Here is a 72,089-nt window from a genome sequence, read left to right as displayed (position 1 = left end):
AAAGCAGTACTGAAGTCTAATCTTGAACCCAAAGCCTCATGTAACTTTTTCCAGAATTGAGACGTGAAGCGAAGATCTCTATCAAAGATGATCGAGACAGGTACTCCATGTAACATTACTATTTTAGAGATGTAGAGTTTAGCCAATTTTTGAAGAAAGAAGTCAGTCTTAATTGGGACAAAGTGAGTAGATTTGGTTAATCGATCCACGATAACCCAGATAGAATCTTTCTTAGTGGGTGTTAGAGGCAACCCACTAACAAAGTCTATCGTTACTCACTCTTATTTCCATAACAGTATCTTTACCGGCTACAATAGACCCGAAGGGAGCTGATGCTTAGCCTTAACCTGCTGACAAGTCAAACAGCGAACAACGAAGTCAGCAACTTTATACTTTAACCCTGGCCACCAATACAACTCTCGTAGATCTCGGTATATTTTATTTCTATCGGGATGCATAGCATATGGGCTACTACGCGCCTCCCTCCGAATTGACAGCCTCAAATCCTCATCATTCGGTACACAAATTCGACTGCGGAAACATAATACCCCATCACTGTTTATCCCAAAATCTGTGGTGTCCCCACTCTCAACCTATCAAAATCGCAACTCAAAAGACTTATCCTCTAACTGTTTACCTCTAATCTGTTCAATCCATGTAGGCTTAACCTAAAGTTTCAGCAACATACTCCCATCATCGAATAAGTTGAGTTGAGTGAACATCGCTCTCAAATCAGTCACAGCTCTACGACTCAGTGCGTCAGCCACCACATTGGCTTTGCCAAGATGGTACTCAATAGTAGAATCATAATTCTTAAGCAGCTCAACCCATCTACGCTGCCTAAGATTCAACTCCTTTTGGGTGAGAAGATATTTGAGGCGTTTATGATCAGTGTAGATAGTATACTTCTCACCATATAGATAGTGCCTCTAGATTTTCAGAGCGAAGACTACCACAGCCAACTCCAAATCAAGCGTCGGATAATTAGCCTTATGAGTCTTGAGCTGACATGACGCATAAGCAACCTCCTTACCGTCTTGCACCAGAACGCAACCCAAACCCACATGCGATGCATCACTGTATACCACGAAGTCTCTATTGGGCTCAGGCTGTACCAGAACAGGAGCCTGAGTCAAAACAGTCTTGGGCTTATCAAAGCTCTCCTACTGTGCATCAGTCCAAACGAAAGGAACTTCCTTACACAGAAGCTTAGTCATCAGAGCTGCGATCAAGGAGAACCCTTCTATGAAACGTCGATAATACCCTGCCAGCATTAGAAAGCTATGGATTTTAGACACACTCTTTGGCTGTTTCCAATCTAACACAGCTTCAATCTTACGAGGATCAAATCGAATCCTCTCAGCAGAAACCACATGTCCCAAAAAGGTTACTTCTTAGAGCTAGAATTCACACTTACTGAACTTTGCATATAGCTGTTTCTCATAAGGAGACTGTAGAACCACCCTAAGATGCTCATCGTGTTCGTCTTCAGTCTTAGAATACACTAAAATGTCGGCAATAAGTACCACCACAAATTGGTCCAGATAAGGTTATAACACACGGTTCATCAAATCCATAAATGCTGCTGGTGTATTGGTCAACCCAAAAGGTATAACCAGGAACTCGTAATGTACATAACGAGTCCTAAATGTCATCTTATGCACATCATCCTCCTTAAATTTCAACTGATGATATCCCGATCGTAAATCGATCTTATAAAATAGAAGCCCCTCTGAACTGATCGAATAAATCATCTATCATCAGAAGTGGGTACTTATTCTTGATCGTTAGCTTGTTCAACTGACGGTAGTCGATATAAATCCTCATTGTCATATCTTTCTTTTTCACAAATAGAATAGTACTCCCCACGAAAACACACTGGGACGAATAAACCCACGATCTAACAGCTCTTGAATCTGACCCTTAAGCTCTGTAAGCTCCTTGGGTGCCATTCAGTAGGGAGCGATAGACGCTGGAGCTGTACCTGGAATCAACTCTATCCCAAACTCCACCTCTCGGCTTGGAGGCAAACCTAGTAGTTCCTCCAGAAAAAATTCAAAACACCTCTCACAGTTCTGATGTCATTTACTGAAGAGTCTCCAGAATCAGAAACACTGATGTAGGCTAAGAATGCCTCACATATTTTTCTCACTAACTTCTCCGGTACCAATGCTGAGATCACATTAGTCAAATAATCTCATCGTTCCCCAATCACAACTACCTCAATATCCTCATCGGTTCTTAAGACGACTCTCTTCGTTGTACAATCCAGACTTACTCGATGCTTTACCAGCCAATCCATCCTCAATATCAAATCGAACTCCCCAAACGAAATCTCTATCAAATCAGCCAAGAATACTATCCCTTGAACCTCTAGCGAAATGTTTCTATATAGTTTATTAACCTGCACAAATTGCCTCGAAGGACTTAGTACAATCATCTCACTAGAAGTACTCTCAACCACAATCCCCAATTTTTCAGACACTGTACTAGCTATATAAGAGTGTGTAAAGCCTATGTCTATTAATGCTAAATAAGGTACATTATAAATTAAAAACATACCCTTGATGACGTCTATAACATCTCGGTCCTCACGGCAATGGACGGCATAAACCAGTGCAGGCTACCTCGCCTCAGTCAGTCCAGCACCTCTGTCTGGTGCTCTTTATCCTCAGGCCATGCCATTACCACCCCTGGCCTGTTCTCGGCCCCTAGGAGGCTGCTGAACTACCCTCAGTTGCTATGCAGTACCAGTAACTGGAGCTTGCATCTGATCAGTTCTCAATAGACAATCTGGAACCTTATGCTTAGTAGATCCATATCTCAGACATGCCTCAGTAGTCCTCCAACATTTGCCCAGATGACGTGTACCACAATGCCCACAAAGCGCCACCACAATAGGTGCAACAGGAGGCCTAACTCTCATTGGCCCATTAGACCTGACCTTTTTCTTAGGCCTTACCCCAGAACTCGAGGGCTCCAATTCCCTCTTCTTCCTTCCTTTCTCTTAGTTTTGACGCTCAGCGCGCTTAACTTCTTCGACGATCTTTACCTTCTCAACCAAAACAAAAAAATCACGCTCCCTCTACGGAGCTATTAAAACTTGCAAACTGTCCCTAAAACCATCCTCAAATCGGATACAGCGCTCATACTCAGTTGCCACCATGCCTCTTGCATAATTGCTTAGCCTCTAGAACTCGGCCTCATACTCGGCCACTGAACGATCCCTTTGAGTGCGATTAAAGAACTCTCGCCTCTCAGCATTGATATAACTGGCTCCCACATATTTACTCTGGAATACAGTCTTAAAATAGTCCTAAGTCAATCGATCAGGCTGAGTGCCCTCCTTAATCGTTAGCCACCACTGATACGCTTCGTCACGAAGTAGAGATACAACTCCCTTAAGCTTCTGTTCAGTAGTAAAATCTAGGTCATTCATAATTCTTTTTGTGGCCTCCATCCAATATTTGGTCACGTTAGGGTGACTCCAGTAACGCCCCTGAATAACTTAGCCCAATTGGACCGGAGTCATTTCGTAACCGACCCTCGGCCCCCAAATCCAGTGTTGAGCCTAGCGACCCTATCTAATATCCTCAGCATGGCCTAAGACATTATGTCATCTCTAGCCACGGGATCTCGAGACCTAGTCTCTACCGCAGGTGATACCGCTGTCTCGCTCGTATCTAGATTAGGTAGATTTCCAAATGATGAGGGCCCAGCTTGAGCCCCTCTACGGCCTCTTGTACCTCATCCACGAGTACCTCGTGTGCTCATCATATATTTTAAAATTTATCTGTATTAACAGTTTTATGCATTAGTTAACAGTTTCGATATTCATTAACAGATATTTTATGCAAAACAATATCAGAAGTTTAGAGTTCGTTATTGTGAGTCTGAGTCTCACTACAGTTTCCAGTTTACACTACCTAGAGTGTTTTCAATACAGTATACTACCTATTGGTTATTTCAGGCTGTTAGTAGTATTTTTAAACAAATCTAAATAGAATTTCAGAACACTTATAGGATCAGTGTCGGAGACTCACTCGGTGTAGCATATTCTCAGTAAAAAATATTTCAACCTATTGGAAATTATTTCTTTAAAACCAAATTTAAAACCCAGTCCACAGCCTAGTTTTACAACCTGGCTCTGATACCGCTAAATGTAACACCCTAAACTCGGCCTAGTCTTTATGGCTGAATCTGGCGGTGTCACATAGAATGAAATTTGTAGTCTAATTCATCAAGTGAAAACCCTTCTAGTTTATTAGTCTTTAATTAACTCAGAAAAATGCATGTTCGTTGTTATGGTTCAAAACGTGACTTTTTAGTGGAAGCTGGTGAACTTTTTGTTTTAGAAAACCATTCGTTTTTAGAAAAACTTTAATTTTCAAGAAAACGTCCTGTTTTTGTAATGATAAAACTGGAAGGCAAAGTATAATCCCCAATTTTAAACAGTCAGTCCCAAAAGTCCCAATTACAAAAATAAATTCTTAAATTATTAACGAGAAATTAATTAACTAAAAAAACTGAATTAAAACAGTACGAAATAATGGTGGTCACCGCCGAGTCCTTCGCTATTCCGATCCATCTAATGCTGGGGATTACCTAAACAGATCAAATAGAACAGTGTGAATTTTGGTAAGCTCAGTGTGTAATCCCTACAGAATACATGCACACAGCACAATATCAGAAATCAATCATGTATATACAGTTTGGGCTTGAGCCCATTACAGAACTAGTGTGGCCCTAGCCTACTCAGATAAAGAATCAGATATAAATTAGGGCCTTAGCCCATCTCAGATATGATATGCAGATCAGAACAAAATATCAGAATCCTACCCACCAACCTCTACACACCACCTCCGTCCAACCCTACACACTATGTAGGGATTAAATCAACCCACCCATCCCTACACACCATGCTATGCCGAAATACGGCACAAAGTCAGAATATCGCAGCAAAGCTGCCAAATAAAAGGCTTAAGAGCCTTTCAGACACTTCCTCCAATAAATCGTCATCCCACCCCGATGCAATGCAACATACATAAAATGTCATGCTATTATGCAATTTTTTCGAATCATACAATCAGTTCGGTATTCATATTCTTTTAGACATCATACAATCAAATCACATAAGTAGGGGTCTAAATAATGCTTACCGACCTTACAGTAGGTTACAGTCGACTTGGGCGACCCGTGCAACCTTACAAAATTTCTCAGAAACATGGGCTCACACACCCATGTGGCCTGCCCGTATGGGCCCACACGCCCGTGTGGCCCACATGACCTAAATTAACATTGGTCGTGTGATCCCAAAGTTCCACACGCCCGTATGGTTCACCCGTGTGGGCCCACATGCCCCAATTGGTGAAGTCCGTGTCTCACACACAACCTTACTAGCTATCATACGGCAGTATCATGCATCCGTGTCTTAAGCGCACAGCTTGGCTCATCGATCACATGTCCGTGTGCTGCCACACGGCCTACCACACAGGTGACCACACGGTTGTGTGGCGTCAAAAAAATCATTTTTTGGATTTCATTGATTATTGTTTTTTTTTGTGTTTTCGGGTACACACCTGGACTATTTTTGATGCTCTCACAACTCCAAGCGCCCCAGTACCTAAATTTATCCAAAATATCACTCAATTAACACTTAAATTGGCACTAAAATGTAGCCCAAATGAGGTCTATAAGCAATAACCCATCGGATAACTTATCAACAACAACTAAAAATTGTTAACAATCAACCTTCTGCAGTTGCACCAGCCAACTCTTGTTCTTCACCTACGCCAAAAACCAAAAGGTAAACCTCCTTGGCAACCAAATACGAAGACTTAAATAACAATAACAAACACTTACCGATCGAATACGTTTCACCGGTTGCGCAAAGTAAAAGCACTAACACAAAATAAAAATCAAAAGAGGAGGGGAATGGGAATGGGCTACAGCAATTCGGCAAAAGAGAAGAGAAATCGTCAAGGAGATGGGGAATTTGGGAGGGAACACAATTTTTTGAAAAGAAACTCCGAAAAAGAAAACTGCCAGATTTTTTTCCTGATAACCCCCTTAATCCACAATCCCTTAATTTCCTCCCTCACTTCCCACTACACATCCGCTACTCAAGAACCCTGTTTGACCGAAACTCTCTCTCTCTCACAACAACAAGCAAAAATAAACTCCATTGCCTGTGCCGAGATTCGAACCCCAGACCTCCAACTCATTAACACTCCTTTTAACCACCAAACTAGTAGGCCCATTGTATTATGTAATTATCCATAATTAAACATAATCTATTGAGCAAAGTTAAGGCTTTATTAAGGAAAAATCTCAAAATTTTCCAAATGCAAGGCTTGAACTTGGGACCTCACACATATACCCAGAACACTTAATCATTGAAGTAGATACACAGTTGTGCCACAGTTTAACAGAAACAAAAATATAAATTTTAGGGCATTACATTTCATATCTGATTATTATTTTTATTCTTCTTTCATTATACTTTATCATTGTTTTGATTAACTTATTTTACTTTGTGTTCTTAAAGATGGTGAAAGATTTGATACCATTATCTAAATGAAATCGAGAAGTAAGATTCACTATCAAAGTTTGCTTTTTGATATTTGCTTGGGGATGATCTCTTTTTCTTTATTACAAAGGATGTTTACAATCGCTACTTCTCATCCATGGTAATGTAAGTCAATCTAATCAACTTCTTTTAAAATTTGATTTGACTTCTATTAAAAGTGCAATTTATATAATTCACTATTTGTATCTCTATGAATTTATAAAACGCTTCACACATTTAGTTATTGAGATTTTTATGTGGAGATAAATATTTTTTTCATTCTTAATAGAATTGCTTGGTTTAGTTTTGATTTTGATTAAGATATATGATTATTGTGGAATGTGAGTAAAAATACTTACTTGTCATGAACTTTGGGATATTCACATTGTTTGTGATAAATTTATATCATTGTAAAATTTGAGATGAAATTACGTCATAAGAGGTGGAGGTTAGAAAATGTTTATGTTTAAACTTTTATAGTTATAAAGTTATTTTAATTTGACATTATAATATTTTGTATTTTGTTGTGGTATGATATATAGAATATATATTATCTAACCACAATGATTTATTAGTGACATGAATTTATTATTTGTTACGTTTAATATATGTTTTATTTATACCTATTCATTTTATTTTTATATGAATAAATAAAATTTTATTTAAAATAAATTAAGCACTCATTAAGGTTATACAAGAAAATGATCATATGCTCCTAAAGAGTTAATATTGCATCAAACTGTAAAAAGCTCTTTAAGAGCTTATATTTTAGCTCATTGTGATGCAAAATTTTGTAAAATATAATATTATTTTTCAGATCAAGAAGATATATGTTGAATAAAACCTTCATGTGTTTTACATTAAAACCATATATATAAATAACATGAGATACTCATGTATTTGTATTATATATATTCTCTGAAGGAATACATTACACTATATGATTGAAATATCTAATGTGCTCCTACAGTAGCAATATTGTGAAAATGACTTTAACAGTATTTTTGAACGAACTCATACCTTCTAGTGGCTAAGCAAATTAATAATTTACTAATGAAAAACTATGAAATTCTTCCCACTAGTTTTGCTTCATTCCCTAAAGTGAAGGTAGCAGTACATAACAATTATGAAAAATGAAAATATAGAGATCATGATTGTTGTTGTAATTGAGGATGTGATTGGAGACTAATCATGACAACATGAATAGATAGATTTTGATTTAAAATCCACGCATGTTTTGTGATGGTGATTATGAAATAAAGAATCAATGGAGGCGTCTAGAAATCTATCCTACTAGATTTATTGCATTCCCTGAATGAATGCAAACATAAAGAAAATAAAATATATAATCGTGGACCACTAAAAGTGGGAACATAGTAATAAATAAAAGAACAATGAGAGTTCTCAAGATAAATCTTCAAAGGGTAAAGATTATTGGCCACATATGTGGCTTATGCCTAAATATTTTGTTTCTGTTAATATTCTTTGAGGAAGGATATGGGAATGTAGTAATAAATTCTATCATTATAGATAGAAAGTATTTATCTTGTTTGGTACTAAAACAAACAAATATAATTCTAATATTTGCTAGTACAAAATTAGTCAAAAGCTTTATAAGAGCTAATATATTAATATCTTGTGATGGTTAATCCATTGGTTTTAAATGATATTTATAATGGATCTTATATTGAAATCGTGAAAGAGGAAAATATTATATTTCATGTGAATCACTATTGCTATAAATATCTATTTTGAAAGGATGAAAAAGAGAGGATTGAGTCATTAATTTATATTTTTTTTATAATCTTTATGATCTTCTTTTGTCATCATCCCCATTAAGGGGTTGGAAGCAAAATATTTGATTGTGAAAGATCTATTTATGAGAAATAAAATATGATAATTTAATCTAAAGCTTGTTATGGTTGGATGCACCTGAAGTTACAAAATTTTTTTTTAGATATTTGAAGTTTTTGGCATATTCCATGAAGCGAATATTTTATTTAGTACTTGAAAATATTCACATTGATTTAGACATTTCCAGTAGTAAATGTTACAATAGCACTTATATGTGGATACAAAGTAAAAATAATGATAGTAAAATTATTAATTTGTTACAATTTAGTACAATTGAAATACATGTTAAAGTAAACCAGAAGTTTATTGATTCAAATGCATTTACTACTTAGCGTGACCAGTTAGACCATCCTGGATCATATATGATACAAAAATTAATTAAGAATTCATATGGACATTCATTAAAGAACCAAAAGATTCTTTAATTTAAAAGAATTCTCATATGTTGCTTGTTCTAAATGAAAATTGATTATTAGAAACTCACTAGCTAAAGTTGAGATTTATTGTCTTACATTTATGAAACGAATATGGGCCCATTCATCCAGCATATGGATGGTTTTGATATTATATGATTTTGGTAGATGCATCTACAAAATAATCACATATGTATTATCAATTTGCAACTTGTCATTTGCAAGATTGATTATTTAAATAATTAATTTCAAATCATGCAATTAAGACAATTCATCTTGCTAATACTGATGAGTTTATATCTTAATCTTTTATTGATTGAGTTTGAAAAACTTTTGTAAAAGTTTGTGCATAATGGTTTAGAGAAATTATTGATTAAACACGTCTAATTAATGACTAAACCATTACTTATGAGAACTAAACTTTCTATTTCAACATGAGATTATGTTGATTTACGTGTTGTACACATAAAGCTAATAAGTTATAAATACTCCCCGTTACAATTGGTTTTTTATCAAGACTTAAATATTTCTCATCTTTGAATTTTTGTATGTGTGTATATGTTCCAATTGCTCCACCACAACCCACAAAGATGAGTGAATCCTCAAAGAAAGTTGGTAATATATATTAATTACAAGTTTATTTGTGATTACAATTTTGATTCGATAATTTTCCCGACATTAGGGGGAGAGAAATAATTACTTGTAATGAGTTAGGGTGAGAATAATTTGAACCAGAAGTTCAATAAGGATAACTCATTACAAGTTAACTGTTAGATGTATTTACAAACGTAATGAGAACAACCAAGTGTTATATATCATCTAATATTTTAATTTGAATTAGAGTCCCAGTAGGACAATTAGCTAGAATAAATAATAGATTGATTGGTTCCAAAGATGAAAATTCTTATAGGTGGTCATATAGTGGAGGCGGATGCTCTAGAAGAGACCCAAGACATAACTAGTAAGTAAAACTTCAGAAGAGATTCAGGTACTTGAAACTGAATTTCAAAATAATAAAAATAAGAGATCTCAATAAGTTATGTCAATTCGAGAAAATGTGGAACTGAATAATAAAAGTGGTCGACAATAATTTTGCATGCAATATTCTTATTGAAATAATGAAATAAAAGGAAGATCTTGAATAAATCTATTGATGAATATAGATATGGAATAAATTGATCAAAATAGAAAGACGCAACTCAAGTATAATTAAATTTGTAGAGTTTTTGGACCAATTCCAAATATCTAAAGGTATAAATCTAGTGAGGGTGCAATTGAAGTAGTTTTGCAAAAGCGGAATAAAAATATGAAGTTTTTGGCTAAGTTCTGGCATTGATTATGAAAATATATAATATTCTTTTGTGATGGATGCAATAACCTTTAAATATATTATTTTGACAATTTATAAAAGATTTAACTTGCGTCTAGTGGTTATTGTTACAACCTTTTATGAATCATTATATAGTAAAGTTTATATTAAAATCCTTGAAGGATTTAGGATGCTAGAAGCATATTGAAATTCTCAAGAAATTGTTCATTTATATGAATTGAATAATTTGAACATATGTGGTAAATTTGACATAGTGAATAGTAGTTGAAGGAGGATTATAAAATGATCCAAAATACCTATTTGTGTTTTTATAAAAGAATCATGATTAAAGTTTGTTATGATTATTGTCGAATCTCCTAAAGAGATCAAAATATATTTTCTCAAATTTCCCTCACTCATGAATTTGAAAATAATGATAATATAAATATGTGAATACGTACAATTGAGAAAATAAGTGATGTTTCCATGAGGGGGAGTAAATACGCATTGCACTCTTTTTCCCTTAATTGAGGTTTTGTCCCATTGGGTTTTCCTGGTAAAGTTTTTAATGATGTAGCATATTATACGTATTATAGATTGTGTACTCCTTTTCCTTCATTAGGTTTTTATCCCACAACATATTTCCTAATAAGATTTTAACGAGGCACATTATCTACCAATGGACATCGAATGGGGAGCGTTATAAATATCTTATTAAGTGGATGTTCATCATGATCAAGATACAGTTTTAATGTACTTTAAATTCTAATAGTTACTAGAATTATATCTCTACTTCTTTTATACTTCTTATGCCTATAAATAGAGACTCTGATGAAGCATTGTAATCACCCCTTTTGATCAATAAAGTACATTCTCTATAGCTTTCATATTTTCTTTGTTCTTTATTCTCTCTATCTCTCTTTATTTTATAAAAAATCTTATTTTTTATTAATTAGTATTGAACTATAATAATAATTAAATAATAATTAATTTAAAATAATAACTAATAATAATTAGGCAAAATATTTGGTACACTTCAAATAAAATTTAAAAAGTTACACATGCAGAGTTAAATTATGACAAGTGTATATAGAGTATAGTAAAAAAATTTAAAAATATACATATAAAAAATGAGACACATCGAAAGTTTATAAGTCTACTTGTGGAGTTAAAAAAGTGTATTGCTATTGTACCAAATACTCACCCTTATAATTAATTAATAATCTCAATTGTGTAGTTCAAATGAATAAAAATACTATTATGCAAAAAAAAAAACTATTACTGATACAATTTTATCTATTACTAATAATTCTTTAATATGCAGGTTGAGTCTTATCTCGATTGGCATCGGCATTGTTGCTAGTGCAGGAGGACATGGTTTGAGTGCGCTGGAGCGCATTATTCTTCTATTTAAGGGTTGGGAAAGGGCTATGGGTAGTTCTAAGCATTTAACAAAAAGAGCATATATGATAAGAACCTATAATGATATTGATATTCAAATAAAATAATTCATTAATATTACGTATTCTTAATTTGTTAAATTCAATACTTTTAACTCAATTGTAATTGTTAGCTTAAAATATCAACCCAAAATTACCAAGAGGGAGTGAATTGGTTTCTTAAAAAATTTGTGGAAGCAATGAATCAATGAGCAACAATGAACACAATGATTTATAGTGGTTCAGCCCCAATTGCCTACTCCACTACCTTAGCTTTCCACAACTAATGATTTTCCCAAATTCACTAATTTGATCAACTTTTGAGGACAAGGTTTAACCTTATAACTCTATTAAGATTTCTACCCAAAATCTTAAGATTGCAACTGCCCTAAGCTTTCTACCCAAAATCTTAAGATTGAAACTACCTTAAGCTTTCTACTTAAACCTTAAAACTCAACCCTCTCAAAGAGTATAACAAAGAAGTAAATAACAAATAGATCTTACAATGTCAAAATGTTTGCCAATTAAGCACAATGAAAGCTATCAAGTGCGTACAAGAACAGTATGAAAAAATTAAGCACTAAGGTTATATTGATTGATCTTTAAGCTTGTTAATCTCTCTTTTTGTTGTAGGACCTTTGGAACATGGTATTTATACCCTCTAATACATTTCCAACCGTTGGGGTTGCTACGAAAGTTAATAGAGCCATTGGGGATGAAAATACCAGATCATTAAATTCACCTACAACAAAAGGTATCGATACTTTTTCTATGAGTATCGATATTATTAGTATTTAGTGCCTGATCCAGTGACCATTAAATTTAGTTTACAATGATACCAAATGCAATTTATCGGTACCTTGTTAAAGGTATCGATGCTTTTCATAAACATATCCATACTTTTTGTGTAAATTGAAAACAAAATGTCAATTTGGTACGTTCCAATATTTGAAGATGCATTGCACGTACCTATGGGACCCATTACGAGGCGAGGGCTAGAAAGCTTAAGGAGGCGCTTAATGTTTTCGTACAAGCCATTTGGGTTGGATTGGAACAATCTACATTTCACTGAATTAAATAAGGACATCAACTTTGCAACGTTTTATACATTTTTCAATATACTTGCATTCATAAATAAAGTTGCTTTATTTATGCTTTATTGATTGTTTTCTTGCATTCATAAAACAAGTTGTTTTATTTATGCTTAATTTATTATTTTGTTGCATTCATAAATAGAGTTGCTTTAGTTATGCTTCATTCATTGTTCTATTGCATTCATAAATAAAGTGGTGTTTTAATTATGCTTCATTGATTATTTTGTTGCATTCATATATAGAGCTGTTTTATTTATGCTTCATTTATTGTTCTGTTGCATTCATAAATAAAGTGGTGGTTTAATTATGCGTCATTGTTTTTTTTTGTTGTATTCATTTAGGTTATGCATTTATTTGTTTGATTATGCATTGAAGTTTTATTTAAATTATTTTGTTGGTTACTTTTGTTGAAAACCTTTCATCTTCAAACCAGAATGCAATTGAGGGAAAACAAAAGAAACTCAATCATTCAAGGGTGATTTAATGGACGAATTTAATAGAGCATTGTAACACCCCTTACCATATTCGACGCCGGAACAAGGTGCGAGGTGTTACCAGGCTGAAACATAAGTAAACATACAAAATCGGGCCATAAAATTTCATTCAATTTAAAATCATTCATTCACATGCATATCATACCTTATATGGGCCCACGAGGCCCAAAACATAAATTGGGAGTAGCTAGAGACTAAACTGAGAACTTTTGAAAACTTTGGGAAAATTTAGAAGATTTTCATCATGAAACAGGACCACACGCCCGTGTGGGTTAAGGGACACGACCGTGTGGCATATCACAAGTCTGTGCTTCAAGCTGTTTCATCTTAAAGTGTATTCTGTTTATGATGTCATCATTAAATTGACGTCACACGGCAAAGTCACACACCCGTGTGCTTAGGCTGTGTCCTCCACACGGTTGTGTCTCTGCCCGTGTGATGGCTGCTGGACATTTTGTTTTGCCGAAAATTAAGATGCAGGTGATACGTGATATTCGCGACAGGTTTTAAAAATTTTTAATTAATCGTTCTTGAAACTAACTATTATCACGATGAAGGCAAGTGTACCTATCGAACAGTAGTATAGCTTTAGCAAGACCGGATTTTAGAACCCAAAGAACCAAGAGTACTAGTAATTACTTTCTTTTTATTATCTAGCGTAAAAATTAAGGGATTTGTTTATCTAAACTAATTAACTAAACTAAGGGTGCACAGAGAGAAAATTGGGGAAAAGCTTTTGGGAAAACTCGATTGATTAAGTCAATACCCAAGGAAAAATCCACCTAAACTTTATTTGTTATTTAACTCTGAATCAGACGATTTATTCATTTGACTTGATTCGTAGAAATCCCTAAGTTATATTATTATCTCTCTCGACACTAATAATGTCTAACCCTAAGTTGATTAATTGAAATCTCTTTCTAATTAACACCCTAGTGTTACATTAACTCGATCTATGGACTCCCTTATTAGGTTTCACCCTAATCCAGAAAAATCTTGTCACCCTATCTCTAGGCGTGCAATCAACTCCGCTTAATTATGACAAATTTACTTTTAGACAGGGACTTTTGCTCCTCTGAATAAGAGCATTAACTTGAATCACTATCCTGGAATATTAAAACAAGAATTAAGAACACATAATTAAGAACAAGTCAAATATTTATCATACAATTCAGATAATAATAACAAGATCCATCTTAGGTTTCATTCCCCTTAGGTATTTAGGGGGTTTAGTTATAATTATGGAAGAAAACATCTCAAAAGAATAAAGATAACAAAACATAAAGAAAACCCAAAACTCCTGAAGGAAATTGAAGGGAGATCTTCAGTCTTGACAATGAATCTGGCTTCTGAGATAGATCAATCGACTTTCCTTGAGTAATTCCTTGCCTCCTACTCCGTGTGTCTGTTCTAATTGCCTCCTCAGATGTTCAAATAGGATTTAGAATGCCTAAATGCCCTCCAAAGTAGCCTTTTCCGAATAGGACTAAACTTGGGTTCGACAGGGACACGACCGTGTGTGATTTCTTTAAGACCGTGCTCAAGGCTGTTAAATAGGCACGGGTGTGTGGTCTACCCGTGTAAGTCGTGTGTCAATTCTGTCAAATTAACACGGGCGTGTATTCTATCTGTGTAAGGAGGTCCAAGCCGTGTTAGAGCCTGTTAAACCTACATGGGCGTGTGATCTACTCGTGTAAGAAACTCCAGGCTATGTTGATTTCCCACGTTGGCCCGTTTTCTCAGTTTTTGGCCCGTTTCTCGCTCTTTTTGCCCTCCTATGCTCACCTAAGTATAAAACATGAAATTAAAGAATTATGAGCATCAAATTCACCAAATCTAAGGAGAAATCATCCATAAATGTGCTAAGCATGGCACAAAAATATGTATAAATTACGGTTTATCAAATACCCCCACACTTCAGCGTTTGCTTGTCCTCAAGAAAAATCCTCAACTCACAATCAAAATAAATTCTTCTCAATTTATAATCCCTATCAATAATATCTCAAAATAAACCATAAGTAATCATACATTGAGAATTCAACTAGAAGAACATCAAAGTTTCAAACATTCCAAGTTCAGCATTTTATCACGAAAACATAGGTGTCTCCCCTCATCTAAGTGATTACCTTTGATTCAAAATATCACAAAGTTTAACATCCTCACTAAAGATTCACTCAAATCACTCGAGGTGTTTAAGGACAATAAATGAAGCATGCATTAGTCAATATGAAAAGTTATTACCATAGGCTTGCATGAAAATCAAATCTCCACCACTATATATTGAGATGATACATCAATCAAAAGGTCTTTAGAGGGTTGTAACGTGGCTTTGGTTAGGGGGTGTGGTCACAAATTGAAAAAAAAGATTAGAATCGAGATTGAATTGAAAAATTGCCTACTAGAAAAATAACTACTTATCAATTGAATACAAGTGAGCTTCTTCTCAGAATATGGAATTAACACTTAAACAAAAATACAACGAATTAGTACTAATATATATGTATGTATTGTATATATATATAATTTTTTTTAAGAACAAGTCATATAACATAGGCTATCTATCAAAAATAAAACATAGCTAAGCAATTTATTCAAATCAAATCTCGACAAAAATAGGGATCAAATTAAATTAGGGGATTTCAACAATAATGGGTTATGGGTTAATGTTGAAAGTAAATCAATGAATGGGTTATTAGGCTCAAGGGGGTTCACTAAAGGTTAATTGTGAGGGTAGGCTTTTATTGAGTGAGTGGGTTAAACCTGAGTGCCTTTATCATCTTGACATATCAAATCAAAGGTGTGGTCTTGACATGTATAATCAAGCAAGTTCTAGAATAACAGATCAATATTGACGCACTCAAAGCAACAATGAAAGCGAGCATGAAAAAAATAATATATACTTTAAAGGCTCAAAATCTCACAAAAATTATGGCTTTTTTTATGTTTGAACTTATGAATTTCAACTCAAGATAATACCTAAACTTGGGGAAACAACCTAAAAATTTTTAAAACTCAAAAATCAACTTATCATGCTTGATTCTCTAATTCCTTAAAGTCTAAACCATCAATGCATGAATGCCTATGTTTTAATTCAAGACATATCAATAAAAATCATAAATAAATCAAAATTTATTCTAATAATGATATGAGAAGATTATTTGAGAACAAGATAAAATTCAGGGATTTTTCTAATAATGAAATAAATAACCCCCCCACACTTAAGATGTACATTGTCCTCAATGTACAAAGTTAGATCTACGACAATATAGATATAAGATCATAAGGTAGGGAGAGAAGTGAAACTTCCTGAATGATGAATGGACTCTTTGAATTGGATAGAGCGAAAATTGAGGATAAGGCTGAAGGAAAAGCATGATTCTGAAGGATAAATGAGAGAGCACCACTGTGAAGGAGAATTAAGGGAATAATTCGATGATAACTGTAAATATAGGTAGTGTTTAAAAATATAAAAACATGAGTCTTCAAAAGTAAAGAAATAAAAATAGAATGAGTTTAAAAAGAGCCACAGTCATGTCACACGCTCGTGTGGCTTGTGTCCAGCCCGTGTTTATCGCAAAGTGAGAAATCATCACACGGCCTGAGGACACACCCGTGTGTCTAGGCCATGTGGTCTCATGGTCGTAACGCACGACCGTGCGTGATGTGGTTCACTTCTTCAACGCCCGTGTTCTTTTGACAGTCTTGACCACGGGTGGGGACACGAGCGTGTCGCACACCCGTGCTAAATTCTCAGTTTCAACCATGGTTTCTAGACACGGTCGTGTCATACACCCGTGTTGTTTTGATAGACTCACCCATGGCCACGTTGCACCGTCGTGGCAACTTATCGCATCCTATTTTGAGGAAAAATTTTGCCCTATTTTCACAAAGCCGTATCACACGGCTGTGTCTTCTCCCGTAGTGTGAGCACGGCTTAAGACACACTCGTGGGCTAGGTCGTGTTCGCCCCTGTCAAATGTAAAATTCCTTACAGGTAAACTAGGAACAGTTAAAGAAAAATTAAACCCTATTTAGTGATGTTAGTGCTTGGGTTGCCTCCCAAGAAGCGCTTATTTAGAGTCTAAGCTCGACTCTACCTTGTGGGTATATTTAGGGAAGTTCGTGGAGCCGTAGCTCCTCTCTGTCGTCTTTGGAATTCTCACCGTTGTAGGGTTTGAGGCAATGTTCATTTACCTTGAAAGTGCCTTGGGATAAGTGACTTACCTCTACTATGCCATATGGAAATACAGTTTGGACTACGAAAGGACCTGACCATCGTGATTTAAGTTTCCCCGGGAATAATTTGAGCCTCGAGTTATACAACAAGACAAGATCTCCAACTTCAAATTGCTTGTGGTTCCTTAAACGGGCATCATGGTGGCGCTTCGTTGCTTCCTTGTGTAGGCATGAATTTTCATATGCATTGGTTCGCCACTCATCTAACTTGTTCAACTGCATCAACCTATTTTCACCTGCAAGTTTGGGATCAAAGCTTAGAAATTTTACAGCCCAGAATGCCTTTGTTCTAACTCAAATGGTAGATGACAACTTTTTCCATAAACAAGTCTGTAAGCCGATGTTCCTATGGGGGTCTTACAAGCAGTTCTATAAGCCCATAAAGCATCATCTACTTTCATCATCCAATCCTTCCTATTCGATTCTACTACCTTTTCTAGGACATGTTTAAGCTCTCTGTTTGCTACTTCGACTTGGCCACTAGTTTGAGGGTGGTAAGGGGTAGCTGTTCTGTGGTGAATTTCGTATTTCTTAGGGATCTTTTCAAATTGGGCGTTACAAAAATGAGTACCCCTATCATTGATGATTGCTCTAGGTGTTCCAAATCGAGAGAAAAGTTTCTTAAGGAACGGTACAAATACTCTAGCATCATTAGTAGGTAAAGCTTAGGCTTCAACCCATTTGGATATATAATCAACAGCTACTAAGATATATTTATTCCCAAATGAACTAGGGAATGGACCCATGAAGTCGATACCCCAAACATCAAATATTTGAAAGCATATATGTTTGAGGCATTTCATCACGTTTGGAGATATTACCTGTCCTTTGGCATTTGTCACAAGAAGCAACATACCTGTTGGCATCTTTGAATAGAGTGGGCCAATAAAAACCTGATTCGAGTATTTTATGTACGGTCTTATTCCCATTATAATGTCCTCCAATCGGTCTTGAGTAGCAATGTTCCAAGATGTTCAATGCTTCTATCCTTATAACACATCGCCTAATGACTTGATCTGCACATATACGAAAAAGGAAAGGGTCTTGCCAAAAATAGTTTTTCACATCAGTAAAAAATCGTTTCTTTTGCTGATGTGTCAACCCTTTTGGGATAATGTTAATGGCTAAAAAATTTCAATGTCAACAAACCAAGGTACCTCAGAATCAGATATAGCAAAAAATTGTTCTTCAGGGAATGAATCATTTATTTCAACTTCATCTAGCTCTTTGGTACTTCAATTTTCAAGCCTGGAAAGATGATCAACCACGAGGTTTTCAGCTCCTTTCTTATCCTTAATCTCCAAGTCGAGTTCCTCCATGATGTCTTCTACGAGTTCGTTAAAGATGGCCATCATGCAACGTTGAAAAGTAGCAGGAGCATTACATAATCTAAAAGGCATTCTACGATAAGAAAACGTACCGTATGGACATGTAAATGTCGTCTTTTCTTGATCTTCAGGAGCTATTGGGATTTGAAAATAGCTAGAAAGTCTGTCTAAGAAGCAATAGTACATGTGCCCTAATAATCTTTCCAACATTTGGTCAATGAATGGAAGGGGAAAGTGATCTTTTCTTGTGGCATCATTCAGCTTTCTATAATCAATGCAGACTATCCAACCTATGACTATCTTTATTGCGATTAATTCATTCTTCTCATTGGCTACAATAGTCATGCCTCCCTTCTTAGGAACAACCTGCACTGGACTTACCCAAGAACTGTCAGAAATAGGATAAATAATTCCAGCATCTAGGAGTTTAATTACCTCAGCTTTAACAACTTCCTTCATGTTAGGGTTCGGTCGTCTTTGGGCTTGCACACATGGCTTATGTTAATCTTCCATTAAAATTTTGTGGGTGCAAAAAGAAGGGCTGATCCCTTTAATGTTAGAAATTTTCCAAGCTATGACCTTTTTATGCTCTCTTAATGGTTGCAAGTTAGATGCAATAATTACCGGTAATGTAGAATTATTTCCAAGGAATGCATATTCCAAGTGATTTGGCAATTGTTTAAGTTCCAGTTTGGGAGGTTCTTCAATAGAAGGTTTTTGCTTAAGTTCATCTTTTTACCTTAATACCCTAATATTCTGCTAGTTTTGGGGAGGGTTCATTGGAATTTAGTTCGGTTCCTATCTTAGAATCATCATCCACCCCCTCTTCTTAGGCAAGACACAATTCCATCGTGTCCTTGTGTACGATTTCCTGAAAAGAATCTTAAGTAGCATGATCAATAGAGCCGATAAAATAACACGAGTCATCCTGCTCCCTAGAAAATCTCATGGCATCATAAATTTTAAAAATAGTCTCTTCGTCACCTACTTTAAGTACCAATTTACCATCATCCACATCAATTACAGCCCTAGCAGTGGCTAAAAATGGGTGACCTAAGATTAAAGGCACCTCAACATCTTCATCCATGTCAAGCACAACGAAATCAACAGGGAATATAAATTTATCTACCTTTATAAGTACGTCTTCTATAATTCCCCTAAGATATTTAATAGATCTATCAGCTAATTGAATACTCATCCTAGTTGGTTTAGGTTCCCCAAGACCAAGTTGTTTAAACATTTTATATGGCATCAAATTAATGTCGGCTCCTAAATCAGCTAGTGCTTTATCAACATTCAAACAACCAATTAAGCAGGGAATAGTAAAACTTCCAGGATCTTTCAGTTTGGTTGGCAATTTATTTTGGAGTATGGCTGAGCACTCCTCATTAAGTTCCACTGTAGATAAGTTTTCAAACTTCCTTTTGTTTGTTAGAAGCTCCTTTAAAAATTTTGCATATGTAGGCATTTGTGATATAGCTTCGACAAAATGTAAGTTAATATGCAGTTGTTTAAAAAGTTCAAGAAATTTACCGAACTATGCATCCATGCGGTCTTTCTTCAACTTTGCTAGGTATGGGATTGGTGGTTCATATTCTTTTGGCATTATATTGTCATTGTTTTCGAGTTTTACCTCCTTTCTATCAACTTTTTCTGGTGGCTTCTTTTCAAATTCAGCTAACACTTTCCCACTCCTTAATGTAACTGCTTTCACATACTCTTTTGGATTGAGTTCGGTGTTGCTAGGTAGACTTCCTAGTGGTCTTTCAGAAATTAGCTTGGCGAGCTGTCCTATCTGAGTTTCGAGCCCTTTGATCGACACTTGTTGATTCTTAAGTGCTATCTTGGTATTCTAAAAATGAGTTTCCGACATTGATATAAACTTCGTTAGCATCTCATTAAGGTTCGGCTTTTTCTCTTGTTGGTAAGGTGGTTGTTGAAAGCCTGGAGGTGGTGGTGGTCTTTGATTCCCTTGGCCTCCCCATGAGAAATTTGGGTGGTTCCTCCATCCTGCATTGTAAATGTTACTATAAAGATTATTTTGAGGTTGAGGATTATTACCCATATAATTTAATTGCTCGTCTTCCATGATGTGGCCATAAGGTGGGTATTCTGAATTGCTCGTCCCTCCTCCACTTGCATTGCATTGCATTACCGGTTGAACCTATGAAGAACCAAGAAAACCATCAATTTTTCTATTCAAAAGTTCTACCTGATTAGAGAGCATGGTGACCAAATTGACGTTAAAAACGCCGGCTGCTTTCGTTGGCTTTGTCCTCATGACTTGCCACTGATAATTATTTAGTGACATCTCTTCTATAAATTCATAAGCATCCTTAGGTGTCTTATTATTGATAGTCACATCAGCGACTGCGTCAATCATTTGTCTAGTTGAAGGATTCAGGCCATTGTGAAAAGTTTGAACCTGTAGCCAGAGTGGTAACCCATAGTGAGGGCACCATCTCAACAGATCCTTGTATCTCTTCTATGCATCATAGAGTGTTTCTAGATCCATCTGCACAAAAGAAGAGATATTATTCCTTAACTTGGCCGTTTTAGCCGGTGGAAAATATTTTAGTAAAAATTTTTCAGTCATTTGTTTCCAAGTAGTGATTGACCCTCTTGGTAACGAGTTCAACCATTGTTGAGCCATATTCCTTAATGAAAAGGGCAAAAACCAAAGACGAATGGCATCATCAGAGACACCATTGATTTTAAATGTGTCGCAGAGTTCCAGAAAATTCACCAAGTGAGTGTTTGGATCCTCATCCTGCAAACCATCAAACTGAACAAATTGCTGTATCATTTGAATAGTGTTAGGTTTCAGTTCAAAATTATTTGCAGCAATAGCAGCCCTAACTATACTTGACTCAGTTCCTGTTAAATTCGGTTTAGCATAATCATACATAGTGCGTGGAGCATAATTCTGATTTACTGAACCAGCAACAATCGCAGGAGGTAGCGAATTTTCCTAATTTTCAGCCATTTCCTCGGTTATGGTTCGAATATCGTCCTCTTGCTCTTCCTCTAAGTATCTTAAGCTTCGCCTTATTTCTGTTCGATTTCTGCGAGCTGTGCGATCAATCTCACTATCAAAAAGTAATGGTCCCGACGGGTTTCTTCTAGTCATACACTACAAAAAAAACCTGCCAGAAGTGAATAAAAGAGAAAATTAGAAAAGAAAATAAAAATTTTAATTGTAAATAAAGTAAAATGTCTAAAGTAATAAAAATCGAGTGTTCCTAATATCCTATTTCCCCGACAACGGCGCCAAAAACTTGATACGTGATATTCGCGACAAGTTTTAAAAATTTATAATTAATCGTTCTTGAAACTAACTATTATCACGATGAAGGCAAGTGTACCTATCGAACAGTAGTATAGCTTTAGCAAGACCGGATTGTCGAAACCAAAAGAACCAAGAGTACTAGTAATTGCTTTCTTTTTATTATCTAACCTAAAAATTAAGGGATTTGTTTATCTAAACTAATTAACTAAACTAAGGGTGCACAGAGAGAAAACTGGGGAAAAGCTTTTAGGAAAACTCGATTGATTAAGACAATACCCAAGGAAAAATCCACCTAGACTTCACTTGTTATTTAACTCTGAATCAGACGATTTATTCATTTAACTTGATCCGTAGAAAGCCCTAAGTTATATTATTATCTCTCTCGAGACTAATAACGTCTAACCCTAGGTTGATTAATTGAAATTTCTTTCTAATTAAAACCCTAGTGTTGCATTAACTCGATCTATGGACTCCCTTATTAGGTTTCACCCTAATCCAGAAAAATCTTGTCACCCTATCTTTAGGCGTGCAATCAACTCCGCTTAATTATGACAAATTTACTCTTAGACAAGGACTTTTGCTCCTATGAATAAGCGTATTAACTTGAATCAATATCCTGGAATATTAAAACAAGAATTAAGAACACATAATTAAGAACAAGTCAAATATTTATCAAACAATTCAGATAATAATAACAAGATCCATCTTAGGTTTTATTCCCCTTAAGTTTTTAGGGGGTTTAGTTCATAATTATGGAAGAAAACATCTCAAAAGAATAATGATAAAAAAATATAAGGAAAACCCAAAACTCCTGAAGGAAATTGAAGGGAGATATTCAGTCTTGACGATGAATCTGGCTTCTGAGATGGATCAATCAGCTTTCCTTGAGTAATTCCTTGCCTCCAACTCTGTGTGTCTGTTCTAATTGCCTCCTAAGGTGTTCAAATAGGCTTTAGAATGCCTAAATGCCCTCCAAAGTAGCTTTTTCCGAATAGGACTAAACTTGGGCTCGACAAGGACACGTCCGTGTGCGATTTCTTCAAGACCGTGCTCAAGGTTGTTAAATAGGCACGAGCGTGTGGTCTACCCGTGTAAGTCGTGTGTCGATTCTATCAAATTAACACGGGCGTGTAGTCTACCCATGTAAGGAGGTCCAACCTGTGTTAGAGCCTTTAAGCCTACATGGGCATGCGATTTACCCATGTAAGGAACTCCAGGCCATGCTGATTTCCCACGTTGGCCCGTTTCTCGCTCTTTTTGCCCTCCTATGCTCACCTAAGTATAAAATTGATATTAAAGAATTAGGAGCATCGAATTCACCAAATTTAAGGAGAAATCATCCATAAATGTACTAAGCATGGGATAAAAATATGTATAAATTACGGTTTATCAGTAAGGGACACATGGCCGGATCACACGCCCATGGGGACAGGTCGTGTGTCACTCACGGCCTAGACACATGTCCGTGTGTCTACCCTTGTGGACAAATTAAAGGCTATTTACCAAGCCATTTGCCACCCTTATTCACACATACACTCACATCAATTCAAAGGCATAAACATAACATACTTAGGCAACCAAAACATCCACAATTATGACCAACTCATGCCAATATAATATCAATAAGCATTCGTCACTAATAACATAACCCATCACATATACACAATCACAAACCACATTTCAATGACATAATTAATCAATAGACCAAGTCTCTATACATGCCATAAACTTAAAATACTTGCATTCACTTAAACCCAAATGATAACATGATAGTGTGATAGCATCTCCGGTGAACTCCAACTCGAGCCAGCTAAATTAACCTATAAGAGATAGGAAAGGAAGGGGAGTAAAGCTTAGTAAGTTCATATGCAAATAATAAACAACTATTAACATTCATTTACTTTATCCATCCAAAAGAATACTATTATTACAATTTGCATTAAATCTCAAGATTACCACTTATTCATTCATAGTGCTTACTCATTTAACTTATAAACACCATTTACTTTCCTTGGCATTAGCCTAGCCACCATAGTCTCCCCATTATAACATATCACATTATTTAACAAGTTATTTCCATCCTCTTAATCACATGCACATTATTTATGAGTAATCATAATTTCAATATATAGTTCAAGCACCTTTCACTTGTCTAAGCTCATATCTTACTATATTCTCATAATGACTTTATTTGGTAATTATGTCTGTCTTTCCTTTACCTCATATCCAATGAAACACGATTTAAATAAATAAATCATATTATATCACAATTCAATTAGGCTCATAAACCTATCACATGATCATTATCAAATCTTATCATGTATCCATTCATCTTAAGTGTAAATCAATACTCATAGGGTTATCGATATTTCTCAAGTGTAACTTACTGGATTACATTCTTACAGAATGTTCATCACACACCGAGCTCATTTCTCATAAGTTGTTGTACATACCTGTACCATCTCGTAACATATTTATACTTTTTTTCATCTCATCATTGATATACCCATTGAACCACTCGGAATGCTAAAGAATACTCGGAAAGTCTCTCACATAAGTGCCTCATACGTAACCAAAGCTACCTCATATCTCATAACACATGAAGGCTCATTCTCAAGCTACTCACGGGTCTGCTCACACAAGCTGTCGGTCAGGACGTAGCTGCATGGGCTACTCACACAAGTTGTCAAGTATTCGCAACACATGTCGGACTACCCAGCCACCTATAGGACGAACATGACCAGCACCTGGAACCACATAAACATATATCACATATCTCATGAGCTCATAAATCATAGGGTTCCTAGTGACATGTCACTCGTATCCTATTCTATTCCTAAGGTTCAAACGAGATTTTTCACATTTATCGGAACTTGTCAATTATATCCATAGAATTAATCATTCACTCCACACATTAACGAAGCATTTAAAATATTTAAAATACAAACATAATAATGCATTATTCACATACGAACTTACCTCAATACCAAAATGGCAAAAAAAGGGACCTAATTGTTAATTTCTCGTTTTTCCCCTATTCTAGGTTCGAACCTCGTTTTCTTTGATCTATAATATCACATTTAGTCTATTTATTAGTCACATTATTCAATGTGATCCAAAAATCACATTATGGAAAAATTATATTTTTGCCCCTAAAGTTTCACATATTTACATTTTAGTCCCTAGGCTTGTAAAATGAAATGTGTTCAATTTCTTTACTGCCCACGCATAGCTGAATCATTTTCATGCTTATAGCAGCCCACATTTTCCATTAAATCAGATTTTTAACATATATTTCATAGCTTTACAAATAGGTCATTTTATGCATTTTCACCGAAAATGACTTAGTAAAAGTCATTTCTCTAACCATAAACAAGCATTTTCTACCATTAAACATCAAAATACACACATACTCATCATGGATAAAAACCTTATACTTTAACCTTATCTCAAAATAGTGGTAGAAATAGATAGATCTTGTTACGAGGATTTTGAAAACGTAAAAATCATTAAAAACGGGGCTAAAACGGACTTACAATCTAGCTTGAAAGCTTGAACCTAGCCATGGTTTCTCCATCCAAGTTTCAGCCAAGGGGTTGAATATGGACAAAAATTGGCTTTTAATTTTGTTTTTAATTCATTTTAATAAATAAATAACCAAAATGCCCTTAATGAAAAACTTTGGAAACATGCCTGACTATATCCATTTTTGTCCACCAACTTAACCAATGGTCTAATTACCATAAAAAGACCTCCAATTTAAAATTTCATAACAATTGGACACCTCTAACATGTAGAACTCAACTTTTACACTTTTTACAATTTAGTCTTTTTGACTAAATTGAGTGCCCAAACGTCAAAATTTTCGAACGAAAATTTCAAGAACTCATTCCATGAAATCGTAGACCATAAAATATAAAAAATAATTTTTTTATCATCAGATTTGTGGTCCCAAAATCACTGTTCTGGCTAGGCCCAAAATTAGGCTGTTACAATCATTTAAGATGGAAACTAAACATGAACTTTGGAAAACAAGTGAATTTTCATCAACTTCATGACTCTTAGAATTCCATCCTTGAATAAACACGTTCAATGGGGGGAGATTTAAAGACACAAGAATTCATTGGCTGAATTTAGTAGAAAAATTACCGAAGGGTTCACATTCATTTTAAGTGACCATTCAGTTAGCCAAAGTCCCTTTAATTGCCAACATTCAAGACGGGAGTTTTGTAACTATTTGTGTGCTTCATGCATTCATGCATAGTTAAGACCCGCAATTTCATGTTTGATATTGGCTGTTCATATGCCTAAGAATTGACTATAAATAATTGCTCAGTTTTTACTTTGGTGGATGATAAATGAATTTGCATAATGTGAGAATTTTTCTCTTGAGTTCTTTAGAACACACAATCTGAACTTATCAAGACTTTTTTCTTTGTGACTTTTTTTTTCATTTCTTATATGCTATAAATTGGTGGGATCAACTAACCATGTTTAGAAGAAGAAATTGAGAGCATTCGGTGGAGATATGGGCTGAAATGAAAGCCATAATGAGACAGAGGTTCATTCCAAACCATTACCAAAGGGATCTTTATTAAAAGCTTCAAAATCTTTCCCAAGGGAACAAGAGTGTAGAGGACTATCACAAAGAAATGGAAATTGCAATGATCCGTGCCAATGTCGAGGAGGATCGAGAGGTTACAATGGCAAGGTTCTTGGCTGGATTATACCGAGAGACTACCAACGTTGTTGAGTTGTAGCATTATGTTGAATTAATCAAAAGGCAATTCAAAAGAAAAGGTTCTACCAGGGTGATACACCATTCAGGTTCATCCTCAACATGGAACCAAAGTTCCTAAAAAAGGGATGCAAGGCCTCAAGTGAAAGGTAAATTTGAAACTTTTAAAGATGCTAAAAAAGATTTGTTTCAGATAAGAGCATGGGGGAAGGGTCAACTAGTTGTTCCCGAGATTTCAAATGTTTTAAATGCTTGAGAAGAGGGCACATTGCCAGCCAATGCCCAAATCAAAATGTTATGATTTTCAAGGACAATGGAGAGATTGAAACTGAGGGAGAAACAGATGATGACATGCCATCAATGAATATAAGAGTGAAGTTGAGTATCCGGTTGAAGGTGAGCTATTTGTAACAAAACGTGCATTAAGCACACAAGCTAAAGAAAAGTTGGAGCAAAGGGAGAACATATTCCGCACCCATTGCCACATCAAGAGAAAAGTGTGCGGCATGATTATTGATGGCGATAGTTGCATGAATGTAGCAAGCTCGATTTGGTGGAAAAACTTGGATTGGTCACAATTAAACATCCACAACCATACAAACTACAATGGTTGAATGATGGAGATAAGATTAATGTGGTAAAACAAGTGAAGTTGTCATTTACCATCGGAAGATACAAAGATGAGGCGTTATGTGACGTTGTTCCTATGCATGTAGGCCACATCTTACTTGGACGTCCATGGCAAAAGGATCGAAAAGTTATTCACGATGGCTTCACCAACCACTATTCTCTCAAATTCAATGGATAAGCCATCACACTTGTACCCATGATACCTAAACAAGTGTATGAAGATCAAATACGTTTGAAGGAAGAGAGTGGAAAAAAAAGAATGAGGTAACAGCAAAAGAATGCAAAAAAAGAAAAAGAAAAAGAAAAAGAGCATGAGGAAAAAAAAGAGTGAAAAAGAAAAAATAAAAGAGCAAGAAAAAGAGGTTGTGGTAAGAAAAAAGAGTAAAGAAAAAACAAATTGAAGTTTTATGCAAAAAATTGAGAGGTTGAGAAAGCTATTTTGTCTTACCAGCCATTACTTGTACTTTTGTACAAAGAGGCATATTTTACCACTAACGAACTTAATGAAAATCTTCCTAGTGCGATTGTTTCTCTCTTACAAGATTTTTAAAATGTATTTCCCGATGAGATTCCCGATTGTATTTCCCGATGGACTACTACTATAACACCCCCAACACGTATCCGTCGTTGGAACAGGGTTTTGGAGCCTTACTAGAACTTTCAAAACATTTTACAAATAATTCTTATAAATTTACTATTCATTTACTGAGATCATTCAAAACATCCCTTAATTGGACCCTTGAGGTCCAATACAAGTATTAGAATCGAGTTGGGACTTAACTGGAAACTCATAAAATTTTTCGTGACATTTCAAAAATTTTCCAAAGTTGTAGGCCTCACACGCCCGTGTGGTCTAGGGACACACCTGTGTGGTCATGCCATGTACTACACATGCCCGTGTCCCAAACCCGTGTAACTCTCTGACTTTTAAGGCATGAAGAAATAGAAGTCACACGGCCAAGTCACACACTCATGTGCTAGGCCGTGTGGCGAATTTAATTTTCAAAATTTAGGTGTAGTTTTCACATGGCCATGTAACATGCCCGTGTCCAAGGCCGTGTCAACCACACAGCTAAGACACAAGCCCGTGTCTCTGCCCGTGTGTCCAATTCTGAGCATTTTGTTTCTTAAAATTAAGGTATAGGGGACACACGACCTAAACACATGCCTATATTACCAAGCCGTGTATCACACACGGTCTAGACACATGCCCGTGTGGACAAAAAGAAGCCATCTCTAGCTTCATTTCTCACCCAAAATTTCACCCAAGACCTACACTTGAAACACACAACCAATACCAACCATTTCAAGCATTCAATTTAGGTAATTTCCATCATTCAACATACCATACCATTACATGTATGTGTGTTTACAATCTTACCTTGAATTAACTAGGCAATAACATCATTTGTTCACATATACTTAACATAACACATGTATATATATATCATGACAACCTACTTAGTAATACCAAAATGAACCATTACTAGCCATTCCAATGGCTAGGTTACAAAACATCATTATCAAGCTACTAATGGTCAAGTTGTCCTATACATGCCATTATACCAAAATGATTTTACCAAGTATACCCAAAATGACTAGTTGATAGTGTGACGATGCTCTAATGATACTCCAACCTTCGCGAGCTTCCGAGCACTATAAAATAGGGGAAAAATAAAATGGAGTAAGCATTACATGCTTAGTAAGTTCGTATAACGGAAACTAAACTTATCAATCTCGTTTATTAAATCTAAGCATACAATAACAAGTTTTGCATCCATTTGGCTAAATTGCCTAAACACATGCATCCAATCAAACATGTTAGTCACAAAGTTTACATTTACATCAAGTAAGAATAGATGAGCTCATCATGCAACACTCTTTCAACACATTATCATTCATCTCATAATTCACATGCCATGTCTAGAGTTATATGTTCGTTGAATCATTGAAATTCTGATGGATGCTCAAGTAGTACACTCGAGGTGTACGATTCCATAATCCATCAATTCTTATTCAATGGTACCCTTTAGGGTACTTAATCAAGGAACACACTTTCGAGCCACATATCATATAATAGGATTACCAGTCTAGGCTAAATCTTTTATATAACGTATGCTTAGAAGAGCTCAATTAGGATTACTAGTCCAGGCTAATCCCTAATCGTAACATATACTCGAGAAGTATTATATCAGGATTACCCGTTTGGGCTAAATATTTTCTATAACAAGGTCAACAGGATTGCTAGTCCGAGCTAAATCCCGTCCGCAACAAATACAGGACATTATTCGTTTCGAGAAAGCGAATATAATCATCGGAATCCAATATTCAATCGAGACTTAACCCTTTCTCACCATTTCAAGCATGTATTGAATTCATGATAGCATTCAAGTAATTTACATCAATATAAATCACATTCCATACAACACAACATTCAATTAAATATATTTACATGTTGGATTAAGTTACACGAACTTACCTCGACACTTATTCGCGTTAAAAATCTACTAATTCGAAACATTTTCTTTTCCTTGATCTATCCTCGAATTAGTGTTGTCCGGAGCTATATAAATGAATTTAACCATTATTTTCACACATTTCTTATTTAAATGGACTCAATTTATGTCCTAGACAAAATTACCATTTTGCCCATAACTATTCTATAAATTTTGATTTCGTCCCTAGGCTCGAAAAATGAAACTTGTGAAATTTACTCCCTATTCCAAGCCTAACCAAAATCCCATTACAAATTTTACAGCACATATATTCATAAAAAATCAGAATTTTTCTTCAATTTCACAAGTTTACATTTGAGTCCCTAAACCATGTTTCCATAAAAAATCACTTTGTAAAAGTTGTTTATCTATCAACAACCTTTCATTTTCCTACCATAAATTTCTAATTTTCATCATATACATCCTTGAACCATTTTCCATACTTTGATAACTTTTCAAATTAATCCCTCAAATAGAGAGATTAAGCTATCCCAGTTTCAAAAATATCAAAATTACTAAAAGCGGGATAAGAAAACTTACCCAATTAAGCCTTGAAAGTTTCCCCTCTCTCTCCTAGGGTTTCCATAGAATTTTAGGTTGAGGACGACAAAAATAAGATGATATTTTCTTTTCATCTTTTAATTAATTAAGTATTTTGCAATTTCCAATTTAGTCCTTGCCCTTTTTCTATATTTCCATGGATGAGTCATCAAAAAAAATCTACATTCTCATTTAATGGTCTAATTACCATATAAGGACCTCTATTTTTGAATTTCGTAGCTATTTGATTCTTATAGCTACTAGAATTCAACTTTCACATTTTATGCGATTTAGTCCTTCTCGTAATTGAACACTTAATCGATAAAATTTTCGTATCAACATTTTCACACGACATGCCTATTATAATATGAACCACATAATAAAATAAAAATAAATCTTATTCTCAGATCAGATTTGTGGTCTTGAAACCACTGTTCCAATTTCACTGAAAAATGGGTTGTTACAACTACCACTAAGAGGAATTGAACACTGAATTCACTTTATTTTGGGAACTACAATTCTGAATCGACCTACTTATCAAAGCAACCCGGAGGAGACCAAAGAGTTACAATGGCAATGTAACACCCCTTACTCGTATTCAACGCTGAAACAGGGTACGAGGCATTACCGAAATTATAACACGAACAAACATACAATTTCAGGTTATACATTGGCGTCCAAATTAAAAATTTTTCCATTTAATCATAAAGTCCCTATTATGAGCCTACGAGATCCAAAACATTCTTTGGAAGTGGTTCGGGACTAAATCGAGAACTTTAGAAAATTTTACAAATTTAGAAAATTTTTCACTAAACAGAGGTCACAAGCCCGTGTGGCTATCGAACATGTTCGTGTGGGCAGGCCGTGTGGTCACACACACCCGTGTCCCGAACCCGTGTAACTCACTGTTTGTGACCCAAGAACAAATTGAAGACACACAGCCAAGTCATATGCCCCTGTGCTAGGCCGTGTGGTCGATTTAAAATTTATGATTTTTCATTAAATAGGTGCAGACTTCACACGCCCGGGACACACGCCCGTGTCCAAGGCCGTGGCCATCACACGGCTGAGACACATGGCCATGTCTTTGCCCATGTACTCAATATTAGGCATTTTATTTTGCAAAAATTAGGATGCAGGGGACACACGGCCTAAACACATGCCTGTGGGGCAAGCCGTGTGTCGCACATGGCCTAGACACATGCCTGTGTGTCTACCTTTGTGGACAAAAGTAAGGCTATTTACCAAGCCATTTTGGCACCCTTTAATGCACACACCTATACAACATAACATAACACCAATCCAAACATATACGTACAACCAAACATCCACAACCAAGACATCAACACATCATTCATGAAAGGCATCACTATATGATTATACTTATAACCAATATTAGCCCATTTCCAATGGCCTTATACAAAATAAACTTCTAGCCAATATAAGCCAACACATTTGACCAAATCAATTATGACACATAACAAAATGACCAAGTCCCCTATACATGCCATAACTCAAAATTTTGAATTCATTGGTACCAAAATAATTATTGATAGTGTGAGTGGATCTTTGACGATCTTTGAATCTTGATCTAGCTTGGTGACACTATAAGACAAGGGAAAAAAGAGAGGAGTAAGCTATATAGCTTATTAAGTTCCTATGCAAATACTAAGCATCATGACAACATATTTAACATACAATTAACATGATGAAGGTCAGCATGAACGTTATCAAAATCTCATAATCATAACTTACTAAATCATAATCCTACTAAGAGTTCATCACATATCGAGCTTATTACTTATGAGTTTTATGTACATACCTGTACCAACTCGCAACATAACCATATCCTTTCACAACTTTTAACATTCCCGTTGAACACTCGAAATATTAATTGATACTCAAAAATCTTGCACACAAGTGCGATATATGTAGCCAAAGCTACTTCATATCTCATAATACATATGGGCTCGTTTTCGAGCTATTCATAGGCCTGCTCACACACGCTATTAGTCAAGACGTAGCTACACAGTGCTACTATCCACAACACATGTTGGACTACCCAGCCACTGGTAGGACGTACGAGACCAGCACCCGGATTACATAATTGCACATACAAATGGGTTACCAGTGATATGTCACTCGTATCTTATTCTATTCCTAAGGTTCAACCGGGATTTATCGTTTGTTAAAATTTTGTCGAATACATCCAAAGATTCAATCACAATTCATACAATATTAAAGCATTTCAAACATAAAAATAACAATGTATTATTTACATAAGAATTTACCTCGGTACAAAAATAGTAGAATTGGACCTAATCGTCAAACACTTTGTTTTTTCCCCGATCTAGGTTCGAACCTCATTTTTCTTGATCTATAATAAAAAATTTAACTCATTTAATACTCACATTATTCAATTTAGCCCAAAATCATATTATGGGAAAATTACATTTTTGTTCCTAATGTTTCACATTTTTACAATTTAGTCCCTAGGCTCGTAAATTGAAATGTATTCAATTTCTTCAAAACTAAAGCCTAGCTGAACCATTTTCATACTTATACCAGCCCACATTTTCCACTTAATCACACTTTTACTAATTTTATAACTTTTACAAAAAAGTCCTTTTTGACATTTTTACCAAAAAATCACTTAGCAAAAGTTGTTTATCTAACACCAAACATGTATTTTCTACCATTAGAAATCAAAATACACAAATATCTAACATGGGTAAAATTTTAAACTTTATCTTTCTTTCAAATTAGCCCTTGAAATAGCTAGATTAGGTTACAAGGATATCAAAAACATGAAAATCATTAAAAATGAGACTAGAACGAACTCACAGTCGAGGTTGGAAACTTGAAAAACCCTAGATATGTATTCATCTTATAAATTTTGGCCAAGCGGAACTAAATTGATGAAGATGAAGACTTTTATTTATGTATTTTGGCTTTATTTGACAAATAACCAAAATGCCCTTCATGCATAACTTTAAAATTTCACCTAATCATGTCCATTTTTGTCCATCTAATTAACAAATGGTCTAGTTACCATCTAAGGACCTTCAGTTTAAAATTTCATAGAAATTAGACACCTCTAGCTTCTAGAACATACATTTTGCACCTATTGCAATTTAGTCCTTTTATCTAAATTGAGTGCCCAATCGATAAAATTTTCGAATGAAATTTTCGTGAAATAATTCCATGAAACTGTAGACCATAGAAAAATTTAAAAAAAAATCTTTTGTCGTCAGATTCGTGGTCCTGAAACCACTATTCTGATTTGACCCTAAAACGGGCTGTTACAGGCAAATTCGTGAGCTTATGGAAAAAGGTTATGTGTGAGAAAGTTTAAGCCCATGCATTGTTCCTATTTTTTTAGTTCCAAAGAAGGATGGAACTTGATGAATGTGTATTAGTTGTCGTACTGTAAATAAGATCACGATAAAGTATCAACAACCTATACCTCGATTAGATGACATGCTCAATGAGCTACATGGGTCCATCATTTTTACCAAAATTGACCTTAAAAGTGGATATCACCAAATTTGAATGCAATAAGGTGATGAATGGAAAACCGCTTTCAAGATAAAACACGGTTTGTATAAATGGTTAGTAATGTCGTTTAGCTTAACCAATGCACCCAGCACGTTATTAGACTTATGAATCATGTATTACAAGCGTTCATCGGTAGGTTTTGTGTAGCCTACTTTGATGATATATTAATTTATAACAAGTGTTTTGAGGATCATGTTAATCACTTGAAACTTGTTTTGGAAGTGCTTCGAAAACAGAAATTGTTTGCAAATTTTAATAAATGTTCTTTTTGTACTGATAAGTTGGTGTTTTTAAGTTTCATCGTGAGTTCAAAAGGAATTGAAGTGGATGATGAAAAGGTTAGTGCAATCAAGGATTGGTTAACATCCATAAGTGTAAGTAACATTAGAAGCTTTCCTAGAATTGCTAGCTTCTACCGCAGGTTTGTTAAAGATTTTAGTAGTATAGCCACTCATTTAACTTAAATTATTAAGAAAACTGTGGGATTTAAGTGGGAAGAGCCACAAAAAAAAGCTTTTAATTTGCTTAAGGAAAAATTGATTAATGCGCCATTGCTTGCCTTACTTGATTTTGCTAAAACTTTTGAAATAGAATGTGATGCATCAAGAATAGGTATTGGAGTAGTTTTGACGTAAGAAGGACAACCAATTGCATATTTTAGCTAAAAGTTGGGTGGAGCCACATTGAACTCTACGTACGATAAGGAATTATGTGCTTTGGTTAAAGCCTTAGAGACTTGGCAACATTATCTTTGGCCGAAAGATTTTGTGATCCACATCGATCATGAATCTCTTAAGCACTTGAAGAGCTAACACAAACTCAACAAGCGATATGCCAAATGGGTAGAATTTTTTGACACTTTTCCTTATGTCATTAAATACAAGCAAGGTAAGGAAAATGTAGTTGTTGATGTATTATCTCAGTAGTATGTATTGCTTACTACTTTGGATGCTAAATTGCTAGATTTGAGCATATGAAAGATTTGTATGAACATGACTTTGATTTGGCAATGTTTTTGCAGCTTGTGAAAAAAAAACCTTTAGTAAGTTTTTCAAGATGGATTTATTTTTTGAGAAAATAAGCTTTGTATACCAATGAGTTTTGTTCGAGAGCTACTTGTAAAAGAAGCTCACGGGGAGGCTTAATGGGACATTTTGAGTTGCAAAAACTCTAGATGTTTTGCATGAACATTTTTTTGGCAACATATGAGGAGTCGAGCGTTTTTATCAAAATTGTATAATTTGCAAAAGGGCTAAATCGTAAGTAAATCCCCATGGTTTGTACACCCCATTACCTATACCCATAAAACCTTGGATGGAAATCTGTCAATGGATTTCGTGTTAGGTTTGCCAAGGTCTAGTAGTGGGAAAGATTCCATTTTTGTTGTGGTAGACCATTTTTCCAAAATAGCTCATTTTATACCTTATCAAAAAACTGATGATGCTAAGTATATTACTAACTTATTTTTCAAGGAAATTGTCAGGTTACATGGGATTCCAAAAAGTATTGTGTCTGATTGAGAGACCAAGTTTTTGAGCTACTTTTGGAAAACCTTATGGGTTAAGCTAGGCACTAAACTTTTGTTGTCCACTACATGTCATCCCCAATCTAATGGAAAATCGAAGTTGTAAACTGTACATTGTCAACACTACTTTAAGCTATCATTCAACAAAATTTAAAGACGTAGGAAGAGTGTTTACCACATGTTGAATTTGCATACAATCGAAGTGTGCATTCTGCCACTAGATTTTCTCCTTTTGAGATAGTGTATAGTTTTAATACTCTTACACCTTTGGATTTAATTCCTTTGCCTACTAATGAATTTATCAATTTAAATGGTAAGAGAAAGGCTGAATTTGTTAGAAAACTTCATAAGAAGGTTCGGGATAATACTGAGAAGAAAACAGAGCAGTACGTTGAACATGCTAACAAAGGACAAGAGAAAGTTGTATTTAAACTCGGATATTTGGTTGGGTACACATGCGAAAAGAACAATTTCCTGCCTAACGAAAATCTAAACTCCTTCCAAGAAGAGATGGTCCTTTTCGAGTTGTGGAGAAAATTAATGATAACTCTTATAAGATAGATCTCTTAGGTGAGTATAATGTTAGTGCGAGTTTTAGTGTTTCTAATTTAAGGACAAATCCTCTCGAAGAGGGAGGGGATGATGTGAGCATGGGAACGTCCTCAGTTCCAAATGTGAAGGTTTTGCACATACCTATGGGACCCATTATGAGGGCGAGGGCTAGAAAGTTTAAAGAGGCACTTAATGTTTTCGTACAAGCCATTTGGGATGAATTGAAACAATCTACATTTCAATCTGAATTTAATAAGGAGCATCAACTTTGCAACATTTTATACATTGTTCAATAAGCATTTTAAAGCATACTTGCATTCATAAATAAAGTTGCTTTATTTATGCTTCATTGATTGTTTTGTTGCATCAAGAAATAAAGTTGTTTTATTTATTCTTCATTGATTGTTTTGCTCCATTCATAAAAAGAGTTGCTTTATTTATACTTCATTCATTGTTCTGTTGCATCCATAAATAAAGTGGTGTTTTAATTATGCTTCATTGACTATTTTGTTGCATTCATACATAGAGTTGTTTTATATTTATGCTTCATTCATTGTTCTATTGCATTTATAAATAAAGTGGTGTTTTAATTATGCTTCATTGTTTGTTGTTTTTTTTTGTTGCATTCATTTCGATTATGCATTTGTTTGTTTAATTATGCATTGAAGCTTTATGTAAATTATTTTGCAAGTTACTATCGTTGAAAACCTTTCATCTTCAAACTAGAATTCAGTGGAAAGAAGAAAAAAGAAACTCAATCATTATGAGGTGATTTAATGCATGAATTTAATGGAGTATTCAAGATGGAAGCTAAACATGACCTTTGGAAAACAAGTGACTTTTCATCAACTTCATGACTATTAGAATTCCAGCCTTGAATAGATGCATTCAATAGGAGGAGATTTAAAGACACAAGCATTTATTGTTTGAATTTAGTAGAAAAATTATCAAAGGGTTCATATTCATTTTAAGTGACCATTCAGCTAGCCAAAGTCCCTTTAATTGCCAACATTCAAGACGGGAGTTTTGTAACTATTTGTGTGCTTCATACATTCATGCATAGTTAAGACATTCAATTTCATGCTTGATATTGGCTGTTCATATGCCTAAGAATTGACTATAAATAATTGCTCAGTTTGTACTTTGGTGGATGATAAATGAATTTGCATATTGTGAGAATTTTTCTCTTGAGTTCTTAAGAACACACAATCTGAACTTATCAAGACTCTTTTCTTTGTGACGTTCTTTTTCATTTCTTATACCTTTGGTTCTTGTTTTTTTCATAAACAACAGGTTGAGGTTTGTTCGATTCTAATTCTTGTTTCAATTCTTTGTTGTATAGAAAATGGGTCACGTTCTTTAACGTTGGTTCTTTTCTCATACAAGCCTTTGTTTTTGATATTCTTATTTTTATTTCTTTAGCAACAAGTACCTGTTTGGAAACAGTCGGGTAATCGAGTGACTTGTAATTCTAAATCGATTACGAGCTCACCTCAGAAAGTTAATAGAGCTGTTGGGGATGAAAATACTAGATTATTAAATTCACTTGCAACAAAAGGTATCGATACTTTTTTCTACGAGTATTGATACTATTAACATTTAATGCCTGATTCAGTGACCGTTAAATTAGTTTACAACGATACCAAATGCAATTTATCGATACCTGGTCAAAGGTATCTATACTTTTCGTAATCGTATCTATAATTTTTGTATAAATTGAAGACAAAATGTCAATTTGATATCGATTTTAAGATGGGTATTGATATCTTGAAAACTATCGACACTTGACCAAAAGGTATGGTGCAATATTGACTTGTTTAAATACAGTTTTAATATGATTGAAAATGTTTAACTCAATTGAAACCATTTTAACTTGATTTTATCAATTTTGTTCAACTTGAACTTTTATTAAAAAATACTTTAATTTATTATATCAAAACATATTATCAAATAAAGATAGTTTAACAATAATAGTTTAAATGAATATAACTCTATTATTAAAAATAAATAAATATATTTTTAATATTAATTTAATAATATAATTAATAATAAAAAATATTTTTCGTCGTCCCAAATTTATGCTTATTTGTTCAACAGTTGTCCGGTGAACTGATTCTTACAGTGTTACACTTATAATTTCTCACCGGTGATTTTTGCTTCAATGCATTCAATACAACCTTTTTTCTTTACAATTTTACCCATTGCCCTTTCTATTTTTTAAGGTTTCTTTACCCTTTTAATGTTTAAAGTTGAAAAACCCAAGCAATTTTAATTCTAGATTAAGTTGGATAAATATTTATATTATATAATAATTTAATAAATATTATAATTTATAGGATAATAAATAAATAACATTTGAAGTGTTTTAATATTATAACTATCATTTAAATATGTACAAATATTTTCGTGTGCCGTTATTCATTTTTAATTTTTTTAATTACTTGCTTTTATTTTAATAAATACAATTTTAATCTAGAAAATTTTAATTATTATTTAATAAAGCAAATATTTATGCATAAAAAACAAAAGCCTAATGTATCTCATAGCATCCCAGGAAACAGGATTTGAAAGAAATATTAAGGCAACATTTGTGTCATAGAAAATAATTTGATTTCCATATAATATTAAGGATAAAGAAATCGAGCTTGTGGATCACTACCGGTGGCCATCAGGAACTCGCCTTCGCATACCAACTCACCCCCAACATACGCTTTCCCTTCAAGCTTTGCTACTCCAAATCGCTTATGCATCTTCATAAGTGTCATCCTCATAACCAAAGTATCTCCGGGAATGACGGGTTTCCGAAACCTCACTTTGTCGATTCCGGCCAAAAAGAAAACTTCCCCAGAAGTTCCCTTCACATCGGGTTCCAGAATAACTGCTCCTCCAACTTGTGACATTGCCTGGACCCAGCAAAATACTTTTGTTAGTACATACTACTAGTAAACATGCAGTCATCGGTTTAGTATATAGGAAATAGATCATGTAAAAACCATTGACTTTTAGTAATCTGTACTCATGTATACTTAAAATTAGGAAAGCTGAATATATATCGTATTTGACACTCTTATTTTAGTTCAAGTAATATAATAAGTAATTATAAAGATGGCTTCATGTGATACTAAAACATGCACATAGCTAATAAGAAGCTAAGTCAAATCAATTTCATGTTTTTTTGGTCGCACACAATGATTACAATAGTAAAATTCTCCAACGTTCTATTGGTGTTGTGAGTTGTACTTTCAATTGTAATTCATTTTGTAATTGCTGATCCAGATATTTTAATTCTTTTTTATATTTTCTTAAAGTCGTCAAATTTGAAAAAGTTAAAAGGAAAGAACATCTCTTTTTATTTTTTACACCTTATCAAGTACTCAATTCAACACAATTTTAAAGGTTTGGTTCAATCAAACTAGTTAGAGAATCACAATTTTATCACTGCTTATATTATATATAGACTTGATTATTGGTTTATGCATGTGATTGAGAGAGAACTATTCTATTCATTAGAGGAATTTATTAGAGTATAAATTATTTTGTAAATAAATTGTTCTTTTATTTAGTTTTTAACTGAACTTTTAAGGAGAGAAAATTAGTGGAAGAGTGAATCTAATTGAATATATAGACATCATGCTACAATATGTTGAGTGAATTAGATTTAAATGACATTTAGACTATTAATTTATTTCAGATTATTCTCCAAATAAAACTTAACAAACACAATAAAAAATTTCAAATTGTATTTTGAATTATTGTGTAAATTATTTTTACTTTCCAATTTTAATTATATATTTAGAGCTCAAAATCCAAAATTAATTAACTCTATCAAGATCCTGAAATATATATATATTAAAAAGACACTAAAGACATCCGTTTCAACGTATTTCATATCTACTACAGAGCAAAGAAGAACTAACTAAAAGGCCAAAAGAAAAAAAAGAAAAAGTTGAGTACCTCTATCATAAGAACACCGGGCATTATAGGCCTCTCAGGGAAATGGCCAGGAAAAAAGTTATCATTTATAGTCACATTCTTTATACCAACAACTGAAACGCCTGGATTATACTCTATTATTCTGTCCACCAATAAAAATGGGAACCTACAAAATAAAAACAAAAACTAATAATACACCATTTCATATTTGAGTTTGGTAAAGGTAAGGTAACAAATAGTATATTATTCCAAATTTATAATAAAAAAAAGAAGCTAAACAGAAACTATAAATCAAAACTTGAGAGTTTAACTTCACCTGTGTGGTAATCTTTCTCTTATTTGATTAATGTCCATAACAGTAGGATAAGGTGGGAACCCTGAAACAAATAAACAAACCCAGCTTTAAGAAATAATAATTGGGATGAAAAGGGGGGAAAAGGGTCTACTTTTCTCCATCGGGGTGTCCTCATGTGTGTTTTCGGGTACATTTAACGAGCAATGAAGAGATGAATCAGAGGGGTGGGTGAGTTTTAGAGAGAGTGATGGACATCCGAGCGAACGCCTTCCGAGTTGACTCAGTGAGCCGAGGGTTAAAGATGGGATGCAGTTGGAGGAAACAACCGCCATTGGTTGAGAGCAGCTGAGGAAAGGTGGAAGTTGCATGTGTTATTGAATTTAGATGAGATTGGTAACTGCTCATACTCATGTCATGTTGTTTATAATTAATAATTTTTAATGAGAATTTATAATTAGTATTAGACACGACAATATAAATATTTGAATATCTCGGCTAAATTAAGCGACTAAATGACTAAAAAAGCCCCATTTTCAAAAAAATATATGGAAATGGGTTGTTTTTCTTCATAATTACAGAAATGGTCCGATTTTCCAAAAATATACTGAACTGGAGTCGTTTTCAAGAGAAACACAAAAAAAGCATGTCCAATTTAACGCTTTTTTCCTACTGACATGTAAAATGCACCCACGTCAACGCACTTTAATAAAGCGCTTCCACGTACGCGTGCTTTTGCCTGTGCTCCAACTGTCAATTCCAACGACTATTTCAACTAGCCATTGGTCCCCTAACGGTAAAAAAAAAAGAGAGTATAAATCCCCCCCCCACACACACATTTCTCACAATTCTCTCCTAAATCTCTCAAATTTCTAAATCAACTCTAAAAAATATCTCAAATAGTCTCTTCAATTTTTTTCTTAAATTCTATTTTTATCTAAATTATTCTTTTTTGTTATTTTTTATTAGTAATTTCAAGAAATAGGTTTTTTTATTAAAAATTTATTCGTGTTCAACTGTATATTTAGCAATGGCCGGGTCTCTAATCCGTCTTGATAACAAGCGCATCTCTGTCAACCAATTGCAAATAGTAAGAATAATTTTTAATCTTTTTTAATTTTTTATTTCATAGTTATAATTAAACTTAATATTTTTTATAACTATTATGTAAATAGCCGGAAGATCGAATTTTGCAATGTCATATTCATAATCTACTTGATCCTCCATCACCATTGATCAAAACATACATGAGGGAAGCCGATTTTTTACGCATATCCCTTGTAGGTCAAGGGTGTAAGTTGGACTCGAAACTCATAAGCGCGTTGGTGGAGAGGCGGAGACTCGAGACGCACAAATTCTATCTTCCTTGCAGTGAGTGTTACTATCACTCTAGAGGACATGCATTTATAGTTGGGGTTACTCGTGGACGAGTTAGTAGCCATCGGGTTTGTTTAGTCTATTGATTCCGGAACCATATGTTACAATCTTTTGGGTGTGGTTTCAGAGATGATTTACGGAGTCGGATCGAAATGCCTGGTCATGAAATAATTTCGAGGAGCTAGCGAAGGATTCGACTGAAGAGAGAAGAGAATGATAAGCTCAGGCGTACATCCTTCAGATTATTGGGTGTATTTTGACACCAGATAAGTCACGAAACCTTGTACATCTAAGGTGGCTGTTGAAACTCATCGATTTTAAAAGAGCTGGAGAACTAAGTTGGAGGTCCTCCATGTTGGCGACATTTACCGAGAGATGTGTCAGGCGACGAAACCAGAAAAATCAAAATTGGTGGTTGCCTTTTACTACTACAATCATGTGCTCGATACTACTTTCCATTTTTACGTCCTCGAGTGAACTACCCGTATGCATTCCCACTTGTAACAAGGTAAAATTCAGTAGATATTACCTTTATTAAATTGATTAAATAAAACTATTATGCTAATAAGTTATTTAAATAGGAGGAACAATACCCCGAGTCATGCGCGATTACCTATCGAGCTTGAAGATATACGGGTTCTATAGACCAATGATTGGAAGCGGATGTATGTATTTATTTATTTTTGAACTATATACAAATAACGTAGTCTATTTCATATTTAGTATTCAGTAGTATGTATATAACTAATGTTTTGATCACATCCATATAGATTGAGTGGACATCATACAAGGACCCGACATTCGGGTAATAATTCTTGGGAAATTCTTTGTAAATCCCAACGTCTGACACATTAAGATCCCATTGGTAGTATATGCTACCATCAAGATGCATGAGGCGGATAGAGTGTTGCAACAATTTAGCTTCTAACAACTGATTCCCGTGGCACCTTAAGAGCTTAATGATCTGCATTATATCAACTTACAGCGACTGGATATGAATTGATCGGTATTCCACTTGCAATATATCAACATGTGGAATAATCAGTATGATTTTTTACCTACTCGTAACGCAATTCTTATTCTGAAGTTAGCATGTGATTTGGATTACATGCCATGGATTAGGATCCATGGAAAGCCATATTTGTTAGGTGAAGAGACGAGGTGTCGACATCCCCACACGAGTAGGCCACAACAACCCTCTTTAAATCCAATGGGTGGCGAGGCGAGCCTGTCATCAGTGCCCACGCAAGAACCAACCCTGACAGCCTTAGCACCGATGCCCTCACCATACCCTATTTAGTATGTACCGCCTTATTTTGGTCTATATCCTAACCTCTTTATTTTCACATAAACATAAAATGTTGCACTACATTTTTCTGCTCCTAGTCATATGTCAGGTTGGACTGTTGGTCATCCATCCTCAATGTGATACATGCCTCAGCCATCCTGATAACGGCGATGGATAGGATGATGTATAACCTTTAGAAAGTACCCATGTTGGTCACTTTTCATCGCTCAGCGATAGACTGATATTGCTAGTAGTAGTTGGACGCAACGTGCCTTAGACAATACAGATGGTATGTGCGATCCCAAATGCTTTCCTGTCATTCAATTGCAAATAGTATTCTAGTTCCTCGATCCGATATGACATATATTTCAGTTTGGAGGTAAACATGCCTCATTAACCTAAATAGAAAGAAATCTCATTTGTCTACTTTCTCCCTTGGTGTTATTACAAATGCAATTGAAAGGATCCTCTAATTACCAACCTGTGCCATAACCAACAACAACTAATAGGAATATCTACCATAAATAAAGGTACTATCTATTTGTACCAATGACTTGCAATACTGGAATGCACTCGGCATTACTTGAAGGTCCAAGGCCTTCTGGTTAGCTATCCATGACTTATTGTATGAAGTTGTGTAATTGAATTGGCTACGAATATTGGCAATTAAAACCGACACAGTAGTCCTTGGATCTGCTTTCACCATCGGTAGTATTAGGCCCATGATCATATCTGAATCTAACTTCAGATGATCCCATGAAACACCTGCAACCCCACAAGTGCATTAAATTAATTGGAAATAACCCTAAAACCTAAATAAAACCCTAATAACCCAGTGATATTGTACCAAAGGCAACACATGTATGTGGACCGGTGAACTTTTTTATCATTCATAACCCTGTCTTCTTCTTAACAGAAGCCATGATTTTCCATGAGCAGCTATTGTCTCGTATTTCATACTTCCCTTCAAACTTCTTAGATTTAGATTTATCGACGTGGAAGTTAACCTTGTTCATAATGATGTATCACTTCAATGCTGCGAGAAAACCATCTTTGTTGGTAAACTCCCTGCCCACTTCCAAATCATCTGAATCCAATGATGCACTTCTGTGGTCAGGCCAACTATGTAGTAGTTTTACAAACTCCAACGCATCCTCTTTCGAAAGATCGACAATGTGCATGTGGGTTGGCAGCGAGTACACTGTGAATCGTGGATCTTTTTTTTCTTCTTCTTCATTTTCACCACTATCACCGTTGTAATGACCTAATAATTACGGGTATCGAAAAGTGAATTCTTGAGTTTCTTTATTAAAAATATTTACGAAGTTAGTAGTGTGGTTAATTAGGTTTTGGCTAGGTGAATTAACTTGAATTATGGGTAATTAGGTATAAGGACTAGATTGCATATAAGGTAAAAGTTGAATTATAGAATAGAGAAAAGTTAATGGGCTAATTAAGCAATTAAACCTAAAATTTACAAGTGTGTGGTAAAAATAAATTCCATGTGAGTAAATAATAAACATATATTAAATAATAAATTATATTTGCTTATTATTTAAGTAAATGGTATTATATTACTATATTGTTGTATTATAATATTTATTTAAAATATAAAGTATAAATATAAGAAATAAAAGAAAAAGAAAGAAACATAGGAATGAAACAGAGAAGGAAGAAAAAGAGAAAGAGAAAGGGAGAAATTTAGGGTTTTAAGGTTCAAAGCTCAATTGGTAAATCAATTTAATCAATTTTCTTGAAATTTTTATGTTTTTGAAATCCTAATGTTAAATACTACTTAATTTATGTTGAAATTTTAGAAATTTATTGATTTTTAGATGATGTTCATATTGAATAATTTAAGTATTTGAGATTAAATTGATCGAATTTTAAGTTAGAAATGAAAAAAGGATTGAACTGTAAAATAAAGTATAAGTTTTGAGTAATAGGGGCTACATTGAGAAAATTTTAAAATTAAGGGATTTAAGTGAAATTAAAGAGTTGAAATTAGTTTTAAGTGGAAATTGAATAAAAATATAGAACTAATTGTGAAGATTAAAGTTAGTCCCGATTTAGGGACAAAATTGGAATTTAGGCAAAAGATGAGTAAAAAATTAAATATTCAATGTGAAATTGTATTGTATTGATAATTTTCAATTATTTCAATTCTGTAGCTGACATTGTGCCGGAAACCTCGGCTAAGAAGGGAAAAGAGAAAGTTGACGAGGAGTAGCTCAGAAATTCTGGTTTGTATTTCTATAATCCAAATTTAATAATTAATTGTTGTAATTATTACTTAATATGTATACTAAGTGGATTGAGGTAAGTATTGGATATGATGGTATTGAATAAATTTAATTGATCATATGAGTATATACAATTATTGAATTGAAATGAATATTGATTGAAATTGAAAGATGGTATTGAATAAATTTAATTGATCATATGAGTATATACAATTATTGAATTGAAATGAATATTGATTGAAATTGAAAAGTGAGTTGAAACCCTATTAACTGTATCAGGCTAAGTCGAATATAGATGGCATGCCATAAGATTGGAAGAGTTCAGGGATACTTCGACTTCGAATCGATAAGACACTGGGTGTCACATTATTACTTTGGATAAATTCGATTAGGTACTGGGTACCAATTTACTTCGACAAGGTCGATGAGACATTAAATGTCAACTTGTTACTTCGATTTATCAGATAAGGCACTGGGTCCCAAACTGGTGTGTTTTGGTTGGATCCGTGTATCCGTCTGATTATGAGTCCGTGTATCCGTCCCAAACTGGGTCCCAAGTATTTGTGAATTGAATATGAATGGTCAATATTATTATTCAAGTGATATGTGTAGATATTGTGAAAAGATATCAGGATAGCAATTGATGATAATTGAAGGTTTTATGAATAAATTGATCAATTGATTGATTACTATTAATGTATGTTTAAATGTGAATATTAAATTATTTTATTTTTAAGCATTCGAATTATAGAAATACCATTGAGTTCAAACTCAGCATGTAACAGCTCGATTTTGGGGCTAGTTGGAATTTTGATTTTGGAACCACTAAACTGAGGTCGAGGAAATTATTTTAAATATCATTTTATGTATTGTAGCATGATTAGATAAGTACATGAAAATTTTAGTGAATTAATTTTAGCGATTGCTTGCTTAATTGTGAAAAAAGACTAAATCGCATAAAGAGAAAAAGTCCTATTTTGTTAGATAAGGGTGTCAATTAGCTAAAGAACCTAAATTGGGGGCCTTAAATAGCAATTATACCCTTATAGAATAGGGTGGCCGGCCATAGGGGACAAATTGATGGGAAAGTCAAAATTAGGTGGTGTTTTGGTCACCAATTTTAACTAGTTTTAAATAAAATAAAACAAAAAGGCTTCATTTTTTTATTTCTTCTTCTCCAACCGATTTTCATCTTCTAAAGGGGGGTTTTGAGAGCTCAAAATATCAGCCATTAACATCTCTTACAAGTAAGTCATTTATAAGGTTATTCTTGATGATTTTTGTATTTTTGGACTCCTTGTAACATAAGCTTTCTATGAAAGGGATTATTTTGCAAAATGGTTGAGAGATTAGGGTTTTGCCATGAAATCATATGTGTAGTTTTCTAAAATTTTATGGAAGAATATGAGTATTAGATGTGTAATAAACAACTTTTATGAAGGGATTTTTCATGAAAACCCTAATAGGGACTATTTTGCATAAGTTAGAAATTTGTTGATAAATGTGAGAAATAATGGAAATTTTGGATTGCTTCTAGTATAAAAAGTAATCAGATGGGCTTATAATATGAAGAAATTAGATAAAAATCGATTTTCAAGCATAGGGGTAAAATGGTCATTTTGTGAAAGTCTAGGGGCAAAATAACTATTTTGCCCAATTATGAAATTTCAGGCGTCTAAATTGATATGCTGATGAAATAAATGAATTTTATTAATTTATATCAAGAGAAACGTGATTCAGGTCTTGATCGGGGTAAGAACAAAGTTTACGAGGATTAAGCTTGTCTTCATCATTTTGTATCGAGGTAAGTTCATATGTAAATAATGTGTTATTGAAGCTTACTTTGGTATATTTTAATAATATACCTGTGTAATTAGCTTATTGCTGTTATGTTGTTTCCATGAATGTATAATTGACATGTTATGCGAGCAAATTGCAATGTGAGCAAATGCGATGCTATTCGATTAGATATGAAGCCCCGTTGAACCTTAGACATATCATAGGATAGAAAGGGGCATGTTATGAAAGTTATGTGGTCTGAACTCATGAGTTCAGTCTGAGTTCATAAGATAAATGCTATTGGTAACGTGGGTCTGGGTACTGACTTTTTGTACAGACCCGTGAGTGGCTCAATGAGCAAACGTTACATGATAGCTATAGGGTCCTGGTTCTGACTTGATTATAAGGCCCATGAGTAGCTCAAATGTAAGCAATTCATAATGCGAGGTAGCGCTGATTTCTTAAATGGCATTTAGACGCAAATTCCCCGCATATCCATATGTATCTTGAGAGTTCAATGGGGAACCCGAAGATTTAGTTGGTGAATACTTTGATAAGGTATGTATACCAGACTCATGGTTAGGACCTGAGCAGGGAATGAGGTGTATTAAGTATACATGAATGAAAGGAAGAGTAAGATAGAGACGTTAAGTGATTTATATCTTTTAAGCATGACAAGCTACTTTGGATGAATATGATTTTCTTATAATTACTCTTTATTTGAACATATGTACTTACTAAGCTTCCACACTTACCCTCCTTTCTTTTCTTTCCTTATAGTGCCGCCAAGCTAGCATCAAGGATCTAGTGACATCAAAAGCTTCGATCACACTATCACTCAAGACCTTGGTATAACTAGTTTCATTGTTTTGTTTTCTGGCATATATAGGGACTCGAGTCTTTGTTTAGTGTTTTGTTAGTTAGCCATAATGTGTTGGCTCATATGATGAATATGATACTCATTTTGTATAAAGCCATGGATAATGGTCAATACTCATTTTGATTTATAAATAGAAGATGATATTTTCATGGATGAGTAAATTGCATAAATGAAATGTTATCCATTGTGGTTATTTTGGCTATGTGATGTGCCCTTATGTTAGTATAGAGTGATTTTTGTGCAGGTTACATAAGTAAGGGTGACAAAAAGGCTTGGTAAATAGCCTTACTTTTTCTACACGGTTAGGCACACGGGCGTGTGTCTAGGCCATGTGTGACACGGTCCACCATATGGGCGTGTGATTTGGCCGTGTGTCCCCTACACGTAAGGATTATAAGTCAGTATGTATGGTAGATAGTAAACACACGGGCCTAAACACAGTCGTGTGTTTCATTCGTGTGAAGGGCACGGCCTAGCATACAGGCGTGTGCCTTGGCCGTGTGGCCCTTAAGGATTGCTGACGTTAGAAACAGAATGTCTAGGTTTTTGCACACGGGCTAGGACACGGGCGTGTCATGGCCGTGTGAATGACACGAGCCAGAGACACGAACGTGTTCCAGGCCGTATGAAAACCCCTATAGGTGTGCATTTAGAATTAATTCTGTACGGGTATAGGACATGGGCGTGTCCCTGTACTACTTAGGCTGTTTGAGCCACACGGGCCAATAGCACGACCATGTTGAAATGTCACATAGGCGTGTTGCCCTTCTCACACGGTGTGCCCCTATGTTAAGAGTTATTTTCAGAGCTCTTTAAAGGACTCGGATCATTTTCGAATGGGTTCCAATGGATGTTTTGGGCTTATTAGGCTCTTATTAAGGAGTTTATAAATAAAATTGAAAAAGTTTTAATTTGACCATGTTTTGGTGTTATGAAAACGTTTATATGCATCAGTTTAAGTTAGGTAATGCGTCACATTCCAACCCGACGTGGGGCACCGGTGTGGGGTGTTACATTTAGTGGTATCAGAGCTACAGTTTAGTCAGTTCTCAGACTAACGTAGCGTGTGTACGAGTTTACCTATACACGCCATAAATAAATTGTGATAGTATGGCGATTCTTGACCTTTTAAATTGTGTTTTCATATAGTAATGGATCCAAATTGAACTATGGCGGAAGACGTAGAAAGTAACATGCTAGGCTCCGTCGAAGAGGCTGTGCCATCCGATATCGACCTCCCACGGTTAGTCAGCGAGAAGGAGAAGGGGCTCAAGAGGCCTTTCTCCACATGATGAATGTTCCCGAATGCTCAACCCCCTCCATCCGCACCTATCCCTTAACATGTCCCTGTAGTACCCCAGGGTATGGACCTTGAGAGGTGAAATAAACCTCCAGTGGATAAGATCCGGAAGCATAGAGCTGAGGAGTTCTGTGCTAATAAAGATGATGACCCTAAAAGGGCTGAATTCTGGCTTGAGAATACCATCAGGGTATTCGATGAATTATCTTACACTTCTGAAGAATGCTTGAAGTGTGCCATATCCTTGTTGAGGGAATCTGCTTGCTACTGGTGGAAAACGTTAGTTTCGGTGGTGCCTCAGGAAAGGGTCACATAGGAATTCTTCCAAGAGTAATTTCGGAAGAAATACATCAGTGAAAGATTTATGGATCAAAAGCGTAAGGAATTCCTTGACTTGAAACAAGGCCACATGACGGTCACTGAATATGAAAGAGTTCGTCAGACTTAGTAAGTATGCTCGGGAGTGTGTATCCTCCGAAGCCAAGATGTGTAGAAGGTTTGAAGACGGACTTAGTGAGGACATTAGACTGTCAGTGGGTGTCCTTGAGTTGAAAGAGTTCGTAGTACTCGTTGATCGGGCCTGTAAAGTCGAGGAATTAATCAAGGAAGAAGAAAACCGAAGTTGAAACTAAAAATGTAAGGAAGAGACATGCGGACAAGTCATTTCCATCACAGTTTAAGAAATCCAGAGACGCCTACTCTCATTCTCATGTATTAGCTGGACATTCGTACTGAGATCGTAAGAAACAAGATTCATATTTTAAGTCTCGGGCTACATCAGTAGCTAGCGTGGGCAATGTCAGATCTTCCAAACTAGAATGCAAGCATTATGGTCGAAATCATTTCAGCAAGTGTAGAATGAATGATGGATCCTGTTTTCGATGTGGTTTTCAAGACCAATTTATTAAAGATTGCCCCGAAATGACTGACAAAGAGAAATTTTAGAGTACAAGGCCAAGTGGCACCAATTCTAAAGGAAGACCTCAGAAGAATGTTGGAGTTGGGGCTGGTAACAAGAATGTGACAAGAGACACTACCGTAAGGTCAGAAGCTAGAGCTCCGACTAGAACCTATGCCATACGTGCGCGTGAAGACGCATCCTCTCCTGATGTGATCACCGGTGCATTCTCTCTCTATGATAATATTGTTATTAATTTGATTGACCCTTGTTCTACTCATTTGTATGTGTGCATGAAGTTGGTGACTAGCACGAATATGCCTATTGAGTATACGGAATTTATGATTAAAGTGTCAAACCCATTAGCAAACATGTGATAGTTAATAAAGTATGTAAGAAATGTCTTTTAGTAGTTAAATGTCATTGTTTTCCGACCGATTTGATGCTGTTACCATTCGATGAGTTTGATATTATATTGGGTATGGACTGGTTGACATTCCATGATGCTGTAGTAAATTGTGGACAAAAGGCTATTAAATTAAAATGTGAAAATGGTGAAACCCTTTGCGTTGAATTAGGTGAGCCAGGGAACTTGCCTATGGTGATATCCTCTATGTCTACCCAAAAATGTTTGAGAAAAGGATGTGAAGCTTATTTAGCTTTTGTAATGAATACTAAGGAATTGGAGTTGAAGGTTGAGTCAATACCGGTTGTAAGTGAATATGTGGATGTATTCCCAGAAAAATTTCCTGGGTTACCCCCTAATAGAGAGGTTAAATTTGGTATAAAACTAATGCAATGGACCACACCTATTTCGATTGCTCCATATCAGATGGCCTCAACTGAGCTGAAAGAACTAAAGTCACAGTTGCAAGAATTGACCGACAAGGGTTTCCTGAGACCAAGCTTTTCATCGTGGGGTGCTCCGGTGTTATTTGTGAAAAAGTAAGATGGATCTATGAGGTTGTGCATAGATTACTGGTAGTTAAATAAGAGGACGATCAAGAACAAATACCCATTATCGTGAATTGGCTACTTGTTTGACCAACTAAAGGGAGCAGCATGGTTTTCTACGATAGACTTGAGATCTGGCTACTATCAACTGCGAGTTAAAGAAGCAGATGTGCCTAAAACCGCTTTTAGGATGCGATATGGCCACTATGAGTTTCTCGTCATGCCTTTCGGCTTAACAAATGCTCCTGCTGTGTTTATGGATTTAATGAATAGAGTATTTCAGCCATATCTAGATAAGTTTGTAGTTGTATTCATCGATGACATCCTGATATACTCTAGAGATAGGGTAGAACATGCCAAACACTTGAGAACCATTTTGCAGACTCTGAGGGACAATTAGTTGTATGCCAAATTTAGTAAAAGTAAGTTTTGGCTTAGAGAAGTTGGCTTTTTGGGCCATATTTTTTCAAGTGATGGTATTAGGGTTGATCCTAGCAAAGTTTCTGCTATTGTTGAATGGAAACCAACAAAGAATGTGACTGAAGTTAGAAGCTTTTTAAGGTTGGCCTATTTTTACAGGCAATTTGTAAAGGGCTTCTCTATGATTGTGACTCATATGACAAGGTTTCTTCAAAAAGGAGTTAAGTTTGAATGGTCAGATAAGTGTCAGTAGAGTTTCAAGAAGTTGAAGATGTTGTTGACTGAGGCTCCTGTACTAGAACAACCCGAATCAAGAAAAGAGTTCATGATTTATAGCCGTGCTTCTTTGAATGGGTTGGGATGTGTACTTATTCAAGAGGGAAAATTTGCGGCTTATGCCTCGAGACAATTGAAACCTCATAGAAGAACTATCTGACACACGACCTAGAGTTGGCCGCCATAGTATTTACTTTGAAGATCTGGCAACATTATTTGTTCAGAGAGATATGCCATGTATACTTCGATCATAAAAATATTAAGTACTTGATAACCCAAAAGAATTTAAATCTGAGGCAACGTAGATGGTTGGTACTATTAAAAGACTATGAGTTGATTATAGATTACCATCCAGGAAAAGCGAACATGGTCGTCGATGCATTAAGTAGAAAATCATTGTTTGCTTTGAGAGCAATGAATGCCCGATCTACCTTGTCAAAGGATGGCTCGGTTCTAGCAGAGCTAAAAACTAGACTGATGTTTCTTCAAGAATTTTTGGAGGCTCAGAAGATTGATAGCGAATTACTATCCAAGAAAACCCTGTGCGAATTGGATGTTGAATCAAATTTTTGGATCAGTTCTGACGATTACTTGAGATTCCGGGATAGGATTTGTGTTCCTAAGGACACCGAATTGACTCGGAAGATATTAGATGAGGCACATAGTGGTTGTTTTCCAGTACACCCCAGGAGTACGAAAATGTATAATGATTTGAAGAAAATGTATTGGTGGCCGGGAATGAAAAAAGACATTTCAAAGTTCGTTTCCAAGTGTCTTGTGTGTTAGCAAGTGAAGGCTGAACACCAAGTACCTTCGGGTCTACTTCAGCCTATCATGGTCCCTAAGTGGAAGTGGGATCGTATTACTATGGATTTCATGACGGGTTTGCCGGTAAACACAAAGAAAAAAGATGTTGTTTGGGTTATTGTGGATAGGCTAACAAATTCGGCACATTTTATACCAATACGTATCGACTACTCCCTTGAGACATTGGCTGACTTGTACATTTTTAAAATTGTGAAACTACACAAGGTTCCCTTGTCGATTATTTCGGATAGGGACTCGAGATTTACCTCGAGGTTTTGAAAAAAGTTACAAGAGGCATTGGGAACAAAGTTGAGTTTTAGCATGACATTTCACCCACAAACCGATGGTCAGTCGGAAAGAGTGATTCAGATTTTAGAAGACATATTGCGATGTTGTGTTCTCGAATTTCAAGCTAGTTCGGAAAGGTACTTACCATTGGTTGAATTCGCCTACAATAATAGCTATCAGCCGAGTTTGAAGATGACGCCTTATGAGGCTTTATATGGACGAAAGTGTCGAATGCCCTTATATTGGACTGAGCTCAGAGAGAGTCAGATTGACGGGGTCGATCTAGTCAATGAGACTAAAGAGAAAGTTAAAGTGATTCGCGTCTATTTGAAGGCCGTCTCAGATAGGCAGAAATCCTATGCAGATTTGAAATGGAAAGAAATCGAATTTCAAGTTGGCAATTGAGTGTTTTTGAAAGTATCCCCATGGAGAAAAGTTCTCAGATTTAGTAGAAGAGGTAAGTTGAGTCCTCGTTTCATAGGACCCTATGAGGTTACTGAGAGAGTAGGACCAGTTGCCTATCAATTGGCCTTGCCATCAGAATTGGAAAATATTCATGACGTGTTTCATGTGTCCATGCTACATCGATATAGATCAGACCCTTCGCATGTGATTGTACCAACAGAGGTTGAGATTCATCCGAATATGTCTTTTGGTGAGGAACCTGTTAGGATCCTAGCCTGAGAGGTTAAGCAACTGAGAAATAAGAGTGTTCCCCTTGTGAAAGTATTATGGTAGTGACATGGGGTTGAAGAGGCCACATGGGAGCCCGAAGAGATCATGAAAAGCCAATACCCAAACCTTTTTATTGGTAAGATTTTCGAGGGCGAAAATCCCTAATGAGGGAGAATTGTAACAGCTTGATTTTAGGGCTAGTCAGAATAGTGATTTTGGAACCACTAAACCAAAGTTGAGGAAATTATTTTAAATACCAATTTATGTATTGTAGCATGATTAGATAAGTACATGAAAATTTTGGTGAATTAATTTTAGCGAATGTTTACTTAATTGTGAAAAAGGACTAAATCGCATGAAGAGAAAAAGTCCTATTTTGTTAGATAAGGGTGTCAATTAGCTAAAGAACCTAAATTAGGGGCCTTAAAGAGCAATTAGACCCTTAGAGAATATGGTGGCCGGCCATAGGGGACAAATTGATGGGCAAGTCAAAATTTGGTGGTGTTTTGGTCGCCAATTTTGACTAGTTTTAAATAAAATAAAACAAAAAGGCTTCATCTTTTTATTTCTTCTTCTCCAATCGATTTTTATCTTCTAAAGAGGGGTTTTGAGAGCTCAAAATATCAGCAATTAACATCTCTTACAAGTAAGTCATTTATAAGGTTATTCTTGATGATTTTTGTATTTTTGGACTCCTTGTAACATAAGCTTTCTATGAAGGGGATTATTTTGCAAAATGGTTGAGGGTTTCACCATGAAATCATATGTGTATTTTTCTAAAATTTTATGGAAGAATATGAGTATTAGATGTGTAATAAACAACTTTTATGAAGGGATTTTTCATGAAAACCCTAATAGGGACTATTTTGCATAAGTTAGAAATTTGTTGATAAATGTGAGAAATAATGGAAATTTTGGATTGCTTCTAGTATAAAAAGTAATCAGATGGGCTTATAATATGAAGAAATTAGATAAAAATCGATTTTCAAGCATAGGGGTAAAATGGTCATTTTGTGAAAGTCTAGGGGCAAAATAACTATTTTGCCCAATTATGAAATTTCAGGCGTCTAAATTGATATGCTGATGAAATAAATGAATTTTATTAATTTATATCAAGAGAAACGTGATTCAGGTCTTGATCGGGGTAAGAACAAAGTTTACGAGGATTAAGCTTGTCTTCATCATTTTGTATCGAGGTAAGTTCATATGTAAATAATGTGTTATTAAAGCTTACTTTGGTATATTTTAATAATATACCTGTGTAATTAGCTTATTGCTGTTATGTTGTTTCCATGAATGTATAAATGACATGTTATGCGAGCAAATTGCAATGTGAGCAAATGCGATGCTATTCGATTAGATATGAAGCCCCGTTGAACCTTAGACATATCATAGGATAGAAAGGGGCATGTTATGAAAGTTATGTGGTCTGAACTCATGAGTTCAGTCTGAGTTCATAAGATAAATGCTATTGGTAACGTGGGTCCGGGTACTGACTTTTTGTACAGACCCGTGAGTGGCTCAATGAGCAAACGTTACATGATAGCTATAGGGTCCTGGTTCTGACTTGATTATAAGGCCCATGAGTAGCTCAAATGTAAGCAATTCATAATGCGAGGTAGCGCTGATTTCTTAAATGGCATTTAGACGCAAATTCCCCGCATATCCATATGTATCTTGAGAGTTCAATGGGGAACCCGAAGATTTAGTTGGTGAATACTTTGATAAGGTATGTATACCAGACTCATGGTTAGGACCTGAGCAGGGAATGAGGTGTATTAAGTATACATGAATGAAAGGAAGAGTAAGATAGAGACGTTAAGTGATTTATATCTTTTAAGCATGACAAGCTACTTTGGATGAATATGATTTTCTTATAATTACTCTTTATTTGAACATATGTACTTACTAAGCTGCCATACTTACCCTCCTTTCTTTTCTTTCCTTATAGTGCCGCCAAGCTAGCATCAAGGATCTAGTGACATCAAAAGCTTCGATCACACTATCACTCAAGACCTTGGTATAACTAGTTTCATTGTTTTACTTTCTAGCATATATAGGGACTCGAGTCTTTGTTTAGTGTTTTGTTAGTTAGCCATAATGTGTTGGCTCATATGATGAATACGATACTCATTTTGTATAAAGCCATGGATAATGGTCAATACTCATTTTGATTTATAAATAGAAGATGATATTTTCATGGATGAGTAAATTGCATAAATGAAATGTTATCCATTGTGGTTATTTTGGCTATGTGTTGTTCCCTTATATTAGTATAGAGTGATTTTTATGCAGGTTACATAAGTAAGGGTGATAGAAAAGGCTTGGTAAATAGCCTTACTTTGTCCACACGGGTAGGCATACAGGCGTGTGTCTAGGCCGTGTGTGACACACTGTCCACCACATGGGTATGTGATTTGGCCGTATGTCCCCTGCACGTAAGAATTATAAGTTAGTATGTATGGTAGTAAACACACAGGCAGAGACACGACCGTGTGTTTCAGCCGTGTGAAGGGCACAGCTTAGAACACGGGCGTGTGCCTTGGCCGTGTCGCCCTTAAGGATTGTTGACGTCAGAAACAGAATGTCCAAGATTTTGTACATGGGCTAGGACACTGAAGGACACGGGCCAAAGACACAGGCTGTGTGAAAACCCCTGTAGGTGTAAATTTAGAATTTATTCCACATGGGTATAGGACACAGGCATGTCCCTGTATTGCTTAGGCCTTGTGAGCCACACGGACCAATTGCATGACCATGTTGAAATGTCACACGGGCGTGTTGCCCCTCCCTTACGGACGTGTGCCCCTGTGTTAAGAGTTATTTTTAGAGTTCTTTAAAGGACTCGGATTGTTTTCGAATGGGTTCCAATGGATGTTTTGGGCTTAGTAGGCTCTTACTAAGGAGTTTATAAAGAAAATTGAAAAAGTTTTAATTTGACCATGTTTTGGTGATATGAAAATGTTTATATGCATAAGTTTAAGTTAGGTAATGCCTCATATGTCAACCCGGCATAGGGCACGGTTGTGGGGTGTTACACAGTGTACGGTTTGTTTTTTACGCGCAGGTTAGGTGTTAAAGTTGATTGTCGATTCAGCATCCATCTAAGATCCTGAACTCAAGCATGGTAAATTATGTTTCTTTTTGGTAATGGCATGTAACTTGGAATGTCTATGTTTTTCATTTTGAAAAGTGAATGTAAAAGATGTTATAAGGTGTTATTGGTTACTTATATATAAGTTTATGTGTTATGTTGAGGTTATAAAATGGAATATTTTGGTATGAAATTAGATTTTTCTTGAATGAAGTTAATTGGATTGATTTGGATAGTAAATGTGAAGTACCTATAAGGGTACATTGGTTAGGTCATTGGATTCGTTGTTTTGGCATGTTTTAGATGTATTTGAATGTGTTTTGGATTGGTTGAATAAATGGTTTTTGAGTTGCTTGGTGTTCAAGATTGCAGGTTCGGTAAAATTGATTTTTAAGGCTCATTTTGAGTCCACACGACCAAGCACACGGGCATGTGACTGTATCATGTGAGACACACGACTAACACATTGGCGTGTGATTTGGCTGTGTGTCCTCTGCAACTTTAAAATTTTAAAACAGAATGCTCAGGCAATTTCACACAGGAAAAGACACAGGCGTTTGTCTCAGTCGTGTAAGGCATACAGCCTAGCACACAGGTGTGTGGCTGGCCGTGTGACCTAAGTCAGGGAGTTATATTGGGTTGAACACGGCCTGAAACACAGGCATGTCTAATGGCACACAGGTGTGTCCCTTGGTCACACGGGCGTGTGACCCCTGCACCTAGGAAAAATTTTAAAATTTCATGAAAATTTTTTGAAGTATACAATTAAGTCCTGATTTGTTTCTAACATGTGTTTTAGGCCTCGAGGGCTTATAAAAGGGACTATATGATTGAATTATGTTATTTATAAGTGAATATTTATGTATTATTCGTATTTGATCTAAAAAGTTTGGTAATACTCTGTAACCCTGTTCTAGCGACGGATAAGGGTTAGGGGGTGTTTCATTTAGTAGTATTAGAGTTTTGCTGGTTTAGCCGATTCTCGGACTAAATCGAGCTCAGAACTGAGTCTAGATGTACATGCCATAATTGAGTCGAATTGAGTCAGGATTTGGATGTTGATATATGTATTTGATCGCGTGATTTCGTGATAGGTTTTAAATATTTATAATTACTCTTCTTGATCTAACTATTATCGCGATGTAGGCAAGTGTACCTATCGAACAGTAGTATAGTTTTAGCAAGACCGAATTGTCTAACCCAAAGGAACTAAAAGTACTAGTAATGACTGTCTTTTTATTATCTAGCCTAAGATTAAAGAGGTTTTTGTTTTAACTAACTAATTATCTAAACTAAGAACGCACAGAGAATGGAATTGGGGAATTGCTTTTGGAAAAATTGATTGAATGAATACAATGCCTAAGGAAAAATCCACCTAGACTGTACTTGTTATTCTGGCTCCAAATCTGACGATTTATTCATTTAACTTGCTCCGTAGAGATCCCTAAGTTATGTTATTATCCCTATTCAAGACTAATAACGTCTAATCCATAGATTGAATAATCGAGAATTTTCTATAATTAACACTCTAGGGTTGCATTAATCGAGACTTTTCTATAATTAACACTCTAGGGTTGCATTAACTCGATTTATGGATCCCCTTATTAGGTTTCACCCTAATCCGGCAAAATCTTGTCACCCTATGTCTAGGCACGCAATCAGCTCCACTTAATTATGACAAATGTACTCTTAAACAGGGTCTATTCCTCCTCTGAATAAGAGCTTATCTTTAATCGGTATCCTAGGATATCAAAACAAGAATTAAGAACACATAATTAAGAACAAGTCAAGTATTTATCATACAATTCAGAAAATAATAACGAGATTCATCTTAGGTTTCATTCCCCTTAGGTATTTAGGGGATTTAGTTTATAACTAAATAAGAAAACATCTCAGAATAATAAAAAATATAAAACACAAAGAAAATCCAAAACTCCTGAAGGGGAATTGAGGAGAGATCTTTAGTTTTGATGATGAATCTGGCCTCTAAGATGAATCAATCAGCTTTCTTGGAGTAATTCCTTACCCCCTACTCCGTCCTCCCTTTTCTTCCTTCTCTAGGATGTATTTATAGGCTTTGGAATGCCTAAAAGCCCTCAAAATTAGCCTTTTCCGAAGTGGACTCAACTTGGGCTCGGCAGGGACACGCCCATGTGCGATTACTTTAGGTCGTGCTTGAGCCTGCCAAATTGACATGGCCGTGTGGTCTGCCCGTGTGAGGAGGCCCAGGCCGTGTTGATTTCGTACTTTGGCTTATTTTCTCAGTTTTTGGCCCGTTTCTCGTTCCTTTCGCTCTCCTATGCTCTCTTAAGTGTAAAACATGAAATTAAAGCATTAGGAGCATCGAATTCACCAATTCTAATGGAAAATTATCCATAAAATGCATTAAACATGGGGTAAAAATATGTATAACTTACGGTTTGTCAAATACCCCTACACTTAAGCATTTGCTTGCCCTCAAGCAAAATTCTCAACTCATAATCAAAATAAATTCTTCTCAACTTATAATTTCTATCGATAATATCTCAGAATAATCCATAGGTAATCATACATTGAGAATTCAACTAAAAGAACATAAAAGTTTCAAACATTGCAAGTTGAGTATTTAATCATGCAAACATAGGTGTCTCTCATCATTTAAGTAATTACCTTTGATTCAGAATATCACAGAGTTTCACATCCTCACTACAGATTCACTCAAATCACTCGAGGTGTTTAAGGACAATAAATGAAGCACTCAATAGTCAATAATGAAAAGTCATTACTGTAGGCTTTCATGAAAATCAAATCTCCACCACTATAATTTAAGATGATACATCAATCAAAAAGGTCTTTAAAGGGTTGTAATGAGGTTTGGTTAGGGGGTGTGGTCACAAGCTGGAAGAAAGGGTTAGAATCGAGATTGAATTGAAAAATTACCTAACTAGAAAAAGAGTTAATCATCACTTGCGTACAACAGAGCTTTCTCTCAGACTAAGGAATTTAACTTCTGAAGCTTACAAACAGAAGATCACTACTAATATGTATACATGTTTTGTTTTGAACAAATTAAATTACAGAGTAGTCTAAAACATAGCTAAGAAACTATTTCAATTCAAATCTCGACAAAAATGGGGCTTAAATTAATTTAGGGGATTTCAATAATAATGGGTTAAAGGTTAATATTAAGGGTAATACAAGAATGGCTTGTTAGGATCAAGGGGGGTTCACTAGGGGTTAATTGTGGAGGTAGGCTTTTCATGGCATGAGTGGGTTAGTCCTAAGTGCCTTAATCACTTTGACATATCAAATCAAATGGTGTGGTCTTAACATGGATAATCAAGCAAGTTCTAGAATAACAGTTCACTAATGACGCACTCAAAGCAATAATCAAAGTGAGCATGAAAGAATTAATAGATGCTCAAAAGGCTAAAAAATCTCACAAAAATTATAGCTTTTTGATGTTTAAAACTTGTGAATCCCAACTCAAAGTAATTCCTAAATTTTTGGGAAACAACCTAAAATTTTAAATTCTTAAAAATCAACTTATCATGCTTGATTCTCTAATATCTTAAAGTTTAAGCAATCAATGTAGAAATGCCTATGTTTTAATTCAAGATATATCAATCAAAATTTATCCTAAATATGATATGAGAGCTTTTCAAGAGAACAAGGCAGTTGTTTAGGGATTTTTCTGATAATGAAATAAATACCCCCTACACTTAGGATGTACATTGCCCTCAATGTACAAAGATAAGATATTAAAGTATAAAAATAAGATAGGGAGAGAAGTGAAACTTCCTGTATGATGAATTCCTCGAACTGGAGTTCTGGAGACTAATCGGTTCGAGAGTGGAGGAGGATACTCCGGCGGCCATAGAGGTTCATTACACCATAGGTCCTGCGCCAAAAGGATATTATCTCCAGTGGTAGCTATGGTCATGGGCGAGCAGGACATGATAGTCGTGGAGAACCTTTCCCTGTGGATTTTTAGTTCCTATGTGATGATGAGCTTAAGAGCTCTATGTCCTGCTCCCCACGACCATAGCTACCACTAGAGATAATATCCTTTTGGCACAGGACTTATAGTGTAATGAACCTTTCCTGGTGGATTTTTAGTTCCTATGTGATGATGAGCTTAAGAGCTCTATATAACTGTGATAAAATCAGGAACTTTTTAGGGGATATTAGGAAGAATAATTACTCAAAAAGAAATAACCGAAATTAATAATTAAAAATAGAATTTCTAAAATCTAATAAAAATAAAAAGTAGTTTTAATAAAAATTAAAAACATAAAATAACAAATAAATGCTTTTAAACATCTTCATCGCTGAATGGTTCGCGAGGTGGGACTGGCGATGAGATGTGGCGGCATACGGGCGTGGCAGGGAGGCTGTGTGGAGTTGCAGCGGCTAGGGTTAGGGTTTCTGAATGGGGAAGAAAGTGAATAGTGTAGGGTATTCATAGATTTTAGGCCACACGACCAGGGCACACGCCCGTGTTCCATAATTTCAGCCCGTGTGATTCGCGAATTTCAAATTTGGGCGCATCTGACACTTAGTCTACGCCCATGTTCCTTAGTCGTGTAGGTGCACACGGCCGTATCTGGCGTTGTTCACTTCTTTCACGCCCGTGTGGGAAATCTCTACGCCCGTGTGGGAAATCCCTACGCCCGTGTCAATCTAACAGGTTCGTCCACGGGTGTCCCATGCTAGTTTCTCAGTTCCAACCACGAGTCTTCCACACGGGCATGTAGCACGCTCGTGTTGTTTTGGCAGGCTCGACCACGGCCATGTCGCACGGCCATGGCATTTTATCGTAGCCCGTGTTTAGGGAAATCCTTGCCCTGTATTCACACGGCTATAAGCACGTCCGTGTGCTTGGCCGTGTCTCAGTGGAAATTCTGTATTCGAGAGCTTTTTCAGTAAGTTAGATGTTGAAAACTAAATTTTTAAAGAAGTTAATATAGTTAGTGCTCGGGTTGCCTCCCGAGAAGCACTTATTTATAGTCTAAGCTTGACTTACCTCTCTGTTGAATAATCATGGTGGTTTGAGGAGTTTATACTCCTCATTCCTATCATCAATCTCATAAAAATAAGGTTTTAAATGGGTGTTGTTTACCTTAAAAGTGCCGAACTTGGGGTGCCTTACCTCGACCGTACCGAATGGAAAGATACTAAGTACCGTAAGAAGGATTTTTTCATTCGGTGTGGTAGTGACAATGTGGGGATCTACAGCATCTAATAAGACTCTATCTCCAATCTTAAGTTGATTTGAAAAGGTATTGAGTTCGTTCTGTCGTAGATTCGGTTTGTCGGGTGTTCTTGGTTTATGCGTCCGCCATTCATCGAGTTCCTCGATTTGTAATCTTCGATCTTGATGAACAGGTCCTTTACTATTGCTTGAGAATGACTCGTGTGCTTCTTTCAAACTCATTTCCTGTAAAGTAGGTTGTACCATATTGTCAGTTCTAGGAGAATGGGTTAAACGATCACCTTTAATTCCTGATGTGTTGCCAGAATTGCGACCTTGAAGGGTGATTGTTTCGTCTCCCATACGAAGTGTGAGTTCACCTGTGCCAACATCAATAATCGTTTTAGCAGTTCCTAAAAAGGGCCTTCCCAGAATTAAATGAGTGTTGCTATCCTTCTCTATATCTAGAACAATAAAGTCAACGGGAAATATAAATTTATCGATTTTAACTAGTACATCTTCAATAATACCCTTAGGGAACCTTATACTTTTATCTGCTAATTGAATGCTTATCCTAGTTTGTTTGGGTTTCCCGAGACCTAATTGCTTAAACATTTTGTAGGGCATGATGTTAATACTAGCCCCTAAATTAGCTAATGCATTATTAACATCTAAACTACCAATTAAGCAAGGAATTGTAAAACTCCCTGGATCTTTTAGTTTGTTCGATAGTCTATTTTGGAGAATAGCTGAGCAAACTGCTTTTAGCTCCACGTGCGACGCCTCGTCCAACTTCCACTTATTTGCTAAAATTTCCTTTAAAAATTTCATTACGTTTGGCATTTACGATAGGGCTTCAATAAACGGTAAGTTAATATGTAATTTTTTGAAGAGTTTAAGGAATTTACCAAATTGTTCATCTGAGCGGTCTTTCCTTATCGCGTTGGGGTATGACACACGAGGTTTATATTCGACATTCACCGTTTTGTTTTTATTGTTATCTACCTTACCTTGACCTTTGCTTACCACAGTTTCTTGCCTCGGTTCTGGTTCAGGCTCAATAACTCATTCTTCATCTTGAATATTAATTGCGTTGAGTTGTTCCCTTGGGTTGGGTTCAGTATTACTTGGCAAGCTACCTTGTGGTCGTTCAAAAATTAGTTTGGAAAGCTGGCCTATCTGAGTTTCGAGCCCTTGGATTGACTCTTGTTGATTTTTAAGTGCTATCTCGGTGTTCTGGAAATGAGTTTCTGACACTGAAATAAACTTTAAGATCATCTCTTCAAGGTTCGGCTTCTTTTCCTATTGGTAGGGTGGTTGTTGGTAGCCTAGAGGTGGTTGTGGTCTTTGATTTCCTTGACTGCTCCACGAGAAATTGGGGTGGTTCCTCCAACCTGCATTGTAAGTGTTACTATATGGATTGTTTTGAGGTCGAGGATTATTACCTATGTAGTTTAATTACTCGTTATCCATGTTGTGGCCATAAGGTTGGTATTCCGAATGGCTTGTTCCACCTCCACTTGCTTCGCACTGTATTACTGGGTGAACCTATGAAGAACTAAGAAAACCATCAATATTTTTATTTAAGAGTTCTACCTGATTAGAGAGCATGGTGACCGAATCAACGTTATAAACGCCGACTGTTTTCGTTGGCTTTGTCCTTATGACTTGCCACTGATAGTTATTCAGTGACATCTCTTCTATAAACTCATCAGCATCTTCAGGTGTTTTATTATTTATGGTTCTACCAGCAGCTGCGTCAACCATTTGTCAAGTCAAAGGATTCAAGCCATTATGGAACATTTGAACCTGTAGCCAAATCGGTAACCCATGGTGAGGGCACCTTCTCAAAAGGCCCTTGTATCTCTCCCATGCATCGTAGAGTGTTTCTAAATCCATCTGCACAAAAGAAGAGATATCATTACGTAATTTAGCCGTTTTAGCAGGCGGAAAATATTTTAGTCAAAATTTTTAAGTCATTTGTTCCCAAGTAGTAATTGACCCTCGTGGTAACGAGTTCAACCACTGTTTAGCTTTGTTCCTCAATGAAAAAGGGAATAACCGAATACGAATGGCATCATCAGAGACACCATTAATTTTAAATGTATCACATAGTTCTAAGAAGTTGGCTAAATGAGCGTTGGGATCCTTATCCTGCAAACCATCAAACTGAACAAATTGCTGTATCATTTGAATAGTGTTAGGTTTTAATTCAAAAGTATTTACAGCTACAGCAGGTCTAACTATGCTCGATTCAGTTCCTGTTAAAGAAGGTTTAGCATAATCATACATAGTGCGTGGAGCAAGATTTTGATTAACCGCAATTCTAGGAGGTAGATGGTTGCCTTAGTTTTCAGCCATCTCTTCTATTGGGGGTTGAGTATCGTCTTCTTGCTCATTCTCTGTGTATCTTAAGCTTCGCCTTATTTCTCTTTAATTTCTACGAACTGTATGATCAATTTCTTCATCAAAAAGTATTGGTCCTGACGGATTTCTTCTAGTCATAAACTATAAAAAGCTGCCAAGAGAAGGAAAATGTAAATTAATAAATAATAATAATAAATTAAAGTGCACGAAAAATAAATGGCTAAAGTAATAAAAATTGAGTGTTCTTAATATTTCACTTCCCCGGCAATGGCGCCAAAAACTCGATCACATGATTTCGTGATAGGTTTCAAATATTTATAATTGCTCGTTCTTGAACTAACTATTATCGCGATGTAGGCAAGTGTACCTATCGAACAGTAGTATAGTTTTAGCAAGACCGGATTGTCTAATCCAAAGAAACTAAAAAGTACTAGTAATGGCTGTCTTTTTATTATCTAGCCTAAGAATAAAGAGGTTTTTGTTTTAACTAACTAATTATCTAAACTAAGAATGCACAAAGAATGGAATTGGGGAATTGATTTTGGAAAAATCGATTGAATGAAGACAATACCTAAGGAAAAATCTACCTAGACTGTACTTGTTATTCTGGCTCCGAATCGGACGATTTATTCATTTAAATTGTTCCGTAGAGATCCCTAAGTTATGTTATTATCCCTATTCAAGACTAATAACGTCTAATCCCTAGATTGAATAATCGAGACTTTTCTCTAATTAACACTGTAGGGTTGCATTAACTCGATCTATGGATCCCCTTATTAGGTTTCACCCTAATCCGGCAAAATCTTGTCACCCTATGTATAGGCGCGCAATCAACTTCGCTTAATTATGACAAATGTACTCTTAAACAGGGTCTATTCCTCCTTTGAATAAGACCTTATCTTGAATTGGTATCCTGGGACATCAAAACAAGAATGAAGAACACATAATTAAGAACAAGTCAAATATTTATCATACAATTCAGAAAATAATAACGAGATTCGTCTGAGGTTTCATTCCCCTTAGGTATTTAGGGGATTTAGTTCATAACTAAATAAGAAAACATCTCAGAATAATAAAAATACAAAACATAAAGAAAACCCAAAACTCCAGAAGGGAAATTGAGGAGAGATCTTTAGTCTTGATTATGAATTCGGCCTCTGAGATGAATTAATTGGCTTTCTTGGAGTAATTCCTTACCCCCTACTCCGTCTTACCTTTTCTTCCTTCTCTAGGATGTATTTATAGGCTTTGGAATCCCTAAAAGCCCTCAAAATTAACCTTTTCTGAATTGGACTCAACTTGGGCTTGGTAGGGACACACCCATGTGACACGCTCGTGTGCGATTACTTCAGGCCATGCTTGAGCCTGCCAAATTGACACGGACATGTGATCTACCCGTGTGAGGAGGTCCAGGCCGTGTTGATTTCGTACTTTGGCCCATTTTCTCTGTTTTTGGCCCGTTTCTCATTCCTTTTGCTCTCCTATGCTCTCCTAAATGTAAAACATGAAATTAAAGCATTAGGAACATCGAATTCACCAATTCTAATGGAAAAATCATCCATAAAATACGTTAAACATGGGGTAAAAATATGTTTAAATTATGGTTTATCAGTATTTGTTTTTATTTTATAGTTAAAGATATCAGATGAATATATTGATGATACTGATCAAGAAATGTATACTGGAGATGATGAATCCTGTGAATTAGATGAAACCGAGTTGGCAACACCGAGTGTTAACCCAGTAGGTAATCAACCTCCTAATATTGAACGAGGTAATGTTAGAGAAAGGGATGATTCACAATTACTTAGAGCTATAGCTGATGCGCTTCAACGGGTAGTAGGAACTACATCTGCTACGACATCTACCCCTACTATCCGTTGAGCTCCAATTAAAGCATTACGTAAATATGGTGCAACTGAATTTCTAGGTTTAAAAGGAGCTGATCCTTCTACAGCTAAAAACTAGATTGAAGCTACAAAAAGAATTCTGCAGCAACTTGAGTGTATCCCGTGAGAAAGTTTATTATGTGCTATTTCTCTACTACAAGGGGAAGCATATGTTTGGTGGGAGTTAGTAACATGACATGTACCCGCAGAACATGTAAATTGGGATTTCTGTCAAAGAGAATTTCAGAAAAAACATGTGGGTGAGTTGTATATAAAAGATCAAAAACAAGAGTTTTTGATGTTAAAACAAGGTGAGATGTCAGTAGTTGACTATGAACGGGAATTCTCATGACTCAGTAAAAATGCAGTTGAATTTGTGCCTATAGAAGCTGACAATTGCAAGCGATTTTAACGTGATCTATGTGATGAACTACGGGTGCAATTGGTATCGTACAGAATCCCTGAATTTGCAGATTTTGTTGAAAGGGAAAAACGGTTGAACAAGTACAGGGTCTTGATAAAAAGGCTAAAAATACTCGTCCATTTGGAAAACGTTCTAGAGCTGCTAGTTCAAACCTGCAACCCAAAAGATCAAAAGAATCTCATGGCAGTTGGAGGTCGAGCTTTAAATTAGACAGAGGTAATAGAAACCATGAAAGACAGTTGACAGTCTCCACTAATAGTATAAAAGGCCCATATTAGGATACTGAAATTTCAAATTGTGAACATTGTGGAAAAAATCATCGGGGTGAGTGTTGGAGATTGACTCGAGGCTGTTTCTATTGTGAGTCTACAGAGCATTTTGTTAGAGATTGCCCAAAAATGAGAATGTTACACCTTTTACTTCTCAGAGATCTGTGTCTACTTCTAGAGGTCATGGATCAGGTCGAAGTAGTTCGTTTTCCAAGGGTGGTGCTAGAAAAGGAAGTGATGTTGCTACTCAACAATTAGAAGCCAGAGTACCTACTGAGCATATGTTGTACGAATTCGTGAAGAGGGTGATACAAATGATGTGGTGATAGGTATATTTTTATTGCATTCGAAACCTGTTTATGCTTTAATAGATCCAGGATCTTCACATTCATATATTAATACTAAATTGGTTGAGTAGAGAAGTTTAAAATATGAGACATCTAGAGTATCAATAGCAGTGTCAAGTTCATTGGGGCAAACTATGCTAGTGAATTAGGTGTGTAGGAGGTGTCCTCTAATGATACAAAACATAATCTTCCCTGTTGATTTGTTGATAATGCCATTTGGCGATTTTGATATAATTTTGAGAATGGATTGGCTTTCAAAGTACGGGGTGATTTTAAATTATTATAAAAAGAAGTTTATTGTTCAGTGTGAAAATAGAGATAAGATTAAGGTGAATGGTATTAAAACCAGTGGGTCAACTTTTATTATTTTAGCAATTCAGGCAAATAAACTTCTTCATTATGGTTGTGCAGCTTTTCTGGCTTAAGTTATTAATTCAGATTCTATTGAAAGTCAATGCAGTAAAATTCTAACTGTTTGTAAATTTCCTGATGTATTTGCTAAAGAATACTGAGATTACCACCAGATCAGGAGGTTGAATTTGTAATTGAAGTATATCCTGGTACAGCTCCGGTGTCGGTACCCCATATCATATGTCACCTACAGAGTTGAAAGAATTAAAGGTGCAATTGTAGGATTTATTGGACTGTGGTTTAATACGTCCTAGTATTTCACCTTGGGGAGCTCCAGTACTTTTTGTTAGAAAGAAGGATGGTTCAATGTGACTTCGTATTGATTATCGACAACTAAATAAGGTGACGATTAAAAATTGATACCATCTGCCTCGTGTTGATGATTTATTTAATCAATTAAAGGGAGCTTCTGTCTTTTCAAAGATTGATTTAAGGTCGGGTTATTATCAGCTGAAGGTGAAATAAAGTGATGTACCGAAGACAGCATTCTGAACACGGTATGAACATTATGAATTTTTAGTAATGCCTTTTGGGTTGACAAATGCTCCAGCTGCATTTATAGATCTCATGAACTGTATTTTCCAACCGTATTTGGATCAGTTTATAGTAGTTTTTATTGATGATATTTTGGTCTATTCGAAGTCTAAATCTGAATATAAGCAACATCTCAGAATTTTTTTACAAGTATTACGGAAGAAACAACTATACAAAAAGCTTAGTAAATGTAAGTTTTGGTTATTAGAGGTTGTTTTCTTTGGGCATGTTGTTTTAGCATATGAAATTAGAGTTGATCCGAAAAAAGATTGAAGCAATTGTTCAGTGGAAAGCACCGAGGAATGTGTTGAGGTTCATAGTTTCCTTGGATTAGCTGGTTATTATCAAAAATTTATAAATGGATTTTCAAAAATAGCTTTGCCGATGACAAAGTTGTTGTAAAAGAATGTTCAGTTTGTTTGGGATGATCAACGTCAGAAAAGTTTTGAGAAATTAAAGCAAATGTTGAGTGAAGCATCGGTTTTGACATTACCTGAATCGGGAAAGGATTTTGTCATTTATAGTAATGCTTCCTTGAGTGGTCTTGGTTCTATATTGATGTAAGACGGAAAAAGTGATTTCTTATGCATCTCGTCAATTGAAACTGCATGAACGCAATTATCCGACGCATGATTTGGAGCAAGACGCTGTGGTTTTTGCTCTAAAAATATGGAGACATTACTTGTATGGTGAGAAATGCTAAATTTATATTGATCATAAAAGTATCAAGTATCTCTTATCTCAAAAGGAGTTAAATTTAAGACAACGTCATTGGATAGAGCTTTTAAATGATTATGATTGTGTTATTAATTATCATCCTGGTAAAGCTAATATTGTGACTGATGCATTGAGTAAAAAAGTAGCAATTAAATTGCATGCAATGCTTGCTCAGCTTAGTATCAGTGATGATAGAAGATTATTGGCTGAATTAAGAGTTATACCGGTGATGTTTGATCAGATCAAGTCAGCACAATTAGAAGATGACAAGTTGATGAAGAAAAGAGAAATGGTTCAAAATGGTATGTTACAGAATTTTAGCATTGATGAACATGATTGCTTGAGATATCATAATCGAATCTGTGTTCCAGATGTTTATGGATTAAAAGAGTTAATACTTCACGAATTTTATGTCTGTCATTTTTCTTTGCATCCTGGAGGAATGAAAATGTATCAAATTTTGCGAGAATTGTACTGGTGGCCTGGAATGAAAAGAGATATGGTTGAATCTGTAGCTAAATGTTTGAATTGTCAAAGAGTTAAGGCAGAGCATCAGGTTCTTACCAGATTACTTCAACCTATTAATACTCCTAAATGGAAATGGGATTGTATTACGATGGATTTTGTAACAAGGTTTCCATTATCAGCAAGTAAGAAAAATGCTATTTGGGTGATTGTTGATCGACTTACAAAATCATCTCATTTCATTGCAGCCAGGATTGATTGGTCACTTCAAAAACTTGCTGAAGTTTATATTCGGGAAATTGTGAGATTGCATGGTATTCCTATGTCGATAATCTCTGATTGAGATTCGCAATTTATTTTATGGTTCTGGAGACAGTTGCATGAATCTCTTGGTACTCGACTCAGCTTTAGCACAACATTTCATCCGTAGACTAATGGACAATTTGAGTGAGTTATTCAGATTCTAGAAGTTATGCTCCGTGCTTTTGTCATTGATTTTGAATCAGGTTGGGAACATTATTTACCTTTTGTCGAATTTGTATATAATAATAGTTTCCAATCAAGTATTCAAATGGCCTCATATGAGGTTTTATATGGTCGTAGATGTCGATCACCTATTTGTTGGATGCAATTGAATGAAAGAAAAATGACTGGGCCAAAATTAATTCAAGAAATGGAAGACACTATTAAGAAGATTCAAGATAGACTGAAAGTAGCTCTCGACAGACAGAAATCATATGCAGATTTGAAATGTCGGGATATTGAGTATTCTGTCAGTGATAAGGTATTTTTTAAAGTTTCACCTTGGAAGAAAATCTTGAGATTTGGTTGAAAGGGAAAATTGAGTCCTCATTTTATTGGGTCGTATGAAATTACAGAAAGGGTTAGACCAGTAGCATACCGTTTGGCCTTACCTTTAGAATTACAAAAAATTCATGATGTTTTTCATGTTTCAATGCTTAGAAGATACAAATCAGACCCTTCTCATGTTATTTCGACAGAGGATATAGAAATCTGACTCGATTTATCATATGAAGAAGAGCCAGTTGAGATTTTAGCATGAGAAGTAAAAGAGTTGCATAATAAACGGGTTCCATTAGTAAAAGTGTTATGGCGTAGCCATAGTATTGAAAAAGTGACTTGGGAACCGGAAGAAACTATGAGATCTCAGTACCCCCAACTCCTTTCAGGTAAATTTTGAGGATGAAATTTATTAAGGGGGAAGAAATGTGACGACCCGATAATTACGTGAATTAGAAAGTGTATTTCTGGGTCTCTATTTTCGTAAAACAAATTTGTAAATATTTATTAAAAATATTTACAAAGTTAGTAGTGTGGTTAATTAGGTTTTGGCTAGGTGAATTACCTTGAATTATGGGTAATTAGGTATAAGGAGTAGATTGCATATAGGGTAAAAGTTGAATTATAGAATAGAGAAAATTTAAGGGGCTAATTAAGAAATTAAACCTAAAATTTACAAGTGTGTGGTAAAAATAAATTCCATGTGAGTAAATAATAAACATATATTAAATAATAAATTATATTTGCTTATTATTTAAGTAAATGGTATTATATTACTATATTATAATATTATATAAAATATAAAGAATAAATAAAAGAAAAAGAAAGAAACATAAGAATGAAACAGAGAAGGAAGAAAAAGAAAAGAAAAAGAGAAAGAAAAAGGGAGAAATTTAGGGTTTTAAGGTTCAAAGCTCAATTGGTAAGTCAATTTAGTCCCTTTTTCTTGAAATTTTTATGTTTTTGAAATCCTAGTGTTAAATACTACTTCATTTATGTTGAAATTTTAGAAATTTATTGATTTTTAGATGATGTTCATATTGAATAATTTAAGTATTTGGGATTAAATTGATAGAATTTTAAGTTAGAAATGAGAAAGGGATTGAATTGTAAAATAAAGTATAAGTTTTGAATTATAGGGACTAAATTGAGAAAAATTTTAAATTTAGGGATTTAAGTCAAATTAGTTTTAAGTGGAAATTGAATAAAAATAGAGAACTAATTGTGAAGAATAAAGTTAGTCTCAGTTTAGGGACTAAATTGGAATTTAGGCAAAAGATGAGTAAAAAATTAAATATTCAATGTGAAATTGTATTTTATTGATGAATTTCAATTGTTTCAATTTTGTAGCTAACGTTGTGCCAGAAACCTCGACTAAGAAGGGAAAAGAGAAAGTTGACGAGGAGTAGCTCAAAAATTTTGGTTTGTATTTCTATATTCCGAATTTAATAATTAATTGTTGTAATTGTTACTTAATCCGTATGGTAAGTGGATTGAGGTAAGTATTTGATACAATGATATTGAATAAATTTAATTGATCATATGAGTATATACAATTATTGAATTGAAATGAATATTGGTTGAAATTGAAAAGTGAGTTGAAACCCTATTAACTATATCGGGCTGAGTCGGATATAGATGGCATGCCATTGGATTGGAAGAATTTAGAGATACTTCGACTTCGAGTCGATGAGACACTAGGTGTCACATTAATACTTCGGATAAATTCGATCAGGTGCTAGGTACCAATTTACTTTGACAATGCAATAACCCGTTTTTAGTCAAGTTGGAACAGTGGTTTCGGGACCACAAATCCGAGGTAGAACTATTTATTTTATTATTATTTTAAGGTCTACAGCATGAATATATGATTGTGTGAAATTTTCGATTAGAGATTTTATTTGAATGGTTAATTTGATAGAAATGACTAAATCGCATAAAGCGTAAATCTTAAGTTCTAATAGCTAAAGATGTCTAATAGCTATAGAACCTTAAAGTAAGGGTCCTTAAATAGTAATTAGACCATTTTGATGGTAAGTGGACAATATAGGACATTAAATGGATGATTTAAATGGTTTATCATTAAGGGTATAATTGCAAATTGGTTATTAACATAAAAATAAATA

The 72,089-nt window shown here is 35.3% G+C and overlaps 1 protein-coding gene and 2 non-coding genes across 3 annotated transcripts; 2 read left to right on the top strand and 1 right to left on the bottom strand.

The window, feature by feature from the left end:
- Positions 1–21,176: 21,176 nt before the first annotated feature.
- On the top strand, positions 21,177–21,283 carry LOC121209127 (small nucleolar RNA R71). Its single transcript, XR_005904244.1, has one exon. It is a non-coding gene; the product is annotated as a small nucleolar RNA R71 (small nucleolar RNA).
- A 17,295-nt stretch (positions 21,284–38,578) lies between these two features.
- Positions 38,579–40,700, bottom strand: LOC107916016 (3-hydroxyacyl-[acyl-carrier-protein] dehydratase FabZ). The gene is made up of 4 exons (XM_016845184.2): positions 40,442–40,700; positions 40,312–40,372; positions 40,017–40,161; positions 38,579–38,965 (listed from the first exon to the last, which is right to left on the bottom strand). The coding sequence occupies exons 1-4, from the start codon at positions 40,656–40,658 to the stop codon at positions 38,687–38,689; spliced, it is 702 nt and encodes a 233-aa protein (XP_016700673.2). The 5' UTR covers positions 40,659–40,700; the 3' UTR covers positions 38,579–38,686.
- Positions 40,701–63,564: 22,864 nt separating this feature from the next.
- LOC121209033 (small nucleolar RNA R71) lies at positions 63,565–63,671 on the top strand. The gene has a single exon (XR_005904151.1). It is a non-coding gene; the product is annotated as a small nucleolar RNA R71 (small nucleolar RNA).
- The last annotated feature ends 8,418 nt before the right edge of the window (positions 63,672–72,089 follow it).

The sequence above is a fragment of the Gossypium hirsutum genome, chromosome A10 (assembly GCF_007990345.1).
Source record: "Gossypium hirsutum isolate 1008001.06 chromosome A10, Gossypium_hirsutum_v2.1, whole genome shotgun sequence".
Taxonomy (NCBI): domain Eukaryota; kingdom Viridiplantae; phylum Streptophyta; class Magnoliopsida; order Malvales; family Malvaceae; genus Gossypium; species Gossypium hirsutum.
This window is presented reverse-complemented; position numbering and strand designations above follow the sequence as displayed.

Coding starts and splice junctions, on each gene's coding strand:
- LOC107916016 (XM_016845184.2), bottom strand. CDS start 40,658: ATGCAACTTCCACCTTTCCTCAGCTGCTCTCAACCAATGGCGGTTGTT. Junction 40,373..40,441: donor GGACACCCCGATGGAGAAAA/GTAGACCCTTTT, acceptor TATTTGTTTCAG/GGTTCCCACCTTATCCTACT. Junction 38,966..40,016: donor CCGGTGTTCTTATGATAGAG/GTACTCAACTTT, acceptor TGCTGGGTCCAG/GCAATGTCACAAGTTGGAGG.